The following is a 71,906-nucleotide window of genomic DNA, read 5'->3' as shown; positions in this document are numbered from 1 at the left end:
TCCTGCCTGCTTCCTTATGTTGTTTTCATTATTCAAATGGCAGCTGTTTCCCTGAGAATTTTTAAGAAGTATTTTGGTGGGGTATCTCCGTGGTCACTCTTCTTAAACCTTCTTGTAAGGGTGTTTTCCCCCCAGTTTTACAGCCACACTTGGTCTGACGTGCTGTGTTCTGCCTTTTGCTAGTTATGGCCTCAGGGCTTGTCACTGTGATGCTTTTCTTGCTCGGGCTCTGGCGCACAGGCAGAGCTTGTGTAGCCTTTGTTGTCGTTACAGCTTGTGGGGCCTTCCAGGATCAAGATTCCCTGTGCGGCCGCTGCACTGGCAGGCGGGTTCTGAACCACTGGCCCCTAGGGAAGTCCTTCTGCTCAGTTACTTTTTCTGTTTCTTAGGTTTAGTTCTTGCTTTAGGCTGGCTTGCTTGGTTGAGACCTTAGTGAGCATAGCTTCATTCTTTCCGGGGCTGCTAGTAGCTGTCCTCCACTCTTCCCTAGTAGCAGTATTGGACACCTTCCATCCTGAGGTCCTATTTCAGTGTCACAACTGTTTGCCAATTTACACAGCTCGTGGGGTCCTCACATCAAGAGTACTGGAGTGGTTTGCAACTCCCTCCTCCAGTGGATCACGTTCTGTCAGAGCTCCTCACCCATCTGTCTTGGGTGACCCTACATGAAGCGGCTCGTAGCTTCCCTGAGTTATGCCAGCCCCTTCACCACACTAGGCGGTGATCCACGAAGGGAGTATAACTTAGTTGTCAACCACTACTGTTGCCTTTTCTGTCAACGACTCGAGTCAGCGGAGGTCAACATCCTGGCCTTGGAGACCAGAGTGTGGTTGGAACGTGCCTTCACGGTGCATGCAGCTCACAGTGAGCCCTGGCAGGCTGTGTGACCGGTGCCCTCTTCTCTCTTTCCTCTCACTCCACAGCATTTCAGGCGCACCAGCCTTCCGCATCCTCAGGAGCCTACCAGAGTTCTCCAGAGTGGAGTGCCTCATCTTTCCCATCTCCCTTACACACTTTCCCTGGTCTTTTGTCTAGTCCAGTGTCATGACCTGTGGGGGACCCATGATGCTCCTTTTGCCCGTCAGTTGGCACCAACCAGTGACTATTACTTTGAAAGATGTCTGATGAGGAACTTTTCCGAAGAACTGTAGGCAACTCTGCACCTGCATCTGCAGCAAGGCCTCTGCTTCTGGGGTTTGAGCTGGAGAGGAGCTCCCCCTAGTCGGACACCACAGACCCCATGCTTTGTAAACACCATCGTTGCCCTTTCTTTAGTGAACAGTGTTCACTTTTGTTGCATGTGTGTGTGTGTGCTCAGTCGATCAATCATGTCTGACTATTGCAACTCCAAGGACTGTAGCCTGCCAGGTTCCTCTGTCCATGGGATTCTCCAGGCAAGAATACTGGGGTGGGCACAAACAAAAGCCAAGGTCCAGATGGCTTCACAGCCGAATTCTACCAAAAATTTAGAGAAGAGCTAATACGTACTCAAAGTCTTCCAGAAAGTTGCAGAGGCACGTTAACTTCCGAACTCATTCTATGAGGCTACCATCCCCCTGATACCTAAACCAGACAAAGATACCATCAAAAAAAAAGAAGAAAAGGAGAAGAAAACTATAGGCCAGTATCACTGATGAACATAGATGGAAAAACTGTGAACAAAATTCTAGCCAACAGAATCCAACAACATATTAAAAAGATCATACATCATAACCAAGTCGGCTTCATCCCAGGAACGCAAGGATTCTTCAATATCTGCAAATCAATCAGTGTGATACACCACATTAACAAGTGGAAAGATAAAAACCATATGATTAACTCAATGGATGCAGAGAAAACCTTTGACAAAATTCAACATCCATTTATCATAAAAACCGTCCAGAAAGCAGGCATAGAAGGAAGATAACTCAACATAATAAAAGCCATATATGATAAACCCACAGCAAACATAATCCTCAACGGTGAAAAATTGAAAGCATTTCCCGTAAAGTCAGGAACAAGTCAAGGTTACCCACTTTCACCGCTACTATTCAACATAGTTTTGGAAGTTTTGACCACAGCAATCAGAGAAGAAAAAGAAATAAAAGGAATCCAGATTGGAAAAGAAGAAGTAAAGCTCTCACTGTTTGTAGATGACATGATCCTCTACATAGAGAACCCTAAGTACTCCACCAGAAGATTTCTAGAGCTAATCAATAAATATAGTAAAGTTATAGAATGTAAAATTAACACACAGAAATCCATTGTATTCCTATAAACCAACAATGAGAAAACAGAAAGAGAATTTAAGGAAACAACTCCATTCACCGTTGCAACAAAAAGTGTGAAATATTTAGGAATAAAGCTACCCAAAGAAACAAAAGACCTATATATAGAAAACTATAAAACACTGGTGAAAGAAATCAAGGAGGACACAAATAGATGGAGAAATAGACCATATTCTTGGATCAGAAGAATCACTATAGTGAAAATGAGTATACTATCCAAAGCAATCTATAGATTCAATACAATCCCTATCCAGCCACCATGGTATTTTTCAGAGAACGAGAACAAATAGTTTCACAGTTTGTTTGGAAATACAAAAAACCTCGAATAGCCAAAGCAATCTTGAGAAAGAAGAATGGAACTGGAGGAATCAACCTGCCTGACTTCAGACTCTACTACAAAGGTACAGTCATTGAGATAGTATGATACTGGCACAGAGACAGAAATATAGACCAGTGGAACAAAATAGAAAGCCCAGAGATAAATCCACGTACCTATGACACCTTATCTTCAACAAAGGAGGCAAGAATATACAATAGAGAAACGACAATCTCTTTAACACGTGGTGCTGGAAAAACTAGTCAACCACTTGGAAAAGAATGAAGCTAGAACAGTTTCTAACACCATACACAAAAATAAACTCAAAATGGACTAAAGATCTAGATGTAAGACCAGAAACTATGAAGCTCCTAGAGAAAAGCATAGGCAAAACACTCTCTGATGGAAATCATAGCAGGATCCTCTATGACCCACCTCCTAGAGTAATGGAAATAAAAGCAAAAATAAACAAATGGGACCTAATTAAACTTAAGAGCTTTTGCACAAAGAAGGAAACTATAAGCAAGTTGAAACGCCAGCCTTCAGAAGGGGAGAGAATAATAGCAAATGAAGTAACTGACAAAGAATTAATCTCAAAGATATAAAAGCATCTCCTGCAGCTCAATTCCACAAGAATAAACAACCCAATCAAAAAATGGGTCAAAGAACTAAACAGATATTTATCCAAAGAAGACATGCACATGACTAGCAAACACATGAAAAGATGCCCAACATCACTCATTATTAGAGAAATGCAAATAAAAACCACAGTGAGGAACCATCTCACGGAATTCAGAATGGCCACCATCATAAAGTCTACAAACAATAAATGCTGGAGAGGGTACAGAGAAAAGGGAACCCTTTTACAGTGCTGCTGGGAATGCAAACTAGTGCAGCCACTATGGAGAACTGTGTGAGATTCCTTAAAAATCCGGAAATAGAACTGCTGTATGACCCAGCAATGCCACTCCTGGGCATACACACCGTGGAAACCAGAATTGAAAGAGACATGTGTACCCCTGTATTCATCGTAGCACTGTTTACAATAGCCAGGACATGGAAGCAACCTTAATGTTCAGCAGCAGACGGATGGATAAGACAGCTGTGGTACATATACACCATGGAATATTATTAGCCATTGAAAAGAATACATTTGAATCTGTTCTACTGAGGTGGATGAAACTGGAACCTATTATACAGAGCGAAGTAAGTCAGAAAGGAAAACACCAATACAGTTATGTTAATGCATATATATGGAGTTTAGAAAGATGATAACGATGACCCTATGCAAAACCCAAAAGAGACACAGATGTAAAGGACAGACTTTTGGATTCTGTGGGAGAAGGTGAGAGTGGGGTGATTTGAGAGAATAGCATTGAAACATGTATATTATCATATGTGAAATAGATGACCATTCCAGGTCCAGTGCATGAGACAGGGTGCCCAGGGCTAGTACACTGTGATGACCCTGAGGAATTGGACGGGGAGGAAAGTGTAAAGGGGGTTCAGAATGGTGGCCAAATGTACACCCATGGCTGAATCATGTCAATGTATTGCAAAACCACTACACAATGTAAAGTAATTAGCCTAAAATTAAATAAATAAATAAAAAGAAAAGATCTTATCAACACTTACTGAATAAACAAAATATATGAATAATTAAAAAAAAAAGAATACGGAATTGGATTTCCATTTCCTCCTTTGGGCATCTTCTCGACCCAGGGATTGAAGCTGCGTCTCTTGTGTCTCCTGCATTGGTAAGTATTTTTGGTATATATGTATATGTGTGTGTGTGTGTGTGTGTGTGTATATATATATATATATATATATATATATATGTATATATATATATATGTATATATATATATTTACCACTGCAACCCCTGGAAGCCATGTAAGACTGCATTCTGCAAACCTTACCACCTCCTGCAACCCCACAGCAGATGAACGCTGCTTAACACCATCGTTGAGTTGTTTTCAAGCTCCACTTAGTACAGCTGAGATTCTATTTGAAGGTGTCTGACTCCCCAGTTCCCTTCCTCGTGTGACATCTGATAGGAACCTCATTTCACCATATAAAAACTACCTTCTGTTGTTTATTTTCTCATTTTGCAGAAACACTTTCAGGATTCACACCATGCATCCTAAACAGAGTTATTTCCTCCTTCATTGTACACTCAATTTTCTGCATGGTTGAATTTACATGTTTTGAGTATTTGAAAACATAGAACTTTGTTCACTACGAGTATGTGCATTAATCAATTTATTGAACAGTTCAGTCACATCAGCTACAGCAGAGGATATTCATAGTTGGAAAGCCTTGGGTTCAGGGTCATGATTTCCTGGGAGAGAAGCAATGATGATTTCAAGGAAAAGGTCTGCTATCTTCATCTGGATGATTGGGACACATGAGTGCTTCGATGCTGCTCGCATTGTTACTCCATGTTTTTCTTTAAGCATGAAAAAAAGGAAAATGTTGTTGAGCTGATGATTACTAATATGATATTGGCTAGAGTATGAAAGAAAAAGTAGAGCCAGTTGCTGATGGAAAAGCAGTGGAGAAGTTTTCCTACCAGACCCATTTCACAGAAGTTTCTCTTGTGTGTGTATCCCTGGGGGTACTGTAGAATTACCACCTGGTGAAACCAGCTGTGAACTGTCTGGTATCAGTTCTGATATTGAGAGTTACTGTGTTATGCACTCACAGCTCTTGAGATGCAGGAGCCTATCTGCTCTGTGACCTGTGCCAGTTGCATCTTCTGTGATATCCTTTATCATCATGCATGTGTTATGGCTGCAGGGTCTTTCATTCACAGTGGCATTGCCCAGCAGTCATCCTATCTTATAGCTCAGGGCTTCACACCACCTCCATTGTCCGTAAAGCATCTCACTGTGGGTTCTAGGCCGATGTCAGGGTTTAGATATTCTAATCTGAAGACTAAGGAAGCCCAAGCTTTTGACACTTGACATGGTGAAGTGTTTTTTCATCCCATTTTTAAAAAAATTAATTTTTATTGAAATGCAGTTGCTGTTCAATGTTGTGTTAGTTTCAGGTATAGAGCAAAGTGATTCACTTATACATTTGTTGTTGTTTTCTCTCTGGGTTGTGTCCCACTCTTCTGTGGCCATATGGACTATAGATCCCCAGATTCCTCTGTCCATTGGATTATCACGACGAGCATACTGGCGTGGGGTACCTGAACCAAGGATCTTCCTGACCCAGGGATGAACCCATGTCTCCTGTGTCTCCTGCGTTGGCAGGCAGATTCTGGAACTCTGAGTCACCTGGGAAGCCCTCAGTTACAGATATGTTTAGGTATTTGTATACCTATTTTCATTCTTCTTCTTAAAGTTATTAGAAGACATTGAGTATAGTTCACTGGCTACTTCCCCTTGCCTGCTTGCCTCCTTGCCTGCTTCCCCTTTGGTAACCATTAATTTTGTCTGTGTTTGAGACTGTCTCTGTTTTTTACTGGTTCATTTGAATCATATTTTAGATTCCCCATGGAAGTGATAGCATATGATATTTCCCTTTCTCTTTCTGAGTTACTTTGCTTAGTAAAATCATCTCTGGCTTCATCCATGTTGCTGCAAATGGCTTTATTTCTTTCACTTTCCTGGCTGAGTAATATTCCACTATGTATGTACCCCATTCTTAAAGCAGTAAGCCCCCTTCCCCCAAAGTGTTAACCTACTGAGAAAAGAATAGGTTGTGTGTGTCATATTTCTACTCACCCAACCACTCTTCACTGTTCTTATGGAGGACAAGTGTCTGTGAAAGAGAATGAATAAGGGGGAAAATGGTCACTGACATGCCTATATTTCAAAAGATTACGCCACTGAAATATTGTGAAGTAATTAGCCTCCAACTAATAAAAAAATTAAATAAAAAGATTATTATAAAACAGTTCTTGTTAAAGACATCTCTGCCAATAGGTAATTTGAATTGATTGTTCTAGTGATGTCTTTCATTTTGCATACCTGTGATCGTCTGGGGCTTTACCTGTTTCTATGACATTATCTATATTTTCAGTTGGAATCCCCCTTTCACTGTTCAGCTCCTGATACTTCTGAAGTTCTTCTTGAGTGTAGCTGGTTCCTTTGCCTGGATTTCATAGCAAACAGGGCAGAAGACGTGTGCATTAGAATCCTTTATAGGTTATAGAGTGCCACCTGGCTCATTCCTGTAGTGTCCAGTAAGACTCACCAACACCACTGCCCTCCACCATCATCTAAACCCTGCTCTCCAGGTGTTTTTCTACAGACGTGCCCGAGTGTGCATTCAGGCCTTCAGATATGTCCGGGGGGTAGAGTCCACATAGTTAACGTGTTATTACATTCCAGTTCAGAGAACAGCTCATCATTCAGCCGAGCCCTTAGGCATCCCGCTGTGACATGCAGTCTTTCATGGGACATCCAAGAAGGTCATGGTGGGTCTGAGACTCAGAATTCCTCCCAACTCTATCTCTTCCTGTCCACTCTGTCTACATTCTAGAAGTCCATCCCCGGGGTTTTCATGAACCCTTATGAAATGAATGGGTGCGGGAATGATGGGGAAGTTTCAAAACCACACTCATCTTCGTGAGACGGAACAGGACCCTGTGTTCCTTGCCCCACCCACTGTGCTTCTGGCCTGCCTTTTGTCTGTGAAATACTTAGGTCAAAGCATAAGTTTAGTCAGAGAAATGAGAATGTGGGAAAGCAAAGGAAAACAGTCAAAAGAGACCAAATAGTAATAATGTAGCCATGAAGCAAAGAAAAGGACCTGTAATTCCTCCCCAAGGGCAATAGATACTGTTCTGGGTCAGAGTCCTGTGAGCTCTTCGCTACTACATGGACTGTAGCCCGCCAGGCTCCTCTGTCCATGGGGATTTCCCAGGAAGGAGTACTGGAGTGGGTTGTTATGCCCACCTCCATGGGATCTTACCTACCCAGGGATCAAACCCAGGTCTCCTGCATTGGATGTGGGTTTTTTCCCATCTGAGCCACCAGTGAAGCCCTATTGTAAGGTGGCTGTGCCTCTCTTCTTAGTATAAAAGTACTGATCATACGAGCTCATCTGCATAAGCTACAGGACTTACCAAGCCCTTCAGTCATTTTTGTGGTCTTCTCCCCATCATAGTTTTCAACATAAGTCACCAGCATGGTGTCTGATACATGAATCAGTTCCAAAGTATTTGCACCCGCGTCTGTGACAGGAAAAATAACAACAACAACAAAAAACAAGAACAAACATTCAAACCTCAGTATGATTAACTTCTTTCCTTTTCAGTTGAACGTGTCTTATTCTTCACACGCTCTCTATCATCCATTTTCTCCCTGATGGTAACCTCTGTCTCAATGACATTTCTAGTGGTGTGTTGTTAGAATCTTTAACACAACTAGTGAAGTAGGGATGCTGTCTCCACACACCCCTCTCTTGAAGATCTTTAAGACTTCTAGTCTTCTATACTGAGCCTTCTGTGAACAATAGCAGAGTTGCTTGTTGCAACTATAGTGTGAGTTGAACCTCAACCATCTCATACCCGCTCACAAGAGCTGACTGGTACATTTTCAGGAATTTTGTGACCCTGTTTGCAAGTACAGTCATGGTTAGAAAGGAATTCTAAATAATTAAATGAATCTTAGTAAAATGAAAGGTACTGCATAATCCAGAGTTGTTTCTTAGCAGAAGAAGTGACAAAAGAAGTACACATTGGCCTGTTGCCTAACGTTGGGCATATAAACTCTTTAATGATTGCAGATTGGATTCTGTGGCTGCATGTCCACAGTTGAAATTAAAATACTTGCAGCAGACCAGGATTAGAGTGCTCCGTTGTATATGTTTTCAATGAAGATGAAACCCATGGACATGTGATCACTTCATGTAATGTTACAGTGTTTATATTAACGTTTGAGTATCATTTCCTATTTTTGTCAACTACAGAGATAGAAATCTATGTGAGTGCCCCTTTCAACTTATGTGTTGATATTATATTTGAGAAATATTTCTTGTTATTACAAACTGTGGAGATCAAAGTCTATGCTAAAGTCACTTTCAGTGTATGTAAAAATTAGTTTAAAATTTTTGCTCTTATTTTGAAGTGAAGCAAAAAATCACTCAGTCGTGTCTGACATCTGTGAACCTTGGCCAGTCACCCAGCAGACTCTCCTGTCCATGGGATTCTCCAGGCAAGAAGACTAGAGCAGATAGTCATTTCCTTCTCCAGGGTACTTCCCAACCTAGGGATTGAACCTGGGTCTCCTGCATTGCAGAGCTCTTATTTTACTGTTCTCGTTTTGGGACTTGAAATTAATGATGTTCTATTTACTACAGTTACTAATAAAGAACTTTTAACATTTAAGAAATTTCTTCATTTTAAGCAAATTTGATCATGTAGGTGAAATAAAAAAATATTTTGAGTCTTTATAATCTTAAAATTATCATATATATGTATACACATAGATAAATACATACATATATAGTATATATGCATATACATATATACACACACATACATACATATATATGTACACATACATAATATATATGTACATAATATATATGTATGTATGTGTATATACACACATGTATAATATATATTATATGTACACATATACATATGTGTATGTATATACATATAATACACACATATATACATATTATATGTATATATATGTACATATATATATAATATATATATATAATCTTTTGCACTTCACCATGCCCAGGGAACAAGTATAGTCATCATTCTGGGGCTTTTTCCCAGAGCCCATCAATGGCCACATTCCACCCTTGGACCTCACCCTGGTGTTGTGGGACAGAATTGATTCCTGAAAAGTTAAATGGCTCTTCCAAGATTGCATTGGTAATGAGTAGCGGAAACAGTCCACCCATCCAGACATCTAGTTGTCCTTGATGGAATCGAGGCTATCAGACTGAACACGTTCCACAGTTTGGGGAAGACAGCCCATCGGGAAAGCTGGAATACTCACATTCTATGACATAAACATATCCTTCTTTTCTCTTTGCTACTTCTTTGAGTAACAGGCACGTGCCATCATCCCTGAAAAACCAAGAGACAAGACATTCCTTGCTCGCCCTCCATTACCCAGCCCTTGAGGACGCCCTTGAATCGAGTTTGCACCCTCAACTTTGCAGTCGTGACCCGTGCCTTTCGCTGCACATTGGAGCCCGTACCCCATGTCCACCATCAGCAGTTTCCTTGCTTTCCATCGTGGGGAGGGTGTCGTGCTTACTTGTCATAGAATGTAATGGAGAGGTATTCGCAGTCGTCGATGCATTCAATGTGGCGATAGTAGCCCCTCAGTGGGCCCCCTTCCACTATCTTCTCCTTGTTATCCGCAGCTGCGTAGATGGTACGCCACTCTCCTGGAATCTAAGGAGGAAGGCCTCCATAGACATCAGTCAATGTCTTTTTGGTTACTCACCAGTACCCAGCACCACCTTTAGCTTCTGCATTTCACATAGAAGAGAAGTAAATTCAACCTTATTAAGCAGAGTTCTCCCCGCTACCTTGTTGAACAACATGACGTGAATTCATGATTCCTATTGGAGCAGAAAACGTACAGTTCAGGGTTTTTTGAAATAAAACATGTCATGACTGGTCATGACTCTCTGAATGATAGCGTGTTAATTTTTTTTTTTTTTTTTAGCCTAGAGACAAATAAGATGAAGAAAAAATAAAAGACCGGTTAAACAGAGGGTTGCATTTTGCTCACTGGACCACAGTCCTTGATACAATGTGATCATACATATAAATGAGCTTATCTCTTACATGTACACAAAAACAGCCAAACACACACTCAAACAAGCAAGACCTTCTAGATCACCTCCTTCTGCGTACCTTTGAGGGGTCTATCTCAGCTGGAGTTTCCTGGGCCCCACAAACCGCACCAAAGAGGAGAGTCAGGAGCACAGCCTTCATCTTGTGACCCTTGTGGTCCTTCTTTTAGGGAAGCTGAGCGCATCCCAGTTGTTGGATAGGTTTTGAATTGTTGCACTCTTTATAGGATACGTGTCTTGGCAGAATGCATAATGATCACACAGTGGTTAATCACACGATGTGGTTCCACGGATGTCATCTTCTGACATCCTGGATGGCAACTGAGCTTTTTTAGTGGTTTTCTGCAGTTCTCATAGGGATATTTATTTTCAGTGAAGCCGCAGTTGGATCTGGACATTAAGTCTTCAGAGTAAATAAGGACTCAGAGAACACTTGAGGTATTTCCAGGACAGTGATATTTATATTCTTGTCTGTCCTCAAAGAGTCCAAGACACACATCCTCAACCTCTGTGTATTTCTCTCATGCTGAAGAGGTCTGTTTAAGCTTATTTTCTAAAAGTAAAGATGGCACTGTCCATTTTAAGAAAATCAGTATGTGTTGTTTCTACCAGGAGTCAGTTATCAGGGCATTCCTCAGATGGGTCTGTATTTTTTTTATGAAATTGAATTATGAAATTCAATATGAATTTCAATTATGAAATTGAAATATATTTGAGGTACAATATTTTTTGTTACAGGTATACCATATAGGTATTTATAATTTTATTGCTCCTCTGGAAATTATAAATATATAGGCTTTTTTATTGCCTATGTTTTATAATATATATTTATACATTATTTATTTTAACATAGTAGTTTGTACCTCTTATTCCACTCCTTCGGTCTTAACCTGCCATTTTTCTTCACCCCACTGATATCACCACTAGTTTCTTTACTGTATCTTTTCTTGTTATATTCTGGAGTTTGTTTTATTTTTTATTTTGCACACATGGAGAAGACTCTTGAGAGTCCCTTGGACTGCAAGGAGATCCAACCAGTCCATCCTAAAGGAGATCAGTCCTGGGTGTTCATTGGAAGGACTGATGCTGAAGCTGAAACTCCAATACTTTGGTCACCTCATGCAAAGAACTGACTCATTGGAAAAGATCCTGATGCTGGGAGGAATTGCGGGCAGGAGGAGAAGGGGACAACAGAGGATGAGATGGCTGGATGGCATCATCGACCTGATGGACACGAGTCTGAGTAAACTCTGCCGTTGGTGATGGTCTGGCGTGCTGCGGTTCATGGGGTCGCAAAGAGTCAGGCATGACTGAGCGACTGAGCTGAACTGAAGTAGAATACAACCCTTTGGCTATCCATTCTTTTACTTTTTTCTTCATCTTATTTGTCTGTGGGCTTAAAAAAAATCTTAACATAGAGTCATAAACTGTCACAGTCATTTGCCATATCACACAGTATTTGTCTTTCTCCATCTGACTTATTTCACTTAGCATAATACCCTAAAAGTCCATTCACATTGCTTTAAACTTCACATATTTATGGTTACCAGGTGTTCCACTGATTTGTGTATGGATATAACAGATGTGTGTATGTGTGTGTTTATACATATATAGGTGTTAAAGCCGAATTTAGAGAAGCAGAGGAATAAGAAATCAAATTGCCAACATCCATTGGATTATCAGAAATGTGAGAGAGATCCAGAAAAGCATCTGTGTGTGTGTTAGTTGCTCAGTCAGGCCTGACTCTTTGCGACCCCGCAGACTATAGCCCGCCAGGCTTCTCTGTCCATGGAATTCTCCAGCCAAGAATACTGGAGTGGATTGCCATTCCCGCTTTCAGAGGATCTTCTCAACACAGGGATTGATCCCTGGTCTGCTACGTCGCAGGAAGGTTCTTTACTGTTTGAACTACAGGAAAGTCCATCTACTTCTGCTTTATTGACTACGCTAAAGACTTCGACTATGTGGATCACAACAAACTTTGGAAAATTCTTCAAGAGATGGGAACACCAGACCACGTACCTGCCTCCGGAGAAATCCGTATGCAGGTCAAGAAGCAACAGTTAGAACCGGACATAGAACAACAGACTGGTTGAAAGTTGAGAAAGGAGTACATCAAGGCTGTATATTGTCACCCTGCTGATTTAACTTATATGCAGTGTACATTATGTGAAAACCTGGGCTGGATAAAGCACAAGCTGGAATCAAAATTTCCTGGAGAAATATCAATAACCTCAGATATGCAGAAGATACCACCCTTATGGCAGATAGTGAGAGAAACTAAAGATCCTCTTGAGGAAGGTGAAAGAGGAGAGTGAAAATGCTGTGTTAAAGCTCAACCTTCAAAACCTAACATCACAGCATCTGGTCCCATCAGTTCATGGCAAATAGAGGGGAAACAGTGTAAACAGTGAGAGACTTTATTTTCTTGGGCTCCAAAATCACTGCAGATGGTGACTGCAGCCGTGAAATTAAATGACACTTGCTCCTTGGAAGAAAAAGCTATGACCAAGCTAGAAAGCATATTAAAAAGCAGTGACACTACTTTTTCAACAAAGGTCCATCTACTAAGAGCTGTGGTTTTTCCAGTAGTCATGTATGGATGTGAGAGTTGGACCATGGAGGAGACTGAGCGCTGATGAATTGATGCTTTTGAACTGTGGTGTTGGACTTCTCCAACTCTTGAGAGTCCCTTGGCCTGCAAGGAGATCCAGCCAGTCCACCTAATGGAAATTATTCCTCAATATACATTGGAAGGACTGATGCTGAGGTTGAAACTCTAATAATATGGCCACCTGATGTGAAGGACTGATTCACTGGAAAAGACCCTGATGCTGGGAAAGATGGAAAGTGGGAGGAGAAGGGGACGGCAGAGGATGGCATCACCAACTCAGTGGACATGAGTCTGAGCAAACTCCGGAATGTGATGAAAGACTGGGATGCCTGGCTAGTTGCAGTCGATGGTGCTGCAAAGAGTCAGATGTGACTGAGCGACTGAACTGAACTGATGCATATAAATATAAATAGAATAATAAATGCAAATATATATATGTGTGTGTGTGTATATATATATGTGTGTGTGTGTGATATGGATATACTTCCTATGCCTTCTTTGAGCTTCACAGGTGTTGCTAGTGGTAAACAATCCACCTGCCAATGCAAGAGATGAGTGCAGATTCCATCCTTGACTTGGGATCTTGGGATGATCCCCTGGAGAAGGAAATAGCAGCCATCTTCAGTATTCTTGCCTGGAGAATTTCATGCAGACAGGAGCCTATCGGGCTACAGTCCCTGGGGTCACACGTGTTGGACATGACTTAGTGACTAAACCATCATTACCATGGCTTCTTTTGTATTTCACTTAACTTTAATGAAAAAATTTCACTTGGAGCCAATTTTCATCTTCTACCCCACTCAAGGGTCCCTCCCAAATTTGTCTCTCCAATTTAATTTTGCTTTTAGGTTGTAAGTACACTCAGTGCAGCGTATGAGATTTTTGCCTTACATGTAGCCCCTGACACTGAGATCCAGTTTCTTTTAACCATCCTCCTGCCTGTCCATGCATCATGGAAACTAGATTAAAGAACCTGTGGACAGCCACTCTCTAAATGACACTCGCTTGGGCAGTTTGCTTCCAGGATGACGCCAGCACTGTGAAGATCATCAGTACAGTTCAGTCGTTCAGTCGTGTCCGACTCTTTGTGACCCCATGGACCGCAGCACGCCAGCCCTCCCTGTCCATCACCAACTCCCAGAGTTTACTCAAACTCATGTCCATTGAGTCGGTGATGCCATCCAACCATCTCATTCTCTGTCATCCCCTTCTCCTCCTGCCTTCAATCTTTCCCAGCATTAGGGTCTTTTCAAATGAGTCAGCTCATTGTTTCAGGTGGTCAAAATATTGGAGTTTTAGCTTCTATTGGAGTTTTAGCTTCAACATCAGTTCTTTCAATGAACATTCAGTACTGATATTCTTTAGGATGGACTGGTTGGATCTCCTTGCAGTCCAAGGGACTCTGAAGAGTCCTCTCCAACACCACAGTTTGAAACCATCAATTCTTCTGCACTCAGCTTTCTTTTTAGTCCAACTCTCACATACATACATGACTACTGGAAAAGCCATAGATAGCATTGACTAGACAGACCTTTGTTGGCAAAGTAATGTTTCTACTTTTTAATATGCTAAGTTGGTAATAATTTTTCTTCCAAGGAGCAAATGTCTTTTTATTTCATGGCTACAGTCACCATCCGCAGTGATTTTGGAGGCCCCCAAAATAAAGTCTGCCACTGTCTCCACTGTTTCCCCATCTGTTTACCATGAAGTGATGGGACCAGATGCCATAAGATTTCTCAAGTTTCAGGTCAGGTGGCCTGGTGTTCCCACCTCTTTCAGAATTTTCCACAGTTTATTGTGATCCACACAGTCAAAGGCTTTGGCATAGTAAATAAAGCAGAAATGCCTTTTTTTCCTGGAGCTGTCTTGCTTTTTTGATGATCTAGCTGTTGCTGATAATTTCAATCCTGATTCCTCTGCTTTTTTAAAACCAGCTTGAACATCTGGAAGTTCACAGTTCATGTATTGTGGAAGCCTGGCTTGGAGAATTTTGAGCATTATAGTGTGTGTGATGAGTGCATTGTGTGATAGTTTGAGCATTCTTTGGCATTGCCTTTCTTTGGAATTGGAATGAAAACCGTCCTTTTCCAGTCCTGTGGCCACTACTGAGTTTTCCAAATTTGCTGGCATATTGAGTGCAGCACTTTCACAGCATCATCTTTTAGGATTTGAAATAGCTCAACTGGAATTCCATCACCTCCACTAGCTTTGTTCGTGGTGATGCTTCCTAAGGCCCACTTGACTTCACTTTCCAGGATCTGGCTCTAGGTTGAGTGATCACACCACTGTGATTATCTGGGTCATAAAGCTCTTTTTTGTACAGTTCTGTGTGTTCTTGCCACTTCTTAATATCTTCTGCTTCTTTTAGATCCTACAATTTATGTCCTTTATTGAGCCCATCTTTGTATGAAATGTTGCCTTGGTATCTCTTATTTTCTTGAAGAGATCTCTAGTCTTTTCCATTCCATTGTTTTGTTCTGTCTCTTTGCATTGATCGCTGAGGAAGGCTTTCTTCTCTCTCTTTGCTATTGTTTGGAACTCTGCATTCAAATGGGAATATCTTTCCTTTCCTCCTTTGCTTTTCACTTTTCTTCTTTTCACACCTGTTTGTAAGGCCTGCTCAGACAGCCATTTTGCTTTTTTGTATTTCCTTTTCTTGTGGATGATCTTGATCCCTGTCTCCATACAATGTCATGAACCTCTGTTCATAGTTCATCAGGCACTCTGTCTATCAGATCTAGTCCCTTAAATCTGTTTGTCACTTACACTGTATAATTGTTACACATTTGATTTACGTCATACCTGAATGGTCTAGTGGTTTTCCCTACTTTCTCTAATTACGTCTGAATTTGGCAATTAGAAGTTCATGATCTGAGCCACAGTCAGCTCCTGGTCTTTTTTTTTTTGCTGACTGTAGAGAGCTTCTCTATCTTTGGCTGCAAAGAATATAATCATTCTGATTTTGGTGTTGAGCATCTGGTGATGTCCATGTGTAGAGTCTTCTCTTGTGTTGTTGGAAGAGCGTGTTTGCTATGATCAATGCATTCTCTTGGCAGAACTCTATTAGTCTTTGCCCTGCTTCATTCTGTACTCCAAGGTCAAATTTACCTGTTACTCCAGGTGTTTCTTGACTTCTTCCTTTTGCGTTCCAATCCCCTATAATGAAAAGGACATATTTTTGAAGTGTTAATTCTTGAAGGTCTTGTAGGTCTTCGTAGAACTGTTCTACTTCAGCTTCTTCAGCGTTAGTGGTCGGGGCATAGACTTGAATTACCGTGATATTGAATAGTTTGCCTTGGAAACAAACAGAGATCATGCTGTCATTTTTGAGACTGCATCCAAGTACTGCATTTCCAACTGTCTTGTTGACTATGATGGCTACTCCATTTCTCTAAGATGGCAAGACAGTCGGAGAGGCGAATTCGCATTTAGAATCAAACCCTCTTCCTGCCAGAGACTCTTAGAGGGCCCAAACAAACCTGTTCCATACCAGGACCCAGAGATCCCACAGAGACTGAGACAGAACTGTGTTTGAGCATCTCCGGTGGAGGTACGGGTTGGCAGTGGTCTGGCGCACGGTCAGGGACTTTGGGTGTGGGTATGGCGTAAGTCCTCTCGTAGGAGGTCGCCATTAACCCCACTGTAGAGAAGCCAGAACTTACGTAGGACTGGGAAATAGACTCATGGAGGGCCCATCAGAAGCTTGTGCACCAGGACCCAGGAGAAAGGAGCAGTGAGCCCATAGGAGACTTGCCTGTGGGTGTCTGGGAGTCTCTGGCTCAGGCGTGGACAGTGTTGGCCTGCTGCAGAGTTGGGGGCACGGACTATAGCAGTACATGCCTGGGATCTTTTGAGGGAGGTCACCATTATCTTCATTACCTCCACCATAGTTGGCCCCAAGTAAATAGCAGGGTGGGAACCCAGCACCACCCGTCAACAGAAAATTGGATTCAAGGTTTACTGAGCATGGCCCTGCCCATCAGAGCAAGACCCAGTATCCCTCTGTTAGTCTATCCCATCAGGAAGCCTTGGTTAGCCTCTTATGCTTTTCCATCAGAGGGCAGGCAGACTGAAAACCCCCATCACAGAAAACTAACCCATCTAGTCACATGGACCACAGCCTTGTCTAACTCAATGAAACTACGAGCCATGCTGTGGAGGGCCATCCAAGACAGATGGTTCATGGTGGAGAGTTCTGACAAAATGTGGTCCACTGGAGAAGGGAATGGCAAACCACTTCAGTATTCCTGCCTTGAGAGCCCCATGAACAGTATGAGGAGGCAGAAATATAGGACACTGAGAGATGAACTCCCCAGGTCGGTAGGTGCCCAATATGCTACTGGCAATCAGTGGAGAAATAACTCTGGAAAGAATGAAGAGATGGAGCCGAAGCAGAAACAACACGCAGTTGTGGATGTGACTGGTGACAGAAGTCAGGTCTGATGCTGTGAAGAGCAATATTGCATAGGAACCTGGAATGTTAGGTGCCTGAATCAAGTCAAATTGGAAGTGGTCAAACAGGAGATGGCAAGAATGAGCGCTGACACTTGAGGAATTAGCAAAGTAAAATGGACTGGAATGGGTGAATTTAACTCAGATGACCATTATACATACTACTGTGGACAGGAATCCCTTAGTAGTCGAAATAATGATCATGGTAATAGTAATAAAGTAAATGCATGGATCCTGATTAGAGGCCTAAAATACAGAAATTGAACTAGACCTGTGTTAGTGAACTGAACTCTATAGCTGAACTGAAGGACGAATTTTTAAAACTCTTGGTTGAGATGTAACTGATACACAACAAAAACTCACATCTTTCAGATTGTACAGTTGATAAACTTTGCATAAATAGAGCTGTGAAAACTTTCCCCCAGGTGGTATCTGAGTATATCTGTCAGCTTCAAAACTACTCTTGGGCTCCCCGGTGAAACCTGCTCCAGCCCTTGTCAACCAACTCCCCAAGCCCAGATTTGGTAACCCACTCCTCAGTTTTCTGGCACAATAGATGATTCATTGATATTCTTTAGAATTTTTCAAAAATTGAATTAGTGTGTGTGTATCTGGCTTATTTCCCTCATCATATTCATTTGAGTAAATACCTATATTTTTTGCAGATCCCTTCCCATTGGCCCTGCATAGTATCTTCAGGGTATGTCCCATTTTTATCCTTCCCAGTGTTGATGGATCCATGTTTGTAGACAAGTTTTTGTAAGGAACTAAGCTGCTCATCTGCTGGGTCGTCACTTAGGGGTGGAACTGGTGGATCTCAGTGCCTTCTGATTCTTGCTTCCTGCCAACAGGAGATGACAGTTGCTGTTGCTTCATCCCTGCCAGCGTTCTGTGTGGTCTGTTGTGTTCAGTTTAGATAGTATGATAAGTATGTGATGGGATGCAGTTACACCTGCAATTTTCACTTCCTGAGTGAATAAAGAGGGGCGATTGCCATTTGTCCATTCTCTTTGTGAAGTGTGTCTGCAAGTCGTCTGTTCGTTCCTGAGTGAGTTGTTTTTATTTTTTATGAAGGTTGTAGGTTTTTAAAGTTTTCTGGATATGAGTCCCTTTTAAGATAGAGATGTGCCAATATCTTTCCCCCGTTGCTGGCTTCTCTTCTGCTTCCTTAATGTGGTTGCCCAAAGATGTAAATATTTTGATAGAGCCTTGGTTATCAACGTTCTGTTCCCAGTCTGGGATCCTGCTTGGTGTATATCCTAATGAGTAACCGCCTAATGTCTGGCCACAGAGTATCCACGTGTGTTTCACCTCTAGAGTCTTTCTTGCTTTCTGTCTTACATATAGGTCTACGAGTCTCTGTGATACTTGTAAAACATGGAGCAATGAATAAGTTGAAGTTATTATTATTATTTTTTTTTTGTCAAATGAATTTCCAATTTCTCCAGCATTTTTCCCTATATGGTAATTATTTCACTGAATTTCCTTGTAACTATATCCAAAATCTGTTTGTCGGTATATTCCTGTCCTTTCCCCAAGAGCAGGTTTCGTTGGGTTTTGGTTTGAAGTTCCCCAGTGTAGATATATTCTTTTGGGCAATGATAAAGACAGTTAGAGGATGAAGGTCGTATGACTAGCCCCCAGCACCTTTGTGTCAAAAGCAAAATGTTCACAGTTCACAAGCTTGTGAAAGTAGAATTTTCATCCATTTGTGGATCATTAGAGTATTGTATGTATGTTTTGATTTTCACAAAGGGTGCCTGAAATAGGAAGACATTAGTTTTGCTACATTTTGGAGCCAAAAGAAATAATCCTTGAGTAAATGCTGACTCTGCAGGGTTCTCAACAGAAGCAGATATTCACTTTCACACATAAGGCTTTAATCAACTTAACTTCTATTTTTTTTTTAGCTATGTGTTTTTCTGTTGATTGTATTATCTGAACAGCATGTGATTTAAGGAAAGATGTAATGAACACCATGGTGACTACGACAAATAGGATTGCAGCTATAACCTGTCAGTTGCTTAGAGGAGAACTTTTAAGTATTTTTATCTCTAACTCAGAGACACACACACACACACAGGGGGTATAGTGAGGTGCAGATGTGTTAGTTCACTTGTGTATTATGTAAATCACCAGTGACATTTTTCCTCTGACTCTTCCTTCCTGATCCTTATCTCCCTATAAACTTCTAAGAGTTGGTATATCCACACTGATTAAACTGAACCCACTTGTGATAGAGGATCCCTCTTCCCCAGGATCTGATATATTGCCAATTGGATAAAGATCCCTGAAAATGCTTTTTCAGATAAAAAATTTTAATGCTTGATATTTCCTGCCTGGCTCCTAATGTTGCTTTCATCATTCAATCTGCAACTTTTTTTTTCTGTTAGAATTTTTAAAAGCCTTTTCATGGTGTGTCTTGGTGGGCCACACTTCTTACAGCCCCTGCTCAGGTTTTTTTTTTTTTTTTTTTTTTTGAATTTAAAAACATACACGGGGTCTCAGGGCTGTGTTCTGCTTTTCTCTACTTGCAGTTGGAGGGCTTCTCATGGTGATGGTTCTGCCTTTTGGGCTCTTTAGCACAGGCACAGGTGATGAAGTGCATGGACTTTGTTGTCATGCAACATGTGGGATCTTCCCCGACGAGGAATTCAGTCGGTGTCCCCTGCGTTGGCAGTGGATTCTGAACCACTCGACACCTAGAGAAGCCCCCCTGCCCAGGTTGTTCTTTCTTAGTTTTAGTTCTTACTTTAGGGTGGCTTCCTTGGGTGACACCTAAGCGAGCATGGCTTCCTTCTTTCTGGGCCTACTAGGAGTTGTCCTCCACTCTTCCCCAGGAGCAACATGGGACACCTGCCAACCGGGGGAGGGGGGCGCTCATCTTTCAGTGTCGTATCTGCTTGCCAGTTTACACAGCCCGTGGGGTTCCCACAGCAAGAATACTGGGGTGGCTCGCCACTCCGTCTTCCAGCGGATCATGTTCTGTCAGAACTCTTCACTGTGACACGTTTGTCGTTGGTGGCCCTACACGAAATGGCTCGTAGATTCCCTGAGTCAGGCCAGCCCCTTCAGCACGCAGCACGGTAGTCCGTGAAGGGTGCAGTGCCTGTTCGTCAACCAGTCCTGTCCGTTTTCTGTCAACAGCTCGAGTCAGTGGACACAGATACCTTGACCTTGGAGTGCCGTGTGTGTTTGTAACACGCATTCGAGGTGCGCGCAGCTTACCGTGAGCCCGGGCAGGGCACGTGACCAGTGCCCTGTTGTGGCTTTCCTGTCTTCCTGCAGCACTGCAGGTGCAGCCAGCCTTCCACGTCCTCAGGAGCCTACCTTGGAGTGCCGTGTGTGTTTGTAACACGCATTCGAGGTGCGCGCAGCTTACCGTGAGCCCGGGCAGGGCACGTGACCAGTGCCCTGTTGTGGCTTTCCTGTCTTCCTGCAGCACTGCAGGTGCAGCCAGCCTTCCACGTCCTCAGGAGCCTGCCAGAGGCCTCCAGAGTGGCCTGGGACTGCCTCACCTTTCCCTTCCCCCTTAGACCTTTCTTCTGGTCTCTTGTCTAGTCCAGTGTCATGACCTGTGGGTATCCTTGATTCTCCTTTGGCCCATCCGTTGCCGCCAATCAGTGACTGTTGCTTTGAAAAATGTCTGATGAGGAAGTTGGATGCAGAGCTTTAGGTAACTCAGCAGCTGCAGCAACATCAAGGCCTCTGCTTCTGGGGTTTGAGCTGGAGCTCAGCCCCTCCCCGTCGGACGCCACAGACCCCGTGCTTTGTAAACACTGTCACTGCCCTTTCTTCAGTGAACACTGTTCACTTTTCTTATGTGTGTTTTTGTGCGCAGTTGGCAAATCGTTTCTGACTCTTGCAACCCCATGGACTGTAGCCCGCCAGGCTCCTCTGTCCATGGGATCCTCCAGGCAAGAACACTGGAGGGGGCTACCACTTCCTCTTCCAGTGCATCTTCTCGACCCAGGGGTCAAAGCTGTATCTCATGTGTCTCCTGTATTGGTAGGTGTATTTTTTTTCCCCCACTGCACCTCCTTGGAAGCCCATGTAAGACTGCATTCTGCAACATCCTTACCACCCCTGGCAACCCCATGGCAGATGAACGCTGCTTAACAACATAGTTTAGTTTTTTCAGGTGCCACTTAGAACAGCCCAGATTCTGTGTCTGGTTGTCTTGTCTAACCAGTTCCATCTCTCACGTGACACCTGGTCGAAACCTTATTTCACCATATAAAACTAACATCTGTGGTTTATTCTCCCTTTTCAAAGAGACTTGCATGATTCACACCATGCGTCCTAAACAGAGTTATCACCTCCTTCATCGTGCACTCGATTTTCTGCCTATTTTAATTTACATCTTTTGTGCATTTGCAAATAGAGAGCCATTTGTTCTCAACACATATGGGCATTAATCAATTTATTGATCAGTTTAGGAATCCAGTAACATCAGCGAGGGCAGAGGAGGTTCATAGATGGAGAGCCATGTGTTCAGAGCCTTGATTTCCTGGGAAAGAAGAAATGAGGATTTCAAGGAAAAGGTCTGCTGTCTTCATCTGGATGATTGGGACACAGGAGTGCTTCGATGCTGTTCATGTTCTGACTTTATTTTTTTTTTAAACATGAAAATGATGTAAAACATTGTTGAAGTGATTAGGATCAATATGATGTTGGCCAGAGCATGAAGGAAAATATAGAAGCAGTTGCTGATGGAAAGAGTGGAGAAATTTTCCTACAAGACCCATTTCACAGAATTTCCTCTGAGTGTGTACCCCTGTGGGGTTGCATAGAAATACCACCTGGTGAAACCAGCTGTAAGCAGACCAGTATGAGCTCTTCTGTGGAGAGTTACTGCGCTACCTAATCAGAAATCAGAGATGTAGGAAATAATATCCTATGTGACCTGTGCCACTTACATGTTCTGAAGTCTCATTTACCATCATGAAGGTGTTTTGGCTGCAGGGTCCTTCATTCACAGTGGGATTCCCCAGCGATGATCATAACTCACAGCTCGGAGCTCCACACAGGCTCCTCTGTTGTCCTTAAAGCATCTCACTGTGGAGGCTACACCAGTGTCAGTGCTTGATGTTTGCATCAGTGGGATTCCAAGCTTTTGGCACATGGCAGGGTGAAGCGTCTTGTTACCCCATATTTTTTCAATTCATTTTTATTCTAATTTAGTTGATGTGCAGGGTTTGTTTGTTTCAGGTATATGGCAAAGTGATTCATTTATACTTTTGTTGTTGTTGTGTCACTGATTCATTTCCCACTCTTCTGTGACCATATGGAATATAGCTTCCCAGACTCCTCTGTCCAAAGGATTTTCCAGAAAAGAATCCTGGCATGGGTTACCATCTCCTACTCCAAGGGGTCTTCCTGACCCAGGGATAGAACCTGCCTCTCCAGTGTCTCCTGCATTGGCAGTCAAATTCTTGACCTGTGAGACACCTGGGAAGCCTTCACTTTCATATATATATATAGGTAAATGTATACAATTTTAGATTATTCTTCTGAAACTTATTACAAGACATTGAACATAGTTCTCTGCGCTCTCCAGTAGGTCTTTGTTGTTTATTTTATATACTTTAGTGTCTATCTGCTCATCTCAAACTCCTAATTTACCGTTTGTCTGCTTCCCCTTTGGTAACCATTAATTTTTTCTGTGTTGAGAGTCTGTTTCTGTTTTATGAATGGCTCGTTTGCATCGTATTTTAGACTCCACATGGAAGTGATGACATGATAATTCACTTTCCTTTGTGACTGACTTTATTTAGTAAGTTCATCTCTGTGTCCATCCATGTTGCTGCAAATGGCATGATTTCATTCTTTTTCATGGGTGGGTAATACTCCATTGTGTATGTATTCCATTCTTAAAGCAGTAAACAGTCACCCCCAAAGTGTTAACCTAGTGCAAAAAAGCTCAGTGTTGTACGTGGTATATTTCCACTCACCCAACTGGTGTTCTCTGCTTTTATAGAGGACAGTTGTCTGTGAAAGAGAATGAACATGGGGAATAATGACCATTGGCATGCCTCTCTTTCCAAGGGTTATTTCATAACAGCTTTTGAAAAAGATTACTGTGCCAATGGAAATATTGAATGGATGTCCTGCTGGTGTGTTTTCATGTAGGATACCTGTGGTCCTCTGGGGCTTTACCTGTTTCAGTGACGTTATCTATATTTTCATCTGGAGTCCCCCTTTCACTGTTCAGTTCCTCAAACTTGTGAAGTTCCTCTTGAGTGAAACTGTCCCCTTTGACTGCATTTCATAGCAAACAGGGCAGAAGGCGTGTGCACTAGAATCCTTTCTGGGTTGTAGAGAGTCACCTGGCTCATACCTGTAGCGATCGGGAAGTCTCACCAACACCCCTGCCCTCCACCGTTTCAAAACCCTGCTCTCCAGGTAGTTTTCTACAGACGTGCCTGAGCGTGCATGGAGGTCTTCAGATGTGTCCCTGGGGGTGGAGTCCGCACAGTTAACATGTTCCAGTTCTCACAGCTACTGAGTGAACTACAGATCATTCAGCTGTGAGTTTAAGCGTGCCCCAGTGAAATGCAGTCTCCGTGGCACGTCAAAGAAGGCCTTGAGAGTCTGAGAGTCAGAACTCCTCCCAGCTCTAACTCTTCCTGTCCACTCTGTCTACATCCTAGGCATCCATCCCTGGGGTTTTCATGAACCCTCATGAACTGAATGGGGCAGGGGAACGATCTGGATTTTTCTGAAGCACGCTGACCCCATTGAGATGGTGCGGGACCCTGTGTTCCTTACCCCACCCGCCGTGTTTTCTGCATGCCTTTTGTCTGTGAAAGATTTTAGTCAAAGAAGAAGTTTAGTCAACAATGAGAACATGGGAAAGCAAGGGAAACCGTGAAAGGAGACCAAGTGATAATGTATTCATGAAGCAAAGACAAGAACCTCTGTTTCCTCCCCAAGGGCAGTGGATACTATTCTGGGTCATATCCCGTCTTATAGACACTGAAACCCTCACCCGGTGGACAGGTTAACTTCAGGATGACCAGACTGTAGCCATGACAGAAGCTGCCAGATTCAGAGAATTGACGTCAAGGAGATGGGATTATAGTGGCCCTGCAGGTGTCAATTAACTGTGCCTAAACCGATCATGATGACGCCTGTCAGACCAGCAACCAAGTTCAGCGTGACTGTCGGAGTTGACTCTGTTGCTTCTGCAGGGAGCCCCCTCTGTCTGTCTGTAGAGCTCTAACTCGCTGAGAGTCAGTTGTGGGGTGGGGCAGTCAGCCTTTGGACCGAAGTCCACCCTCCTCCCAGTCATGGGCTTTGAACAAAGGCAGAGTTTCCTTTCTATGAAGCTGGCCTCTTACTTGGCTTTTGATGGGTGGGCAGTAGGAACCCACTTTTAATAACAACATCACACATGCTGCAGAGGGAGAAACTCAGCCTTGTCATCCTCAAAGACCGGACATGACACCCACCCGTCTCCAGTGAGGGTATAGCATGAGAGCGGATAAAGGGACATGTCAGTGAACACAGGGGATTGGCCGGATGGCAGAATGACTGGCATCCCAGAACACGCTGCCTCAGCAGTCTTCAGTGTGACCCAGTGGTATTTGCGGAGCACTGGGCTCACGTTCAGGCAGTACTTTCAAGATCATGACAAAGAAGAAAGCATTTGTGGTGGAGATGAATGCAGTCGTGGCCGGGATCCTTGAGTTTTCTAAACTCAGATTTAAATCTCGGTTCCTTTTGGTCTCAGGACCTGGAAACTCCGTTGCGTGATGCTTGGTGAGAAACTCGTGGAACATCCTGGAGTATTCTATTTGAAATCGGGGATAAGTGTATCTCACTTTTGAAAGAACCATCTGATGGAACCCCCAGTGGATGCATTGCCTCATTTTTCTAGCAGACAAACTCTATATCCCTGACTCATGTCACATGAAATCTGAACTCTCCTTGTGAACACACGTCTGTTCAGTGTGCTGTAAAAACGTTCTCTGCTTGGTTGCTCAGCCGTGTCTGGCTCTCTGCGACCCCACGGACTGTAACCCACCAGGCTCCTCTGTCCATGGGGATTTGAGGCAAGAATACTGGTGGGGGTTCCCATGCCCTCCTCCAGGGGATCTTCCCAACCCAGGGCTCCCACATTGCAGGTGGGTTCCTTCCCATCTGAGCCAGCAGTCAAGCCCTAATATAAGTGATGTGCATACCTTTCTCCTTTCTGTAATGATACTGATCACATGAACACATCTCCTTTGTACAGGGTAAGCTATAGTACCTGTAAGCACCTTCAGTTATTTTTGTGATCTTCTGTCCATCATCGTTTTAAAAATAAGTTACCAGCATATTGTCTGGTATGTGAATCAGTTGGAAAAGATTTGTATCTCCACCTGTAACAGAAGGAGAAAAAAAAAATCAAACCTCAATATGATTAACTTCTTTTCATTTGAGAGTGTCTTATTCTTCACATGCAATCATCAGCCTTCCCTCAGATGGTAGAGTCTATCTCACTGAGATTTCTAGTGATGTGCTGTTAAAACTGGTTAAGACATTTAGTGAATTAGGAAAGCTCTCTCCACACCCCCTCCTCCTGGAGATAATTAAGACGTCCAGTCTTCTAGACTGGGTGGTCTGTGAACGATAGCAAAGTCGCTCATTGAACCTCAACCATCAACCTCAACCTCAACCATCTCATCCGAGCTTAAAGGAGCTGACTTAAACATCCAGGAATTTTGTGACCCAGTTGCCAGCACAGCCATGGTTACAAAGGAATTGAGAAAATTTAAATGAATCTTATTTAAATCAAAGTTAGTACATCATCCAGAGTTACTTCGTAGTAGAAGAGCTAATAAAAGAAGTAAAAATTAGTCTATTTCAACATGTCAGACATAAACACTGAAATGATTGCAGGTTAGTTCCTGTGTCTCTGTTACACAGTGGAAAATAAAATAAATGCATCAGACCAAGATCAGAGTGCTCTGTTGTACATTTTTTTCCATCATAATGAAACATGGACATTTGATCACTGAATAGAATGTTACAGTATTTATATTAATGTTTGAGATTTATTTCCTGTTGTTTTAATTACAGATAGAAATCTTTGTTAGTTCCCCTTTCAAATTATGTACTGATATTCATATTTGAGAATTATTTCTCCTTATTTTAAGCTATAGAGATAGAAGTCTATGCTAAAGTCCCTTTCAAATTATGTAAAAATTAGTTTGAAATTTTCACTCTTAGTTTAGCTGTTGTAATTTTTGGGCTTTAAGTTAGTTATGTCCTACTTTGTAAACTTGCTAATGAAGAACTTTTAATATTTAAAGAATTTCTTTAGTTAAGGCAAATTCATCATGTAGGTCAAATAAAAGCAAAAATTGTGAAAAAGTCGTTATTATCCTGTGTAGGTTATCGCACTTCTCCATGCCCGAGAAACATGAGTCAGTGTTCTGGGGCTTTTTCTCAGAGACCACCAACGGCCACATTCCAACCTTGGACCTCATCCTGGTGTTGTGGGACAGAACTGATTGCTGAAAAATTAATGGCTTTTCCAAGGTTGCATTGGTAATGAGTAGAGGAAATGGTTCACCAGTCCAGACATCTAGCTGTTTTCGGTGAAACAGAGACTATCAGTCCAAACACGTTCCACGGTTTGGGTAAGACAGCCCATCAAAGAAGCTGGAATACTCAATACTCAACATTCTATCATGTAAACATCTCCTCCTTGTCTCTTTAGCTCTTCTGAGAAAAACTGGCATCTTCCGTCAAATCTGAAAAGCAATCAAGACAAGACATTCCTTCCTCACTATTCACTCCCCAGGACTTGAGGACACCCTTACGTCAATAGAGTTTGCACGCTCAACTTCGCAGCTCTGACTCACACCTTTCACTGCTCATTGGAGACCGGACCCCATGTCAGAAGTCAACAGACTCCTTGTTCTCAGCTGGGGATGATTGTGGTTACTTGACATAAAATGTAAGGGAGAGGTATTTGCAGTCATTGTTGCATTCAGTCTGATGATAGTAACAGCTCAGCGGGCCTCTGTCCACAATCCTCTCCTTGTTATCCACAGTATGTAAATGGCGCGCCAGCATCCTGAAACCTAAGAAGGAAGTTCTTCATAAACATCTGTCAATCTCTCTTCTGGTTAGTCTCCAGTATACAGCAGTATCTATGCTTCTGCATTTGCCACAGAAGAGATGTAAATTGAATCTTATTAAGCAAAGAGGAATTCTACCCCCTACCTTGCTGAATAACATGACATGAAATCATCTTTCTTATTGGATCAGAAAGCATCAAACTCAGAGAGTTTAGCAGAGACATCAGAGTTATTTGAAATAAGTAAAACGATGACAGCAAAGACTGTCACAGTTCATAACTTTCTGAATGATAGCACTTTTTTTTTACATACAGGCAAATAAGATTAAAAGAAAAAGAAAGAGCAGATTCACAGAGGGTTGTGTTACGCTCATGTAGATACATGGAGCAAGGTACGTATACAATCTGGTCATACATATAAACAAGGATATCTGTGTCACATGCACACACAACCTCACAGACACACACACCCAAACACACACTCACAGTCAAACAAGCAAGGCCTTCTAGCAGATCAGCTCATTCCGGGTACCTGTGAGGGGTCTGTCTCAGCTGGGGTTTCCTGGGCAGCACAAACCAGGACAAGGGCCAGACTCAGCAACAGAACCTTCAACTTCTGACTCTCGTCATCCTTCTTCTAGAGAACCTGAGGGCGTCCCAGTTAATGGAGAGAATGTGCATTGGTGGCACTTTTTATTGGACCCGTCTCTTGGCAGAGTATATAATGACCTAACAGTGTTTGATCACAAGACATAGGTAGCATAGATGCAGTCTTCTGACAGCCTGGTTGGCAGCTGAGCATTTTGGCATTCTGTGCTTCTTGAACAACTGCTGTGTTATCCCTTCCACATTGAAGAGGTCTGTTTAAGCCGATTTTCTAAAACTAATGATGGCACTTTTCTGTTGAAGAAGATAAACATGTGGTGCCTCTACCAGGAACCAGTTATCAGGGAATTCCTCCAAGGGGTCTCTATTATTTTAGTATTGAAATTGCGGTATTGTTGATGTACAATATTTTTTGTTACAGGTGTAACATATAGGTATTCATAATTTTATTTCTATTTTTAAAGTGATAGAAATATTGGCTTTTTTATTCCCTGTGTTGTATACAATTTTTATTTTTCAAATAATCTTTGTCCATTATTTATTTTATACATGGTATTTTGTACCTCTTATTCCATTCCTCGTGTGTATGTTTCCGACTTCTTTCCCTCAACATAGTCGCTTGAATAAGCATACTTATTTATGTTTTTATATATATTTTTAGACCCTGGTCCCATTGCCCCTGCGTGGTATCATCAGGACATGTCCCATGTTTATCCACTGCAGTGTTGATGGATGCAAGTTCATAGACAGGCCTTTGTCAGGAACTGAGCCATCTCGTCTCGCGGGCAGACACTTAGGTGTCGAACTGCTAGATCTCGGCGCCTTCTGATTTTCTATTTCTGCCAACAGGAGATGAAAATTTCCATGGGTCTGTCCTTCCCAGTATTCAGTATGGTCAGTTGTTTTCATTTCATTATTATAATAATGTGTGATTGTATCCAGTTTCGGTCGTACTTTCCATTTCCTGAATGGATAAAGGGGTGGAATTGCCGTCTGTCTATTTTCTCTGTTAAATGTCTCTGCAAGTCATTTGTTCATCACTGAGTGAATTATTTGTTTGTTTTCAGTGAAGTTAGTACGTTTTTCAACACATTCTGCATGTAAGTCTCTTTTCAGATGGAGACATGCCAATAGTTTTCCCCTTTCACTGGCTTGTCTTGTGTTTCCTTAAGCTTGTCCCTCAAAGATGTAAATATTTTGATTGAGGCTTGGTTATTCACGTTCTGTTCCTCGTGTGGGATCCTGGTTGGTGTTTATTCTAATCAGTAACCACCTAATCTTTGGTCACAGATTATCCACCTCTAGAGTCTTTCTTGCTTTTGGTCTTAAATGTAGATCTATCAGTCTCTGTGTAAATTGTCAAACATGGACCAATGAAAGGATTGAAGCTCTTATATATACATATATATATATATTTTTTTGCATGTGCATTTCCAGTTTCTCCAATGCATGCATGCATGCTAAGTCACTTTAGTCGTGTCTGATTCTGTGTGACCCTGTGAATAGTAGCCCACCAGGCTCCTCTGTCCACGGGATTCTCTAGGCAAGAGTACTGGAGTGGGTTTCCATTTCCTTCTCCAAATTTCTCCAATAGTTTTCTCTATAAGATTACTATTTTCTTCTGAATTTCCTTTGTAACTGTATCCAAAATATCTTTGTCTGTATGTTCCTGTCCCTTCCGATTGAGCAGATTTGTTTGTGTTTTGGATTGTGTTTCCCCATTCTTGCCTCATTTTTTGGGACAGTGTTAAAGACAGTTAGAACATGAAGATCACATGGGTGGCCTTCAACAACTTTGTGGCAGAAGCAAAGCATTCACGATTCACAAGCTTGTGGAAATAGAATTTCTCATCCATTTATGGATCATTGAAAGTGAAAGTCGTTCAGTCACGTCCAACCCTTTGCGACCCCATGGACTATACAGTCCTTGGAATTTCTCTAGGCCGGAATACTGGAGTGGGTGGCTGTTCCCTTCTCCAGGGGATCTTCCCAACGCGGCGATCAAACCAAGGTCTCCAGGCACTGCAACAGATTCTTTACCAGCTGCGGCACAAGGGAAGCCAGAGTAGTGTGTATTTCATTTCACCAAGGGTGTCTGAAAGAGCAAGACATAAGTTTTGCTATGTTTTGGAGCCAAAACAAATAATCCTTGAATAAATGCTGCCTGCAGAGTTCTCAACGTAAGCAGATACTTATGTTTCAAACATAAGTTTCAAACATAAGGCTTTAATTAACTTAAGTACGTTCTACTGTGGTTTTTTTTTTTTTTTTTTGTATGTGTTTTCCTGTCTAGCTATCATTACCTAAGGAGGTCATGTGATTTAAAGAAAGATGTAAGGAACAGCATGGTGACTATGGCTAATAGTATTGCACAAATACCTAGTCAGTCACTTAGAGTAGAACTTTTATGTGTTTTTATCTCATAGACACACAGACACACATCCACACACGGGGTTATGTGTGAGGAGACAGATGTGTTAGTTTACTTGCGTCTTACGTAAATCACCAGTGATCTTTATTCTTTGTCTCTGCCTTCCTGCATCTGAACACTCTTGCAAAATTCTACGAGTTCCCATGTCAACAGCAATTAAACTCAACACACTTGTCATAGTTCCGTCTTCCCCAGGATTTGCTATGTATTTTTAACTGGGTAAAGATACTTGAAAACAATATTTCAGGTAAAAAATTTTTTAATGGTTCATATTTCCTGTCTGGTTTCTAATGTTGCTTTCATGACTCAAACTGAAGATGTTTCTCTTAGAATTTTTGAAACTGTTTTATGGTATGTCATAGTGCTCACACTTCTTATAACTTCTGCTCAGTTTGATATATTTTTTTAATTTTAAAACACACACTGGGTGTTGGTTGCTATGCTCTGCTTTATTCGACTTGCGGTTGGAGGGCTTCTCATGGTGCTGGTTCTCCAGTTGGGGTTCCAGATCACAGGATCAGTTGTTGATATAGTGCATGGGCTTATTTGCTGTGCATCACATGGCATCTTTCTGGATCAGGGATTCAGTCTCTGTGTCCCCTGCATTGGCTGGTGGATTCTGAACCACTGGACCCGAAAGTCAGTGTTGATTGTTTCTTTGATTGGCTTCTTGTTTTAGGCAGCTTCCTTGGGTGAGACCTCAGTGAGCATAGCTTCATTCTTTCCGGAGCTATTTGGAGTTGTCCTCCACTCTTCCCCAGCAGCAATACGGGACACCTTCCAACCTGGGGGACTCATCTTTCTGTGTCTTATCTGTTTGCCTTTTTGCACAGCTCATCGGGTTCCCACAGCGAGAATATTGGAGTGGATTGCCACTCCCTCCTGCAGTGGATCACGTCCTGCGAGAACTCTTCGCTATGACATGTCTATCTTGGGTGACCCTACACGAAAAAGCTCATAGCCTCACTGAGTTATGCCAACCCCTTCACCACACGAGCAGTGGTCCAGCTTAGTCATCAGCTGCTACTATTCCATTTTCTGTCAACAACTCGATTTAATGGAGACAAATATATTGGCCTTGGAGACCACGGTGTGGTTGTTACAAGCATTAAAAGCACATCTAGCTTACAGCAAGTCCTGGCAGGGTACGTGACCAGTGCCCTATCCTGTCTTTTCTGTCACTCCTGCAGCATTTCAGGTGCACCCAGCCTTCCTCATCCTCAGTTCAGTTCAGTTCATTCACTCAGTCGTGTCCGACTCTTTGCGATCCCATGAGGCGGAGCACGCCAGGCCTCCCTGTCCATCACCTACTCCCGGAGTCCACCCAAACCCATGTCCATTGAGTCGGTGATGCCATGCAACCATCTCATCCTCTGTCGTCCCCTTCTCCTCCTGCCCTCAATCTTTCCCAGCATCAGGGTCTTTTCCAATGAGTCAGCTCTTCACATGAGGTGGCCAAAGTACTGGAGTTTCAGCCTCAGCATCAGTCCTTCCAATGAACACTCAGGACTGATCTCCTTTAGGATGGACTGGTTGGATCTCCTTGCAGTCCAAGGGACTCTCAGGAGTCTTCTCCAACACCACAGTTCAAAAGCATCAATTCTTTGGCACTCAGCTTTCTTCACAGTCCAACTCTCACATCCATACATGATCACTGGAAAAACCATAGGCTTGACTAGATGGACGTTTATTGACAAAGTAATGTCTCTGCTCTGGAATATGCTGTCTAGGCTGGTCATAGCTTTCCTTCCAAGGAGTCAGCTCAGGAGCTTACCAAAGGTCCCCTGAGTGGTCTAGGACTGCCTCATCTCTCCCATCTCTCTTAAACATTTTGCCTGGTCTCTTGTCTCGTCCAGTTGCATGATCTATTTGGTACCCACGATGCTCCTTTCTTCCCATCAGTTAGCGCCAGTTAGTGACTATTACTTTGAAAAGTGTCTGATGAGGAGCTCTGATGCAGAGCTTTAGGTAACTCTGCACCTGCATCGCGTCAGCATCAACTTCTGGGGTGTGACCTGCAGAGGGGCACCCCCCTGGTCGGACACCACAGACGCTGTGCTTTGTAGACATCATCAGGTCTCCTTCTTTCATAACTGCTGTTCACTCCCATTGTTTGTGTGTGTGAGGTCAGTTGATAAATTGTGTCTGACTCTTGCAACCCCATGGACTGTAGCCCACCGGGCTCCTATGTCTGTGGGGTTCACCAGGCAGTAATCCTGGAGTGGATTTCCGTTTCCTCCTGTGGGGCGTCTTCTCGGCCCGGGGATCAAAGGTTCATTCTTGTGTCTCCTGCATTGCTAGGTGTATTCTTTACCACTGTGCCGCCTGGAAAACTGCATGGTGCAAAATCCTTACCACCCCCTGCAACCCTGCAGCAGATGAACGCTGCTTAACCCCATACTTGAGTTGTTTTCAGGTGTTATGTAGGACACCTCAGATTCTCTCTGAAGTTGTCTGACTAACCAATTCCACCTCTCCCATGACATCTGACAGGAACGTTATATCACCATATGCAACTACCATCTGTGCTTTACTCTCTCTTCTTATGAACACACTTGCTGGATTCACACCATGTGCCCTAAACAGCATTATCTCCTCCTCCTTTGTACACTCGATTTTCTTCATAGCTGAATTGACATGTTTTGTGCACTTGCCTGTAGAAGCTTTGTTCACTGCACATATATGCATTAATGAATTTATTGATCAGTTTAGGAATCCAGTAACATCAGGAAGAACAGAGGACATTCATAGTTGGAAAACCATGGGTTCTGGGTCGTGATTTCCTGGGAGAGAAGGGATGATGATTTCAAGGAAAAGGTCTCTTATCTTCATACATATTATTGGGACACATTATGGCCTCAGCGCTGCTTGCATTCTTACGTCATTCTTTTCTCTAAGCCTGACATTCTGTATCCTTGATTCACGTCACATGAAGTCTCAGTTCTCCATGTGAACACATGTCTGTTCCAGGGTCGTTCATTTGAGGTGCCAGGGTTAGTTGCTCCGTCCTATCTGACTCTTTCTGATCCCGTGGACGCTTGTCTGCCAGGCTTCTCTGTCCATGGGATTCTCCAGGCAAGGACACTGCAGTGTATTCCTATGCTCTCCTATGCTCTCCTATGCTCTCCTCCAGGGATTTCTTGACCCAGGGATAGATTCCAAGTGTCCCGCATTGCAGGTGGGTCCTTTCCTGTCTGAGCAGCAGCAAAGCCATAATATCAGGTATCTGTGTACTTCTCACATTACTATAAAAATAGTAATCACATGAACACATCTACTTTGTATTGGAAAACTGCAGTACGTACCAACACCTTCAGTAATTCTTGTGATCTTCTCTCTATCATCATTTTCAATATAAGTTACCAGCATGTTGTCTGATACATGAATCAGTTGAAAACCATTTGTACCTGAGACTGTGACAGAAAAAGAAAAAAATCAAGCCTCAACATGATTAACTTCTTTTCTTTTCCCTTGAGTCTGTGTTTTTCCTCACATGCTATCATCAGTCTTCCCTCAGATGGTGAATTGTGTCTTATTGACATTTCTAGTGGTGTGTTGTTAGAACCAGTTAAGACAGCTAGTGAACTAGGAAAGCTTTCTCCACACCCCCTTCTCCTGAAGAGAATTAAGACTTCCAGTCTTCTAGACTGAGCAGTCTGTGGGTGAGGCAGAGTTTCTCACTGCAGCTTTTACGGGTGTTGAACCTCAGCCGTCTCATACCAGCTCACAAGAGCTGACTGTTAAATTTTCAGGAGTTTTGTGACCCAATATGGAGGTGCAGTCATGGTTAGAGAGGAATTCTAATAATTTGAATGAATCATAGTTAAATAAATTTAATGCCCAGTCCAGAGTTATTTCCTGGTACAAGAGCTAATAAAAGAGGTACAAATTAGTCTATTGCAAATTGTTGCACGTACATACTCTGCAGTGCTTGAGAATTAAATCTTGTGACTATGTGTCCATAGTTGAAATTAGAAAAGATTCATCAGACAGAGATTGGAATCCTCCTTTCTACACTTCTTTCATGAAAGTGAAATATATGGACATTTGATCACTTAATATATTACAGTACTGATACTAATATTTGAGGATTATTTTCTGTTATTTTTCAACTACAGAGATAGAATCTCTGTTAATGCCCCTTTCAAATTATGTGTTGGTATTTATATTTGAGAATTATTTCTCCTTATTTTAAGCTATAGAGATAGAAATCTATGCTAAAGTCCCTTTCAATTATGTAAAAATTGGTTTAAACTTTTGGGCTGTTACTTTTGCTGTTCTCATCTTTTTGTGCTTTAAGTTAATCATGTTCTACTTACTGGACGTGCTAATGAAGAATTTTTAATATTTAAAAAACTTCTTTAGTTATTGCAAATTTGATCGTGTAGGTCAAATTAAAAAAAATTTTTGAGGAAGTTATTTACAATCCTAAGTAAGTCTATGTACTTTTCCATGCCCGAGGAACACAAGGAGTCAGTCAGTGTTCTGGGGATTTTCCTCAGAGACCATGAATGGCCACATTCGACCCTTGGACCTCATCCTGGTGTTGTGGGCTGGAACTGATTGCTGAAAAATTAAGTGGCTTTTCCAGGGTTGCATTGGTAATGAGTAGAGGAAATGGTCCACCCATCCAGACATCTAGTTGTGTTGAATGGAACCAAGACTATCCATCTGAACATGCCCCATGGTTTTCTGGAAGACAACCCATCAGAAAAACTCAAATACTCACATTCTGAGATGTAAGCATCTCCTTCTTGTCTCTTTATCACTTTTGTGAATGACTGGCATCTCCCGTCATCCCTGAAAACCAAAGAGACAAGACATTCCTTCCCACTGTTCACTCCCCAGGGCTTGAGGACACCCTTCTGGGAATAGAGTTCACACACTCAGCTTCACAGCCCTGACTCACACCTCTCACTGCACATTGGAGCCCGGACCCCATGTCAGAAGCCAACAGACTCCTTGTTCTAAGTTGAGGAGAGGATTGTGCTTCCTTGGCATAAAATGTAGTGGAGAGGTGTTCGCAGTCATTGATACATTCAGTCTGACAATAGTAACCCCTCAGCGGTCCCCCTTCCATAATTTTCTCCTTGTTATCTGCAGCTGCGTGAATGGTGCACCACTCTCCTGTACCCAGCAAGGAAGGTCTCCATAAACAAACGTCAGTCAGTCTCATAAACGTCACCAATACACAGCACTGTCTTGGTTCTGCATTTACCACAGAGGAGCAGTGAAATGAATCTTATTAAGCAAGGAAGAGTAATAAAAAAATACTTGCTCCTTGGAAGAAAAGTTATGACCAGCCTAGACAGTATATTAAAAAGCAGAGACATTTCTTTGCCAACAAAGGTGCTTCTAGTCAAGACTATGGTTTTTCCAGTAGTCATGTATGGATGTCACAGTTGAAGTGTAAAGAAAGCTAAGCACAGAAAAATGGCTGCTTTTGAACTGTGGTGTCGGAGAGGACTCTTGAGAGTTCCTTGGACTGCAAGGAGATCCAACCAGTCCACCCTAAAGGAAATCAGTCCTAAATATTCATTGGATGAACCTATGCCGAAGCTGAAACTCCAGTGCTTTGGCCTCAATGATGCTAAGAACTGACTCACTAGAAAAGACCCTGATGCTGGGAAAGATTGAAGGCAGGAGGAAAAGGGGATGACAGAGGATGAGATGGTTGGGTGGCATCACTGACTCGATGGACATGAGTTTGAGTGAGCTCTGGGAGTTGGTGACGGACAGGGAGGCCTGGTGTGCTGCAGTCCATGGGGTTGCAAAGAGTCGGACACAACTGAGTGACTGAACTGGCTCACTGCAGCAAAGAGGAGTTCCATGTCCTGCGTTGCTGATTAACATGACCTGAGATCACGATTTCTGTTGGAGCAGAAAGCATAGAATTCAGTGTTTTTTGTAACAGCTGAAACGACACCAGTAAAGACCATGACAGTTCATAACTTTCTTTTTTTTTTTTTTTAATTTATTTTTATTACTTGGAGGCTATACTAATAAAATGAATGTTGGCATATTTGCCTTTTTGTTTTTCTTTGTTCTACCTACAGACAAACAAGATAGAAGAAAAATACCAAGAGCAGGTAGACTGAGTGTTGTGTTACGTTCATGTAGATACGTGGACCATGATATGTATACCATCTGGTCATACACATAAATAAGAATATCTCTGTCATGTGCACACACAACGTCTGGCACACACAGGCACACACACGCACACAATAATAAGCTACACCTTCTAGCAGATCAGCTCATTCTGGGTACCTTTGAGGGGTCTATCTCAGCTGGCGTTTCCTGGGCGGCACAAACCAGGACAAGGGCCAGCAACAGAACCTGCATCTTGTGACTCTTGTGTTCCTTCTTCTAGACAAGCAGGGGGCGCCCCAGTTGTTGGAGAGAATGTGAATTGGTTCCACTTTTTTATAGGATACGTCTCTTGGCGGAATACCTGTTGATCAAACAGTGGTTAATCACCAGATCATGGTGACCTGAACGTAATCTCCTGACATCCTGGTTGGCAGCTGAGCATTTTGGCATTCTGTGCTTCTTATACAACCCCTGTGTTATTTCTTCCACATTGAAGAGGTCTGTTTAAGCTTGTTTTCTAAAACCAATGATGGCAGCTTCGGTTTAAGAAGATAAATATATGTGGTGCCTCTACCAGGAAGCAGTTATGAGTAAATTCCTGAGAAGTCAATATTTTTTTTTTAATATTGAAATTGCAGTATAATTGATGTACAATATTTTTTGTTACAGGTGTACCATATAGATACTCATAATTTTATTTCTACCATTGGAGTTAAAGAAATATTGGCTTTTTTTATTCCCTATGTTTTACAATGTTTATTTTTCAAATAATCTTTGTATATTATTTACTTTATGCATAGTACTTTGTACCTCTTATTCCACTCCCTGTGTGTGCGTTACTGACTTCTTTCCCTCAGCAGATTGGTTTGAATAAACAGCTGTGTATTTTTGTAGACTCCTTTTCCTTTGCCCCTGCATAGTATCACTGGGATATGTCCCACTTTCATCCATTCCAGTGTTGATGAATGCATGTTCATAGACAAGATTTAGTAAGGAAGTGAGCTATCTTATCTCCTGGGTAGAGGCTTAGGGGCTGAACTACTGGATCTCAGGTGCCTCTGATTTTTGATGCCTGTCAACAGGAAATGAGACTTTCCATTGCTCCGTCCTTGCCAGGACTCTGTGTGGTCAATTGTTTTCATTTCAGAGATTGTAATAAGTGTTTGCACATACACCTGTCAGGCGATTAGAGCAGAACTTTAAGCGTTTTTATCTCTCTCTCTCTCTCTCTCTCTCTCTCACACACACACACACACACACACACACACACACAGACACACACGGGGTAACTATGATGTCAGGAGACAGATGTGTTAGATAACTTGTTTCTTATGTAAATCACCAGCAACATTTTTTCTTTGACTCTACCTTCCTGCTCCTTAAGTCCCTGCAAAATTCTAAGCGTTCGTATATCCTGTTTAAACTTTTACGTTTAAACTGTTTAAACTTCATCCCCTCATGAGGGATGGTCCCTCTTCCTCAGGATTTGGTATGTTTTCAACTGAATAAATATCGTTGAAAATAGTTTTTCAGCCAAAACTTTTTAATGGTTCATACTTCGTGCCCCGTTCCTAATGTTGTTTTCCTTATTCAAACGGCAACTTTTTCGCTTAGCATTTTAAGAACTCTTTTAGTGGTATGTCTCAGTGGTCACACTTCTTATAACCTCTGCTCAGCTCCTTTTTTTAAATTTAAACACACACACTGGGTCTCAGTGCTGTGTTCTGCTTTCGTCTTCCCTGCAGTTGGAGGGCTTCTCACGGTGACGGTTCTTTGTTCGGGCTCTTTAGCACAGGCACGGGTGATGAGGCGCATGGACTTGGTTGTCATACAGGATGTGGGGTCTTCCCCGACGAGGAGTTCAGTCTGCGTCCCCTGCGTTGGCAGTGGATTCTGAACCGCTGGACGCCTAGGGAAGCTCCACCGCTCAGCTATTTCTTCCTGTGTCTTAGTTTTCACTCTTGTTTTAGGCTGGCGGGCTTTGGTGAGACCTACGTGAGCATAGCTTCATTCTTTCCGGGCCTGTTAGCAGCTGTCCTTCACACCTTCCCAGTAGCAATATTGGACACCTTCCCACCTGGGGGGCTTTGTTCAGTGTCATATCTGTTTGCCATTTTACACAGTTCCTGGGGCTCTCAGAGCAAGAATACTAGAGTGGTTTGCCACTCCTGTGGATCTCATGTTTGCCACGTGGGTCTCATGTTTGCCACAGTGGATCTCATGTCCAGTCAAAACTTCACTGTGAGCCATCTGTCTTGGGTGGCCCTGCACAAAATGGCTCATAGCTTCACTGAGTTATGGCAGCCCCTTCACCACACAAGGCAGTGATCCGTGAAGGGGGTATAGCTTAGTCGACAGCCACTCTTGTTCTGTATTCTGGCAACAACTGGAGTCAGAGGACACAGATACCTTGACCTTGGAGAGCGGTGTCTGTTTGTAACACGCATTCAAGGTGCGTGCAGCTTACACTGAGCGCTGGCAGGGTAGACGATCACTGCCCTGTTCTCTTTCCTGTCATCCTGCACCCAGCCTTCCACATCCTCAGGACTCTACCAGGGGTCTCCGGAGTGGTCTGGGGCTGCCTAGTCTTTCCCATCCCCCTTACACATTTTTCCTGGTCTCTTGTCTGCTCGAGTGGCATGACCTACGTGATGCCAAAGATGCTCCTTTTTTCAAATCAGTTGGCACTCATCAATGACTACTGCTTTGAAAAATCTCTGATGGGGAGCTTTTATGCAGAGCTTTAGGTAATTCTGCACCTGCAGCAAGGCCTCTGCTTCTGGGGTTTGAGCTTCAGAGTAGCACCCTCCCCCCCAAGTCGGACACCACAGACCCCGTGTTTTGTAAACATCATCAGTGCTCTTTCTTTGGTAAACACCGTTCACTTTTGTTGTATGTGTGTGTGTGTACTCAGTTGATAAATCATGTCTGATCTTGCGACCCCGACCCCATGGACTGTAGCCTGCCAGGCTTCTCTGTCCATGGGATTCTCCAGGCAAGATGAATGCCGTTACCTCCTCCAGGGCACCTTGACCTAGGCATCTAACCTGTGTCGCAGGCGTCTCTTGCATTTGTAGGTGTATTTTTTGTTCTTATTTTTTCTACCACCTCACCCTCTGGTAGCTCATGTGAGACTACGTTCTGCAAAGTCCTTCCCACCCCTGCAGCCACACATCAGATGTGTGCTGCCTAACCCCACTGCTGTGCTGTTTTCAGGCGCCACTGTGAACAACTCAGATTCTGCCTCTAGTTGTCTGACTAACCAACCCCATCTCTCACGGGACATCTGGTCGGAATCTTATATTACCATACAAAGCTACCATCCGTGGAATACTCGCTCTTCTCGCCAGGACACTGGTATGAGTCACACCATGCGTCCTAAACAGAGTTTTCTCCCCTTTCCTTGTACACCAGCTTTGCTGCATAGTTGAAATTACATGTTTTGTGCATTTGCAAACATGGCACCTTTGCTCACTACACGTATGTGCTCTAATCAATTTATTGATCAGTTTAGGAATCCAGTAACATCAGCAGTAGCAGAGGACATTCATAGGTGGAAAGCCATGGGTTCAGATTCTTGACATCCTGGGAGAGAAGAAATGATGATTTCCAGGAAAAGGTCTCATATCTTCATCTGGATGATTTGGACACGTTAGTGGTTCGATGCGGCTCATATGCGTATTTCGTTTTTTCTTTGAACATGAAAAAAAAAAAAAAAGTAAAACGTTGTTGAGCTGATTAGGATTAATGTGATATTGGCCAGAGCATGAAAGATAAAAGAGAAGCAGTTGCTGGTGGAAGCAGCAGAGAAATTATCCTACAAGACCCTTTTCACAGAAGTTCCTCTGTGTGTGTCCCTGTGGGATTGCATAGAATTACCACCTGGTGAAACTAGCGGTGAACAGTCTTATATCAGCTCTTACGCTGAGAGTCACTAAGTTACATATTCAGAGGTCTGAGATGGACGAGACTATATCTTGTGTCACCTGTGCGGCTTACATCTTCTGTCGTCTCGTGTATCATCATGAATGTGTTGTGGCTGCACGGTCCGTTCATTCACAGTGGGATTCACCAGGGGTCATCATATCTCACAGTTCGGGGCTTCACACAGCCTCCTCCTCTGTCCTCAGAGCATCTCACTGTGGCGTCTAGACCGCTGTCAATGTTTAGATAGTTAATCCAAATACGAAGGAAGCCTGAGCCATTGCCGCCTGGCAAGGTGGACTGCCTATTCTTTTTTTTTTTTCCTAATGAATTTTAATTGAAAGGTCCTTGGTTTGCAATGCTGTGTTATTTTCAGCCGTAAAGCAACGTGATGTATTTATACATCTGTTGTTATTTAGCCGCTAAGTCGTGTCCTCCTCTTTTGTGTCCTATCGACTATAGCGTGCCAGACTCCTCTGTCTTTTGGATTTTGCGGGCAAGAATGCTGGTGTGGGGTACCGTTTCCTACTCCACGGGGATCTCCCCTTCCCAGGGATGGAACCTGACTCCCCTGTGGCTGCTGCATCGGCAGGCAGATTCTTGACCTCTGAGTCGCCTGGAACGCCCTCAGTAAATGTAGGTGAATGGATACCGTTTTACATTCTTGTTCTTACGAATCACTGCAAGACAGTGAGGATAGTTCTCTGTGCTCTTCAGCCGGTCTTTATTGTTCATTTTATATACTTTACTGTGGATCTGTTCAAATTCCTAGCTTATCCCTTGCCTACTTCCTCTTGGTGACTATTAATGTTGTCCGTGTATGAGATTCTATTTCTGTGTTATGAACGGTTCATTTGCATCATATTTTACATCCCACGTGGAAGTGATAGCATATGATATTTGCCTTTCTTTCTCTGACTCACTTCACTCAGTAAGATCATCGCCAGGTCCATCCATGTTGCTGGAAATGGCATTATTCCATTCGTTTTCATGGCCAGATAGTATTCCGTTATATATGAAAACCATTCTTAAAGTAGTACAACCCCCCCGCCAAAAAAAAAAAAAAAAAGGGCGAGCCTAGTGAAAAAAAGCTGTGTGTTTGTGTCACATTTCTACTCACCCAAACTGATGTTCTCTTTTCTTATGCAGGACAGTTGTCTGTGAGAGAGAATGAATGAGGGGAGAGATTACCATCGACACGCCTCTATTTCAAAGGATTAATTCAAAACAGCTTTTGTCAAAGATGTCTCTGTCAATAGGAAATCTGACTTGCATGTCCTCGTGGTGTGTTTTCGCTTTGGATACCTGCTGTCTTTCGGGGCTTTACCTGTTTCGACGGCATTTTCTATATTTTCGTTTGGGATCCCCCTTTCACTGTTCAGTTCCTGGTACTTCTGGAATTCTTCTTGAGTGTAACTGTCTCCTTTGGCTGGATTTCATAGCAAAGAGGGCAGAAGAGGTGTCCGTTAGAATCTTTTATAGGTTATAGAGAGTCACCCGGCTCGTAGCTGTAGTGATTGCTAAGTCTCACTATAACTTGCCCTCCACCATCACCTAAACTCTGCTCACCAGGTATTTTTCTAGTCATGCCCGAGCATGCACACAGGTTTTCAGATGAGGCCATGGGGGGTAGAGTCCACATAATTAGCATGTCACCATGTTTCAGTTCTCACAACTAGTGAGTAAACTACGGATCATTCGCATGTGAACTTAAGCCTGCCCCAGTGAGGTGCAGTCCTTCGTGGTACATCGGAGAAGGTCACGGTGGGTCTGAGACTCAGAATTTCTTCCGGCACTAGCTCTTCCTGTCCACTCTATCTACATCCTAGAATCCATCCCTGGGGTCTTCATGAACCCTCATGAAATGAATGGAGGGCGGAAATGATTTGGAATTTTCTAGCCTGCCAGGCTCCTTGTCCATGGGGATTTTCCAGGCAAGAATATTGGAGTAGGTTGCCATGCCCTCGTCCAGGCAATATTCCCAACCCAGGGATCGAACCCAGGTCTCCCTCATTGCAGGCAGATTCATTACCATCTGAGCCAACAGGGAAGCCCTAATATAAGGTATGTGTTTTCCTCTATCCTTACTATAAAAATATTGATCATATGAACACATCTGCTTTGTACTGGATAAGCTACAGTACATACCGACGCCTTTAGTTATTCTGGTGATCTTCTCTCCATCATAATTTTCAATGTAAGTTACCAGCATGTGGTCTGATACATGAATCAGTCGCAAAACATTTGTACCCGCGACTATGAGGGAAAAAGAATTCAAATTTCACTCTGATTATTTGCTTTCCTTTCCAATGAACATGTCTTATGCTTCACATGCTATTGTCTGTCTTCCCTCTAATTGTGAACTTTATCTCTTTAACATTTGTCGTGGTGTGTTGTTAGAACCAGTTACGACAGCTAGTGAACTAGGAAAGCCTTCTACACACTGATTTCACCTGAAGATAATGAAGACATCCAGTCTTGTAAACTGAGGAGTCGGTAAATGATAACACAGTTTCTTATTGCAACCATCCTGGGTGTTGAACATCAACCATCTCCTACCAGCTCACAAGAGCTGTCTGTTAAATTTTCAGGAATTCTGTGACCCAGTTTGCAAGTACAGTCATGGGTAGAAGGGAATTCTAAAAAATTAAATGAATAATGTTAAAATGAAAGTTAATACATCATTCAGATTTATTTCCTAGTACAAGAGGTAATTAAACAGGTACAAATTACTGCAAAATGTTGGACATATATACTCTGAAATTATTGCAGGTTAGATCCTGTCACTGCATGTCCACATTTGAAATTAATATAAATGCATCAGACCAAGATTACAGGACTTCGCTGTGCATTATTTTTCCTTGAAAATGAAACATAGGGACATGTGATCACAATATTATCATACAGAATTGATATTCATATTTGAGAATTATTTCCTTTTATTTTCAACTACTAAGGTAGATGTCTATATTAATGCCCATTTCAAATTTTGTATTTCTATTCATATTTGAGACTTATTTCTTATCTCAAACTATAGAGATAGAAGTCTGTGCTAAAGTCCCATTCAAATTATGTATAAATCAGTTTGAAATTTTTGCTCTTATTTTTGCTCGTGAGTTTTCTCATTTGGGGCTTTCAATTAATCATGGTATACTTACTGAACTTGATAATAAAGAGCTTTAAATATTTAAAGAATTTCTTAAGGCAAATTTGATCATGTAGGTAAGATAAAAGGTAGAACAATGTAGGAAAGAGTCATTATATTCTCAGGTAGTTTCCGGCACTTCCTCATGCCCAAGGAACACAAGGAGTCAACATTCTGGGGCTTCTTCTCAGGGACCGTCACTGGCAGCATTATACCCCTGGACCTCATCCTGGTGTCGTGGGACAGTATTGATTCCTGAAAAATTAGCTGGCTTTTCCAAGGTTGCCTTGGTAATGAGTAGAGGGAACAGGCCACCCGCTCAGACATCTAGCTGTCTTGGAAGGAACCAAGACTATCCACCTGAACACGTTTCATGCGACAGCCCATTGGAAAAGCTCAGATACTCACATTCGATGATGTAAACATCTCCTTCTTGCCTCTTTGCCACTTCATGGAACAACTGGCATGTCCCCTCAAGCCTGAAAAACAGACGAGAAATTCTCTCCTCACCATCCATGCCCCAGTACTTGAGGACACCCTTCTGTGAGTGGAGTTCACACGCTCAACTCCACAGCCATGACCCACCCCTTTCACTGCACCCCGTGTCGGAAGTCAACAGCCTCCTTGTTCTCAGTTGGGTCAGGTTGTGCTTACTTGACATAAAATGTAAGGGAGAGGTATTCGCAGCCGTTAATACATTCAATCTGACGATAGAGACACCTCAGTGGGCCCCCTTCCACGATCTTTTCCTTGTTATCCGCAGCTAAGTAAATGGTGCGCCAGTCTCCTCTGACCTGAGAAAGAAAGTCTCTGTAAACATCAGTCAGACTTTTTTCTGGTTACTCACCAATATACAGCAACATCTTTGCTTCTGCATTCACCCCAGAGCAGAAGTGAATTGAATCTCGTTAAACAAAGAAGAGGTCTCCCCCTACTCTGTTGAGTAGCATGACATGAATTCATGATTTCTATTTGAGCAGAAAGCATAGAACTCAGAGGATTTTGCACAGAATTCAGAGTTTTTTGAAATAGCTGAAAGAAAGCCAATAAAGACTGTGATGGTTCATCACTTTCTGAATGACCCCATGTGAGGCTTTTTTTTTTTTAACATAAAGAGAAAGAACAACAACACCAAAAAAAAAAAAAATACAAAGAGCATCTCATGTAGTTAATGCACCATGGTATATCTACAATCTGGTCATACATATAAACATGAAATCTGTGTCACATGCACACACAACCTCACAGACACACCCATGCAAACACACAGTCACACACACAAGCAAGCAACACCTTCTAGCAGATGAGCTCATTCTGGGTACCTTTGAGGGGTCTATCTCAGCTGGAGTTTCCTGGGCAGCACAAACCAAGACAAGGACAAGACTCGGCCACACAATCTTCATTCTGACTCTCGTGTTGCTCCTTCTAGACAAGCTGAGGGCGCCCCAGTCGTTGGAGAGGTTGTGAGTCGGTTCCAGTTTTTATAGGATACGTCTCTTGGCAGAATACATATTGATCAAACTGTGGTTGATCACAAGACCTTAGTTCCAGAGACATCAGCTTCTGACGTCCTGCTTGGCAGCTGAGCTTTTTGGCATTCTGTGCTTCTTATGAAAGTTATTTCTTTCACATTGAAGAGATATTTTAAAGCTTATTTTCTTAAACTAAAGATGGCATTGTCTGGTTTAAGAAGATAAATATGTGGTGCCTCTACCAGGAATCAGTTATCAGGGTATTCTTCAGAGGGGTAATTTTTTTAAATATTTCAACTGAACTATAATTGATGTACAGTTTTTTTTTTTGTTGTTCTTGGGTATCATGTATATATGCATAATTTTATTTCTGTTTCTAATGTTATAAAAGTATTGGCTTTTTTATTCCCTATGTTATACAGTATATTTTTGTACATTATTTTTTCTCTATATAATAGTTTGCACCTCTTATTGCACTCCTCCTGTCTTAACCCACCACTTTGCATCATCCCACTCATCACCACTAGTTTGTTCTCTCTGTGTCTGCTCCTTTGTTGTTATATTCAAATGTTTGTTTCATTTTTTTCAATTCCATATATAAGTGATATCATTCAGTATTTGTCTTTCTGCATCTGACTTACTTCATTTAGCATAATGCCCTCAAAGTCCACCCATGGTGTTGTACACTTCACATTTTTATGGTTGACAAGTATTCCACTGATTCATGTTTGATACACATACATATATGTGTGTGTGTGTACATATATAAACACATATATATGTATTTACAAAATTTACAAATGCACAAGTATTCCATGTATTTGTGTATGGATACACATAGATATGTGTGTGTATATATACATATATATATGCACGAGTGTTCCACTATATTTGTGTATGATACACACATAAACTGTGTGTGTGTGTGTGTATATATATATATATATATGTATATATGTGTGTGTTTGTGTATACACATATATGCAAACACATTCTGTGGCTTCTTTGGGCTCCCCAGGTGGCATGAAAGGTAAAGAATCCACCTGCCAATGTGAGAGATGGGTGCAGATTCGATCCCTGAGTCAGGACGATCCCCTGGAGAAGGTAGTGGCAATCCACGGTAGCATTCTTTCCTGGAGAATCCCATGGACAGAGGGATCTGGCGGTCTGCAGTCCCTGGGGTCACACGTGTGGAAAATGACTTAGTGCATAAACCCATTACCATGGCTTCTTTATATTTTTATTTAAATTGAATGAAATATTTTCAACAGGAGCAAATTCTCAAGGATCCTTCCCAAATTCGTTATTACAGTTTCATTTTGCGTTTATTTTTTTCCCTCTCAGTTTTATTTATTTATTTTTTTACTTTACAATGCTGTATTGGTTTTGCCATACATTGACATGAATCCACCATGGGTGTACATGTGTTGTACTCTGACTACAGTTTATCAGATTGCTCTTTTATATGTAGCCCCGACACTAAGCTTCAGGTTCTTTCAACCATCGTCCTGTCTGTCCATGAATCAGGCAGACTCAATTAAAGAAACCAAGGGCATCCACTCTCTAAATGACACTCACTTGGGCGGTTTGCTCCCATGAGGTCACCAGCACTATGATGATCATGTTCTTAATAAGAAAGTACATGGATGGAACCTGATCAGAGATATAAAATATCTCTGATATATATAAAATATAAAATAAAATATAAAACAGAAACTGACCTAGACCCGTGTTACTGAACTAAACTCTATAGCTGAACTGAAAGATGAGTTTTTAAAACTCTTATTTGAGATGTAAGTGATACACAACAAAAACTCACGTATTTCAGATTGTACAGTTGATAAAGTTTGGATGAATAGAGCTGTGAAAACTTTTCCCCGGTTAAGATCTGAGTATATCTGTCAGCTTCAAAACTATCCTTGGACTCCCTTGTCATACCTACTTCTGCTGCTTTTCAACCACCTCTCCCAGCCAAGACTTGGGAACCCACTCCTCAGTTTTATGGCCCAATACATTAAATGGTATTCTTTAGAATTTTTAAAATATTGAATCTGTGTGTGTATATCTGGGTTATTTCCCTCAGCATATTGGTTTGAGTAAATACCTCTATTTTTTGTAGATCCGTTCCCATTGGCCCTGCATAGTGTCTTCAGGATATTTCCCCTTTTCATCCTTTGCAGTGTTGATGGATACATGCTCATAGACAAGTTTTTGTAGGGAACTAAGCTGCTCATCTGCTGGGTCATCACTTAGGGGTGGAACTGGTGGATCTCAGCGCCTTCTGATTCTTGCTTCCTGCCAACAGGAGATGAGAATTGCTGTTGCTCCATCCTTGCCAGCATTCATGTGGTCAGCTGTGTTCAGTTCAGATAGTATAATAAGTGTGTGATGGTATGCAGTTACAGTTGCCATTTCCATTTCCTGAATAAATAAAGAGGGGTGATTTCCATATGTTCATTCTCCTTGTGCTATAGTTACGGCTGTGGTTTTTCCAGTAGTCATGTATGGATGTGAAAGTTGGACTATAAAGAAAGCTGAGTGCCAAAGAATGGATGCTTTTGAACTGTGGTGTTGGAGAAGACTCTTGAGAGTCCCCTGGACTGCAAGGAGACCCAACCAGTCCATCCTAAAGGAAACCAGTGCTGGGTGTTCCTTGGAAGGACTGATGCTGAAGCTGAAACTCTAATACTTTGGCCACCTAATGTGAAGAACTGACTCATTGTCAGACCCTGATGCTGGGAAAGAGTGGGGGCAGGAGAAGGGGTTGACAGAGGTTGAGATGACTGAATGACATCACCGATTCAATGGACATGAGTTTGGGTAAACTCCGGGAGCTGGTGATGGACAGGGAGGCCTAGCGTGCTGCAGTCCATGGGGTCACAAATAATCAGACCCAACTGAGCGACTGAACTGAACTGATTCTGTATGTGAAGTGGCTCTGCAAGTCATTTGTTCATTCCTGAGTGAATTAAGTTTTTATTTTTTATGAAGTTTGTAGAGCTTTAAGATATTCTGGATATGAGTCCCTTGTAAGATAAAGATGTGCCAATATTTTTTCTCTGTTGCTGGCTTCTCTTGTGCTTCCCTAAGGTTGTCCCACAAAGATGTAAATATTTTGACTGAGGCTTGGTTTTTACCGTTCTGTTCCCAGCCTGGGATCCTGCTTGGTGTAGATTCTAATCAGTAACCACCTAAACTTTGACCACAGAGTATCCACCTGTGTTTTACCTCTAGAGTCTTTCTGGCTTTCTCTCTTACATATAGGCCTATGAGTCTCTCTGTGTTACTTGTGAAACATGGAGCAATGAATGGGGTGAAATTATTAGGTTTTTTTTTGGTCATATGAATTTCCAATTTCTCCAACAGTTTTTCCTATATGATAATTATTTTACTGAATTTCCTTTGGAACTATATCCTAAAGCTATTTGCCTGTATATTCCTATCCCTTCCCCAGGAGCAGATTTGGTTGTATTTTGGTTTGCAAAACACAACTTTGACATACTCGTTTTCCTATTTGGAACCAGTCTGTTATTCCATGTCCAGTTCTAACTGTTGCCTCCTGACTCGCGTACAGATTTCTCAAGAGGCAGGTCAGGTGGTCTGGTATTCCCATCTCCTTCTGAATTTTCCACAGTTTATTTTGATCCACACAGTCAAAGGCTTTGGCATAGTCAATAAAACAGAAATGGATGTTTTTCTGGAACTCTCTTGCTTTTTTGATGATCCAGCGGATTATGGCAATTTGATCTCTGATTCCTCTGCCTTTTCTAAAACCAGCTTCAACATCTGGAAGTTTACGGTTCATTTATTGCTGAAGCCTGGCTTGGAGAATTTTGAGCATTACTTTACTAGCATCTGAGGTGAATGCAGCTGTGTGTTAGTTTGAACATTCTTTGGCATTGTTTGGCATTGCCTTTCATTGGGAATAAGTGAGCATACCTTCATTCTTTCTGGGTTTATTAGTAGGTGTCCTCCACTCTTCCCCAGTAGCAGTATTGGCTAGCTTCTGACATGGGGGGGGGTGGGTTGCTCATCTTTCAGTGTTGTAACTTTTTGCCTTTTTATGCAGTTCATGAAGTTCTCACAGTAAGAATACTGGAGTGGTTTGCCACTCCCTCCTCCCGTGGTCATGTTCTGGCAGCACTCTCCAGTGTGACATGTCTTTCTTGGGTGGCCTACACGAAATTACTCACGCCTTCACTAAGTTATGCATAGCCATTTTCCACACAAGTCTGGAGAAGGGAATGGCAAATGGCAAACCACTTCAGTATTCTTGCCTCGGGAGCCCCATGAACAATATGAAAAGGCAAAAAGATGTGACAGTGAACAAAGAACTCCCTGGGCCAGTAGGTGCCCCATATGCTCCTGGAGAAGAGTGGAGAAACATTTCCAGAAAGAATGAAGAGGCAGAGCCGAAGCAAGACCAGGCTCAGTTGTGGATGTGACTGGTGATGGAAGTAAAGTCTGATGTTGTGAAGAACAATATTTCATAGGAACCTGGAATGTTAGCTCCATGAGTCAAGGTAAATGAGAAGTGGTGAAACATAACGTGGCAAGAGTGAACATCGACAATCTAGAGATCAGTGAACTAAGAGGGACCGGATTGGGCGAATTTAATTCAGATGACCGTTATATCTACTACTGTGGGCAAGAATCCCTTAGACGATATGGAGTAGCCCTCATAGTCAACAAAAGGGTCCAAAATGCAGTATTTGGATGCAGTCTCAAAAACGACAGAATGATCTCTGTTCGTTTCCAAGGCAAACCATTCAGTATCACAGTAATCCAAGTCTCTGTCCCAAACACTAATGCTGAAGAAACTGAAGTTTAACACTTTTATAATGACCTAGAAGACTGTCTAGGACTAACAGCAAAAAAAGATGTCCTTTTCCTTCTAGGGGACTGGAATGCTAAAGTAGGCAGTCAAGAGATCCCAGGAGTAACAGGCAAGTTTGACGTTAGAGCACAAAATGAAGGAGGGCTGAAGCTAACAGAATTTAGCAAAGAGAATGCACTGGCCGTAGCAAACACCCTTCTCCAACAACACAAGAGATGACTTCTACAGAGGACATCACTAGATGGTCAATACGAGGTGATATTGGTTATATTCTTTGCCACACAAGGCAGTGATCCATGCAGCAGGCATAGGATAATAGTCAGCCACTGTTGTTCCATTTTCTTTGAACCATTCAAGTGATCAGTCACTAATATCTTATGCTTGGAGACCTTCGTATCAGTGTAACATGCATTCAAAGTGCGTGTAGCTTGCAGTAAGCCCTGGGTGACCAGAGATGTCTTCTGTCTTTCCTGTGACTCCACTAGCTTTTCAGGTGGACACAGCCTTCCACATCCCCAGAAACCTACCAAAGGTCTCCAGAGTGTTCCAGGTCTACCTCATCTTCCCCATCTCCCTGAAACATTTTTTCACGGTCTCTTGGCTGGTCGGCTGCATGATCATTTTGGGTACCCGTAATATTTCTTTTTTCCCTTCAGTTGGCACCGATCAACGAATGTTCTTTTGAAAACATCCCTGATGAGGAAAATTTATGCAGAACTGCAGATTACTCAGCACCTGTGTCAGCAGCAAGGCCACTGCTTCTGGGGGTGGAGCTGAACTTGGCAGTCCCAAGTTGGACACACAGCAGACCCCGCTCTTTGTAACCACCATCAGTGCTGTTTCTTGAGTAAATACTGTTCACTTTTGTTGTAAATGGATCCATGCTCAATCAGCAAATGGCTTCTGACTCTTTGTGACCTCGTGGACAGAAGCCCACTGTGCTCCTCTTTCCATGAGATTCTCAGGCAGGAATACTGGATTGGGTTGCCATTTCCTCCTCCAGGGGATCTTCCTGACCCAGGGGCCAAAACTACATGTTTTACATCTCCTACGTTGACAGGCAGATTTTTTTTTTTTCCCCACTGTACCACCTTGGAAGGCCATGTAACACTGTATTCTGCTAAATCCTTACCACTACCAGCTTCCCTCATGACTCCGCTGGTAAAGTATCTGCCTGCAAAGTGGGAGACCTGGGTTTGATCCCCTGGAAAAGGGAAATGGCTACCCATTCCAGTATTCTGGTCTGGAGAATTCCATGTACTGTATAGTTCATGGGGTCACAAAAATTGGACACGAGAGAGCGGCTTTCACTTCACTTCACTTCACTTCACCAGATGAACCACACAGATGAACACTGCTTAGCTGCATAATTGAGTTGCTTTCAGATGCCAGTCAGGACAGAACATATTCTGTTTTGAAGTCATCTGACTGACCAGTCCCATCTCTCACGTGACATCTGGTGGGAACCTTACATCACTTTACAAAACTACCAAATGTGGCTTATTCTCTCTTTTCACCATAACACTTGCAGGATTCACACCACTGTGTCCTAAACGGAGTTATTTCCTCCATCATTGTATACTCGGATTTTCCGCATGGTTGGATTTACAAGTTTTGTGCATTCTCAAATATGGCACATTTCCTTGCTGACACATATGTACACTGAATGGTTTAATTCTTAATGCAGTATGCAACAGAAGAAAAGTCTTCACTTACAAAGAAAACTCAGTATTGTATGTATCATTATTCTCCTCACCCATTGGAGGTTTTCAGTTCTTATTTAAGACAGTTGTCTGTGAAAGACAGTGGATGAGGGGAAAAATGACCATTGACATGCCTCTGTTTCAAAGATTGTTTTATGCAGCCTTTGTAAAGGATGGCTGTGCGAATAGGAAATTTGAATCGAGTGTCCTTGTGATGCGTTTTCATTTCTGATACCTGTTGTCCTCTGGGGTGTTAACCTGCTTTGGCGGCATTTGTATATTTTCTTTTGGAGCCCCCCTTTCATTGTTCAGTTCCTCAGACGCCTGAATTTCTTCTGGAGTGAAACGGACTCCTTCGGCTGGATTTCATAGCAGGCAGGGCAGAAGAGGTGTGCGTGAGAATCCTGTATAGGTTATGGAGAGCCACCTGGCTCATGCCTTTAGTGTCTGCTAAGTCTCCCCAGCACCACTGCCCTCCACCATCACCTAAACCCGGCCCACCAGGTCATTCAGTACAGCGGTGCCTGAGTTTGACGCACGTCTTCAGATGGGCCCATACAGTCCACATAGTTCATATGTTCTCATGTTCTACTTCTTACAACTACAGGCCACTCCCCTATGAGCTTAAGTGTCTCCGAGTCAGATGTAGGCACTCATGGTATGTCGGAGAATGTCATGGTGGGTCCTGAGACTCAGAAATCCTCCCAACTCTACCTCTTCCTGTCCAGCTTGTCCTATTAGGAACTGAAAGTTTCTCAGTTGTTTCTCTTTGTGACCCCATGGCCTGTAGCCTGCCAGGTTCTCCTGTTCATGGAATTCTTCAGGCCAGAATACTGGAGTGGTTTGCCATTTCCTTCTCAAGGGAATCTTTATAACTCGGGGGTCAAACCTGGTCTCCTGCATTTCAGGAGGATTCTTTACCATCAGCCACCAGGGAAGGCCAAGAATACTGGAGTGGGTAGGCTATCCCTTCTCTAGGGGTATTCCCAACTCAGGACTCAAACTGGGGTCTCCTGCATTGCAGGCAGATTCTTTACCACTGTAATTCTTCCTGTGGTTTCATGAACCCCAGACACATGAGATGGTTAGATAGCATCACCGAGTCAATGGACATATTTTGAGCAAACTCTTGGAGACCGTGAAGGACAGAGGAGCCTGGTGTGCTGGAGTCCATGGAGTCTCAATGAGTCAGGCAGGACTTTGCAACTGAAAAAAAAAAAAATTCAAATGATTGGGGACAAATGATTTGGACTTTACCCCAGGCACATTAATCCCATTACACATGCTACTGAGGGGGAAATACACACTTTTTCACTCTCAGAGAGCAGACACAATCCCCACCATCCACCAATGTGGATATAAGATCAGAAAAGTTAAAGCTCCCTGTCAGTGACCCCGTGGGGTTGGCTGGGTGCACAGTGATTGACATGCCTGCCCACATGACTCTGAGGGATCAGTAGGAACCAGTGGTTATTTTCAGAGCATTGTGTTCAGGCGTCAGGCATCCTTAAAGTGATTGTGACAAAAAGAGAGTGTATGTGGTGTAGATGAATGCAGTCAAGGATGGAACCTGTGCATCTGTTAAAATCAAATTTAAACCTTGGTTCACTTTGGTGTCAGAACTTGGCAACTCCAATATGTGGTATTTGGCAATAATCCCATGGAATATCTTGGAATATTTCATTGTACCTCAATGATAAGTGTATCTGATTTAAAAAAATCTTGTAGAATCCCCTGTGGATACATTTGTTCAGTTTCCTATTAGACAACATTTCCGCCACCCTGACTCATGTGAGATAAAGTCTGAATTCTCCCGCTTGAATGCATGTCTTCTGTAGTGTGCTTAATATAATATAAGCTGGGTATGCACCTCTGTTCTAAAAAAATATTGAGAATATGAGCATGACTAAGTTGTATAGAATACGCTACAGCATGTACCGAGGCTTGAGTCACTTTTGTGGTCTTCACTCCGTCAAAGTTTTCAGCATAGAGTACCAACGTGTTGTCTGATACATGAATCAGTTCAGAAAAATTTTTATACGTGTCTGTGACAAAAAAAAAAAAAAAAATTGAAACCTCAATACAATTAACTTTTTTCCTTTTCAATTGGACATGTCTTGTTCTCCACAGGCTATCATCAATCATCCCTCATATGGCTAACTGTCTCAATGACATTTCTAGGGGCTGTGTTGCTGGAATGAGTTAAGACAGCTAGTGAACTAGGAACGCTTTTCCCACACATCCCTCTTCTTAAGACAGCAAAGACTTCCGTTCTTCTAGACTAAACAGTCGGTGAACGATAGCAGTGTTGTTTATTGCAGCAAGTATGGTAGGTGGTGGAACTCAGCTGTCTCATACCAGCTCACAAGAGCTGACTGTTAAATTTTCAGGAAAGTTGTGACTGAATTTGCAAGCACAGTGGTGATTAAAAAGTAATTCTATAAATTTAAATAAATCATATTAAAAGTTACAGAAAAATCGGGGGAGGAGCCAAGATGGCGGAGGAGTAGGACGGGGAGACCACTTTCTCTCCTAGAAATTCATCAAAAGAATAACTGAACACAGAGCAAACTTCACAAAACAACTTCAGATCGCTAGCTGAGGTCACCAGCGCCCAGAAAAGCAGCCCATTGTCTTCGAAAGGAGGTAGGACAAAATATAAAAGATAAAAAGTGAGACAAAAGAGCTAAGGACGGAGATCCGTCCCGGGAAGGGTCTTAATAGAGGACGTTTCCAGACACAGGGAAACCCTCGCACTGGCGGGCCTGGGGGAAGTGTTTGAATCTCGGAGTTTGAATCTGGCTGGGAGGGATAGAATAAATAAAACCCACAGATTACGAGCCTAAAAGCAACTCCCAGCAGAAAAGTACCCCAGACGCCCGCATCCGCAACCAGCAAGTGGGGGCGGAACGGAGAGGAGTGGGTGGCATTGCTTGGGGTAGGGTCTGGGGCCTGAGTGCCCTGAGGACAATCGGAGGGAGCTTTTGTGGGTGCCCAGCCTGAACTGTGGGAGAGCAAAAGAGAGAGAAAATTAACCGGCCCGAACACACTGCCGGCCGCTCGCAGAACAAAGGGACCGAGAAAGTCCTGAGAAGAGCTCGCAGGCTGCGGACCGGCCCAGCCCCGCCAGAGGCAGGAGGCAGGGGGGAGGGGAAGGGGGCAGGCTCGGCCCCAAGGACCACATCCCCTACCACACTGCAAACGGGCCTCCGCCTTCTAATCAAAGACCTCCCGAGATTCTGGATGGTCGACATCTGCCGGGAGGGTCGCGACTAGACACAGTACAAGCACCCGGCCAGTGCGGGCGGGATTGGGGCTGGGGACGCAGGGCAGAAGGCGCACGCACCCGACTGGCGCAGCGGAAACTGAGGCTGGGATCGCGCAGGACAGAAGGCGCGCCGCTCCCGGGGAGAGAGCGCCCGACAAGCGCGTGGCTGCCTGAGCCACTCGGGCGGCGTGGGGACAAACCGCAGGCGCAGCTTTGTGTTCCGCGCTTTTGTGAATCACCCGAGGGCTGGAACCGCCTGGAGCCTGAGCAGCCCAGACGGAGAAAATAGCGCCAGCCCCTCCCTGCAGCGCCAGCCCCACCCCGGAGCGCGACGGAACTAGCTACCTGAATAAGAATCCACCTCTGCCCGCCTGTGTCAGGGCGGAAATTAGGCGCGGAAGAAACAGGCAACAGAAGCCAAATAAACAAAGGGAACCTCTTCAGAAGGGACCAGTGCAACAGATTAAAATCCCTGAAGAAAACACGGACTTCACCGGAAGGACCTATAGATATCGAGAAGTATAAGCTGGAACGAGGAGATATCTGAAACTGAGCCAAACCCACGCTGACCGAAACAGCTCCAGAGAAATTCCTAGATATATTTTTTTCTGTTTTCTTTTTCTTTTTTTTTTTAAGTAAGAAAAAAAAAAAAATTTTTTTTTCTTTTTTCTCTTTTATTTTCCTTTAAAATTCCCTATTACTCCCCCATTACTCCTTAACTTTCATTTTCATAAGATTTTTACGATTTTTTTAATTAGGTAAAACAATTTTTTTTCTCTTTTTTTTTCTTCTTTTTCTTTTTTTTTCCTTTTCTTTTTTCTTCTTCTCTTCTATTTTCTATTTTTCCTTTTCTCATTTCTTTTAAAGTCATCTAGTACTCCTCTTACTACTCCTTAATTTTCATTTTCAATACACTATAACCTTACAGGGGGGAAAAAAAAAAAAAAAGAAGAAGAAGAGAAGCCCTATTTTTAAACCAAACTTCATATATATTCCTAAAATTTTTTTTTTTTAATGTTTTGGTTTTTGTTTTTAATATAGTATTTTTAAGAGTCTAACCTCTACTCTAGATTTTTAATTTTTGTTTTTCAGTATATGATATAAATTGTGAACATTTAAGAATCCAATATTCAGCTCCCATTTTTATTCAGGAGTGTGTTGATTATTCTCTCCCAATCTTGACTCTCTGTTTTCTACCTCAGAACACCTCTATTTCCTCCTTTCCCCTTCTCTTCCCAATCCAATTCTGTGAATCTTTGTGGGTGTCTGGGCTACGGAGAACCCTCTGCGATCAGACAACTTCGTAGATCTGTCTCTCTCCTCTTGAGTCCCCCTTTTTCTCCTCCTGCTCATCTCTATCTCCCTCCTCCCTCTCCCCTTCCTCATGTAACTCTGTGAACCTCTCTGGGTGTCCCTAACGGAGGAGAAACTTTTCACCATTAACCTAGAAGTTTTATTATCAGTGCTGTATGGTTGGAGAAGTCCTGAGACTACAGGAAGAATAAAACTGAAATCCAGAGGCAGGAGACTTAAGCCCAAAACCTGAGAACACCAGAAAACTCCTGACTACATGGAACTTTAAGTAATAAGTGACCGTCCAAAAGCCTCCATACCTACACTGAAACCAACCACCACCAAAGAGCCAATAAGTTTTAGAGCAAGACATACCACGCAAATTTCTCCAGCAACGCAGGAACATAGCCCTGAACGTCAACATATAGACTGCCCAAGGTCACACCTAACACATAGACCCATCTCAAAATTCATTACTGGGCACTCCATTGCTCTCCAAAGAGAAGAAATCAAGATCCGCACACCAGAACACTGACGCAAGCTTCGCTAATCAGGAAACCTTGACAAGCCAATCATCTAACCCCACCCACTGGGTAAAACCTCCACAATAAAAAGGAACCACAGAACTCCAGAATACAGAAAGCCCACTCCAGACACAGCAATCTAAACAAGATGAAAAGGCAAAGAAATACCCAACAGGTAAAGGGACATGAAAAAAGTCCACCAAGTCAAACAAAAGAGGAGGAGATAGGGAATCTACCTGAAAAAGAATTTAGAATAATGATAATAAAAATGATCCAAAATCTTGAAAGCAAAATGGAGGTACAGATAAATAGCCTGGAGACAAAGATTGAAAAGATGCAAGAAATGTTTAATAAAGACCTAGAAGAAATAAAAAAGAGTCAATTAAAAATGAATAATGCAATGAACGAGATCAAAAACACTCTGGAGGGAACCAAGAGTAGAATAACGGAGACAGAAGATAGGATAAGTGAGGTAGAAGATAGAATGGTGGAAATAAATGAAGCAGAGAGGAAAAAAGAAAAAAGAATCAAAAGAAATGAGGACAACCTCAGGGACCTCTGGGACAATGTGAAACGCCCCAATATTCGAATCATAGGAGTCCCAGAAGAAGAAGACAAAAAGAAAGGCCATGAGAAAATACTCGAGGAGATAATAGCTGAAAACTTCCCTAAAATGGGGAAGGAAATAGCCACCCAAGTCCAAGAAACCCAGAGAGTCCCAAACAGGATAAACCCAAGGCGAAACACCCCAAGACACATATTAATCAAATTAACAAAGATCAAACACAAAGAACAAATACTAAAAGCAGCGAGGGAGAAGCAACAAATAACACACAAAGGAATTCCCATAAGGATAACAGCTGATCTATCAATAGAAACCCTCCAGGCCAGAAGGGAATGGCAGGACATACTGAAAGTAATGAAAGAGAATAACCTACAACCTAGATTACTGTACCCAGCAAGGATCTCATTCAGATATGAAGGAGAATTCAAAAGCTTTACAGACAAGCAAAAGCTGAGAGAATTCAGCACCACCAAACCAGCTCTTCAACAAATGCTAAAGGATCTTCTCTAGACAGGAAACACAGAAATGTTGTATAAACGTGAACCCCAAACAACAAAGTAAATGGCAATGGGACCATACTTATCAATAATTACCTTAAATGTAAATGGGTTGAATGCCCCAACCAAAAGACAAAGATTGGCTGAATGGATACAAAAACAAGACCCCTATATATGCTGTCTACAAGAGACCCACCTCAAAACCAGAGACACATACAGACTAAAAGTGAAGGGCTGGAAAAAAATATTTCATGCAAACGGAGACCAAAAGAAAGCAGGAGTCGCAATACTCATATCAGATAAAATAGACTTTCAAATAAAGGAGGTGAAAAGAGACAAAGAAGGACACTACATAATGATCAAAGGATCAATCCAAGAAGAAGATATAACAATTATAAATATATATGCACCCAACATAGGAGCACCGCAATATGTACGGCAAACGCTAACAAGTATGAAAGAGGAAATGAATAGTAACACAATAATAGTGGGAGACTTTAATACCCCACTCACAACCATGGATAGATCAACTAAACAGAAAATCAATAAGGAAACACAAACCTTAAATGATACAATGGACCAGCTAGACCTAGTTGATATCTATAGGACATTTCACCCCAAAACAATCAACTTCACCTTTTTCTCAAGCGCACATGGAACCTTCTCCAGAATAGATCACATCCTGGGCCATAAATCTGGTCTTGGAAAATTCAAAAAAATTGAAATCATTCCAGTCATCTTTTCTGACCACAGTGCAGTAAGATTAGATCTCAATTACAGGAAAAAAATTGTTAAAAATTCCAACATATGGAGGCTAAATAACACGCTTCTGAATAACCAACAAATCATAGAAGAAATCAAAAAAGAAATCAAAATATGTATAGAAACGAATGAAAATGAAAGCACAACAACCCAAAACCTATGGGACACTGTAAAAGCAGTGCTAAGGGGAAGGTTCATAGCATTACAGGCTTACATCAAGAAACAAGAAAAAAGCCAAATAAATAACCTAACTCTACACCTAAAGCAATTAGAGAAGGAAGAAATGAAGAACCCCAGGGTTAGCAGAAGGAAAGAAATCTTAAAAATTAGGGCAGAAATAAATGCAAAAGAAACTAAAGAGACCATAGCAAAAATCAACAAAGCTAAAAGCTGGTTTTTTGAAAAAATAAACAAAATTGACAAACCATTAGCAAGACTCATTAAGAAACAAAGAGAGAAGAACCAAATTAACAAAATAAGAAATGAAAAGGGTGAGATCACAACAGACAACACTGAAATCCAAAGGATCATAAGAGAATACTACCAGCAGCTCTATGCCAATAAAATGGACAACTTGGATGAAATGGACAAATTCTTAGAAAAGTATAACTTTCCAAAACTGAACCAGGAAGAAATAGAAGATCTTAACAGAACCATCACAAGCAAGGAAATCGAAACTGTAATCAAAAATCTTCCAGCAAACAAAAGCCCAGGACCAGATGGCTTCACAGCTGAATTCTACCAAAAATTTAGAGAAGAGCTAACACCTATCTTACTCAAACTCTTCCAGAAAATTGCAGATGAAGGTAAACTTCCAAACCCATTCTATGAGGCCACCATCACCCTAATTCCAAAACCAGACAAAGATGCCACAAAAAAAGAAAACTACAGGCCAATATCACTGATGAACATAGATGCAAAAATCCTTAACAAAATTCTAGCAAACAGAATCCAACAACATATTAAAAAAATCATACACCATGACCAAGTGGGCTTTATCCCAGGAATGCAAGGATTCTTTAATATCCGCAAATCGATCAACATAATACACACATTAACAAATTGGAAGATAAAAACCATATGATTATCTCAATAGATGCAGAGAAAGCCTTTGACAAAATTCAACACTCATTTATGATTAAAACTCTCCAGAAAGCAGGAATAGAAGGAACATACCTCAACATAATAAAAGCTATATATGACAAACCCACAGCAAGCATCACCCTCAATGGTGAAAAATTGAAAGCATTTCCTCTGAAATCAGGAACAAGACAAGGATGCCCACTCTCACCACTACTATTCAACAGAGTGTTGGAAGTTTTGGCCACAGCAATCAGAGCAGAAAAAGACGTAAAAGGAATCCAGATAGGAAAAGAAGAAGTGAAACTCTCGTTGTTTGCAGATGACATGATCCTCTACATAGAAAACCCTAAAGACTCTTCCAGAAAATTACTAGAGCTAATCAATGAATATAGTAAAGTTGCAGGATATAAAATTAACACACAGAAATCCCTTGCATTCCTATATACTAACAATGAAAAAACAGAAAGGGAAATTAAGGAAACAATACCATTCACCATTGCAACAAAAAGAATAAAATACTTAGGAGTATATCTACCTAAAGAAACAAAAGACCTATACACAGAAAACTATAAAACATTGATGAAAGAAATCAAAGAGGACACAAACAGATGGAGAAACATACCGTGTTCATGGATTGGAAGAATCAATATTGTCAAAATGGCTATTCTACCCAAAGCAATCTATAGATTCAATGCAATCCCTATCAAGCTACCAACGGTATTTTTCACAGAACTAGAACAAATAATTTCACAATTTGTATGGAAATACAAAAAACCTCGAATAGCCAAAGTAATCTTGAGAAAGAAGAATGGAACTGGAGGAATCAACCTGCCTGACCTCAGACTCTACTACAAAGCCACAGTCATCAAGACAGTATGGTACTGGCACAAAGACAGAAATATAGATCAATGGAACAGAATAGAAAGCCCAGAGATAAATCCACGAACCTATGGACACCTTATCTTTGACAAAGGAGGCAAGGATATACAATGGAAAAAAGACAATCTCTTTAACAAGTGGTGCTGGGAAAACTGGTCAGCCACTTGTAAAAGAATGAAACTAGAACACTTTCTAACACCATACACAAAAATAAACTCAAAATGGATTAAAGATCTAAACGTAAGACCAGAAACTATAAAACTCCTAGAGGAGAACATAGGCAAAACACTCTCTGACATAAATCACAGCAAGATCTTCTATGACCCACCTCCCAAAATATTGGAAATAAAAGCAAAAATAAACAAATGGGACCTAATGAAACTTAAAAGCTTTTGCACAACAAAGGAAACTATAAGTAAGGTGAAAAGACAGCCCTCAGATTGGGAGAAAATAATAGCAAATGAGGAAACAGACAAAGGATTAATCTCAAAAATATACAAGCAACTCCTGAAGCTCAATTCCAGAAAAATAAATGACCCAATCAAAAAATGGGCCAAAGAACTAAACAGACATTTCTCCAAAGAAGACATACAGATGGCTAACAAACACATGAAAAGATGCTCAACATCACTCATCATCAGAGAAATGCAAATCAAAACCACAATGAGGTACCATTACACGCCAGTCAGGATGGCTGCTATCCAAAAGTCTACAAGCAATAAATGCTGGAGAGGGTGTGGAGAAAAGGGAACCCTCTTACACTGTTGGTGGGAAGGCAAACTAGTACAGCCACTATGGAAAACAGTGTGGAGATTTCTTAAAAAACTGGAAATAGAACTACCATATGACCCAGCAATACCACTCCTGGGCATACACACCAAGGAAACCAGATCTGAAAGAGACATGTGCACCCCAATGTTCATCGCAGCACTGTTTATAATAGCCAGGACATGGAAACAACCTAGATGCCCATCAGCAGATGAATGGATAAGGAAGCTATGGTACATATACACCATGGAATATTACTCAGCCATTAAAAAGAATTCATTTGAATCAGTTCTAATGAGATGGATGAAACTGGAGCCCATTATACAGAGTGAGGTGAGCCAGAAAGATAAAGAACATTACAGTATACTAACACATATATACGGAATTTAGAAAGATGGTAACAATGGCCCTATATGCAGGGCAGAAGAAGAGACGCAGAAGTACAGAACAGACTTTTGAACTCTGTGGGAGAAGGGGAGGGTGGGAAGTTTCGAAAGAACAGCATGTATCAAGTGCTCGGGCCTGTTGGGCTGGGAAGATCCAGAGGAATCGGGTGGAGAGGGAGGTGGGATGGGAGACCAGGATGGGGAATTCGTGTAACTCTATGGCTGATTCACATCAATGTATAACAAAACCCACTGAAAAATAAAAAAATTAAAAAAAAAATAAATAAAAGTTACAGAAAAATCAAAGTCATTAACTAGTATGAGAGGTGATAAAAGAGGCATAAGTGAAGATATTACAAAATGTTGGACATATGTACTTGTAATGATTCTTAGTTCCTGTGGCCACATGCCTACAGTGGAAAGTATAAATGGCACTTCAGGTGAAGATTAGAAAACTATTGTGCATTTTTCCTGTGAAAATCAAATATGTAGACATTTGATCACTTAACATAACACCTGAACAACAAAGATATTCCTTCCTCACCGTTCCTTCCCCATCTGTTCCCCAGCGCTTGAGGACACCTTTCCATCAGTAGCGTCCACACACTCAACTTCACAGCCATGATACACATCTTTCAGTGGACATTGAAGGCAGGACCCCATCTAGGGAGACAACAGTCTCCTTGCTGTCATTTTAGGCAGATTGTACTTACTTAACATACAAAGTAATGGAGAGTTGTTCTCAGATTTTTTTTTTTCATTTATTTTTATTAGTTGGAGGCTAATTACTTTACCATACATGGACATGAATCAGCCATGGATTTACATGTGTTCCCCATCCTGTACCCCCCTCCCACCTCCCTCCCCATCCCATCCCTCTGGGTCTTCCCAGTGGACCAGCCCTGAGCACTTGTCTCATGAATCCAACCTGGGCTGGTGATCTGTTTCACACTTGATAATACACATATTTTGATGCTGTTCTCTCAGATCATCCCACCCTCGCCTTCTCCCACAGACTCCAAAAGTCTGTTCTATACTTCTGTGTCTCTTTTCCTGTTTTGCATATAGGGTTATCATTACCATCTTTCTAAATTCCATATATATGTGTTAGTATACTGTATTGGTGTTTATCTTTCTGAGAAAAGGGAACCCTCTTATACTGTTGGTGGGAATGCAAACTAGTACAGCCACTATGGAGAACAGTGTGGAGATTCCTTAAAAAACTGGAAATAGAACTGCCATATGACCCAGCAATCCCACTTCTGGGCATACACACTGAGGAATCCAGATCTGAAAGAGACACGTGCACCCCAATGTTCATCACAGCACTGTTTATAATAGCCAGGACATGGAAGCAACCTAGATGCCCATCAGCAGATGAATGGATAAGGAAGCTGTGGTACATATACACCATGGAACATTGTTCTCAGATGTTAATACACTGAAGCCAAAGTATGTATCCCCTCAGGGGGCCTCCTTCCTCAATCATCTCCTTGTTATCCACGGCCATGTAAATGGTGCACCAATCTCCTGTGATGTAACAATGAAGGTTTCCAGAAATGTCAGGCAGTCTCTTTACTTGTTTGTCTCTAACACACAGCACAATCTTTCCTTCTGCATTTACTTCAAAAAAGAAACAAATTCAATCTTACCAGGTGAAGAAGAGTTCTACCCCTCACCTTTCTGAACAACATGAAATGAAATAATGAATTGTATTCAATCACAAGCATGGAATTCAAGGTTTCTTGAAATAGCTGAACGAATGCCACTAAAAACCATGGCCCTTTATAGGTATCTAAATGATAGCATGTTAGATATTTTTTTTTAACATACAAATAGAATGAAAGAAAAATGGAAAGTGTGAAAAGACAAGAGCTTTGTATTATGCTCATGTAGATACACTGACCATGGTGCTTATAAAATCTGTCTGCACAAGTAACCAAGAGTCTTCCACACATGCACACACACACTCACAGGCCCAGGACCTTCTCCCATATCTTCTCGTTTTGGGTTGGTGCCTCTCAGGGGTCTAGCTCAGCTGGAGTGGCCTGAGTGACACAAACCGCAAAAAGGACAAGAGTCAGCAACAGAATGTTCATCTTATGATTCTCCTGGTCCTTCCTCTGGAGAAGCTGAGGACGTTGGAGAGGATATGAATTGGTGCCATTTTTATAGGATTGGTCTCCTGGTGGTATACATAATGGTCAAACAGTGGTTAATCACAGGACCTTGCTTATTTGCAAGTGGTTCTCTGATATCCTGTTGGGCAGATTGAGCGTACCTAGCAATCTGTGGTTTTTGTAATGAGATTAACTGAAGGGCCATCTACAGTGGGTCTGGACATTTGTCCTTCAGATTAAGTGAGGAATCCTGGGATGTATGAAGTATTTCAAGGACAGTGATGTTTTTATTCTTTGATATTCTCAGTTTCCAAATGGGACACACAGTCCAAGACACCTAGCCCCAAGTCCTATACTATTTAACATTGAAAAGGTCTGTTAAGCTTCTTTTCTAAAACTACAGATGGTCCTGTCCAGTTTAAGAAGATCAATGTGGGGCATCTCTACCAGGAATCGGTTACCAGGGCATTCCTCAGAGGAGGAAATAAATATAGTTGATGTTCACAGTTCTTTTGTTACAGGTGTTGCATATAATGATTCACAATTTTGGTTTTTTTTTTTTTTTTTAAATATTATTTTATTAGTTGGAGGCCAATCACTTCACAACATTTCAGTGGGTTTTGTCATACATTGATATGAATCAGCCATATAGTTACACGTATTCCCCATCCCGATCCCCCCTCCCACCTCCCTCTCCACCCGACTCCTCTGGGTCCTCCCAGTGCACCAGGCCCGAGCACTTGACTCATGCATCCCACCTGGGCTGGTGGTCTGTTTCACCATAGACAATATACATGCTGTTCTTTCAAAACATCCCACCCTCACGTTCTCCCCCAGAGTTCAAAAGTCTGTTTTGTACTTCTGTGTCTCTTTTTCAGTTTTGCATATAGGTTTATCAATACCATCTTTCTAAATTCCATATATATGTGTTAGTATGCTGTAATGTTCTTTATCTTTCTGGCTTACTTCACTCTGTATAATGGGCTCCAGTTTCATCCATCTCATTAGAACTGATTCAAATGAATCGCTCAGTTCTTTCTTTGTTCTGTGAATGGGCCAGCAGTGTGTTCATTTAGCGCTTTTCACCAGTTAATTTTCTCTCTCTCTCTTGCTATCCCACAGTTTAAGTTCCTATCTCATGTTAGCTCCCTCCGATTGCCCTCAGGGCACTCAGGCCCGGTCCTTGCCCTAAGCAATGCCGCCTGCTTCTCTCCATTCCGCCCCCTCTTGCTGGTGGTGGATACGAGTGTCTCTGGTACTTTTCTGCTGGGAGTTGCTTTTAGGCATGTAATCTGTGGGTTTTATTTATTTTTCCTCCTGGTTAGGTTGCCTGTGAGATTCAAAAACTTCCCCCAGACTCGCCAGTGAGAGGGTTTCCTGGTGTTTGGAAACTTCCTCTATTGTGACTCCCTTCTTGGGATGGGTCTCCGTCCCTAACTGTTTTGTCTGTCTTTTTATCTGTTATATTTTGTCCTACCTCCTTTTGAAGAAAGTGGGCTGGTCTTCTGGGCGCCTGATGTCCTCTGGCAGCGGCCATAAGTTCTTTTGTGGCATTTGCCCAGTGTTCAGATGTTCTTTCCATGAATTTGCAGGGGAGAAAGTGGTCTTCCCGTCCTATTCCTCCTCCGTCTTAGCTCCTCCCCCCAGAAGGCAAATTCTTATCTTTTACCCCACTCAAGGATCCCTCCCAAATTTGTCTCTGCCATTTCATTTTGCCTTGAGGGATCATCGTCATGACAGCGTATGAGATTTCTGCTTTACGCGTATCCCCTAACATGAAAATCCAGGTTCTCTTAACTACCGTTCTGACTGTTCACACATCAGGCAGACTAGATTAAAGAAACTGCGGACAGCCATTGTCTAAGTAGCAGTCACTTGGACAGTTTGCTTCCACCAGCCCAGTGATGACCATGGTAATAATAAAACAAGTAAACGAATGAATGCTGATTAGAAGTATTAAAAAAAAATAGAAATTGAACTCGACCTCTGTAACTGAGATGACCTCTACAGCTGAGCTGAGAGATGAGTTTTTAAAACTCTTCATTGAGATATAAATGATACACAGCAAAATTTCAAGTATTTCAGGTGGTACAGTCGCTAAGCTTTGAATGAATAGAGCTGTAAAAACTTTTCCCAAGTCAGTATGTGAGCATATCTGTTATGTTCAAAACTGTCCTTTGGCTCCTTGCTCATCCTTCCTCCTCTAGCCCCTTCTCAGCCACCTCCCCAAAACCGGACTTGGGAACCTCCTCGTGTGTTTTCTGGAACAATAGATTAATTGATCTTCTTTAGATGTTTTCAAAAATTAAGTCAATGTGTGTTTCTGGCTTCTTTCACTTAGCATATTCGTTTGAATCAATATATCTATTTTTCTTTTTTTGTAGACTCCATTCCTGTTGACCCTGCATAGTATCGTCAGGATATGTCCCATTTTTATCCATCCAAATATTGATGGTTACATGGTCGTAGAGAGGTCTCTGTAAGGAACTGAGCTGTCTCATCTCCTGGGTAGAGACTTAGTGTTGGAACTGCTGGATCTCAGCGCCTTCTGATTTTCGATTCCTGCCAACAAGAGATGAGAATTTCTGTTGCTCCAGATCCTTGCCAGGACTTAGGGTGGCCAGTTGTTTTCCTTTCAGACAGTATAATAAGTGTGTGATTGTATCCAGTTTCAGTAGTGATTTCCATTTCCTGAATGAATAAAGAGTTGGGATTGCCATTTGCCTATTTTCTTGGATAAGTGTCTCTCCAACTCCTTCATTCATTACTGAGGGAATTATTTGTTAACTTTTTGTGAAGCTTGTAGGTTTTTAATATATTTGAATATGAGCTCCTTTTCAGATGGAAGATGTGCCAATAATTTTGCCCAGTTGCTGGCTTCTCTTGTGCTTCCTTACGGTTGTCCCTCAAAGATGTAAATATTTTCGTGTGGATCGAGGCCTGGTCACTATGATGCCCTGTTCCCACTGAACTACCCTGCTTGGTGTATATCCGCATCAGGAACCACTTAGTCTTTGGTCTTGGAGTTTCCACCTGTGGTTTGCCTGTCGAGTGTTCCTTGCTTTAGGTCTTACAATAGGTTTACCAGTCTCTCTGTGTTAGCTTTAAAGCATGGAGCAATGAATGGGGTGAAGCTCTTTTTTTTTTTTGGCATATAAATTTCCAATTTCTCCAGGAAATTTGCTCGTATTATTTTCCACTGAATTTCATTGGCAACTTTATCCAAAATCTATTTGTCCCTTCCCCAGGAGTAGATTTGGCTGTATTTTTGTTTGTTTTTTCCCCCCTCATTCTTGATTTCTGCTTTGGGCAATGTATAGAGACAGTTAGAACATGAAGGTCGCATGACTAGCCTTCAACAAGTTTGTGTCGAAAGCAAAATGTTCACAGTTCACAAACTTGTGAAAACAGAATTTCTCAGCCATTTATAGATCATTAGAGTATTGTATATTTCTACTGGTGTTCACAAGAGGTATCTGAAATAGCAAGACATTAGTTTTGCTATGTTTTGGAGCCAGAACAAATGATCATATTGGGTCTTATGTTGAGAGGTAGTAAGTTACATGTTCATAGGTTTGAGACGTAGGAGGTCATATATGTAACCTGTGCCACTTAGGTCTTCTGAACTCTCATTTATCATCATGAAGATGTGGCTGCAAGGTCATTCATTGAGAGTGGGATTCCCCAGGAGCTGTCATATTTCAAGCTGAGGGCTCCACTCAGTCTCCTCCTTTTTCCTCAGAGCATCTCACCGTGGAGTATAGCCCAGTGTGTGTGTTTAGACATTTAAATCCACGGACTAAGGAAGCCCGAGCCCTTGGCCTGTGGCTTGGTGAAGTGTTTAGTTATCCCACTCTTGCTTTACTTATTTTTTATTTTTATTTTTTAAATTTTTTTTATTAGTTGGAGGCTAATTACTTCACAACATTTCAGTCGGTTTCATCATACATTGACATGAATCAGCCATAGAGGTATACGTATTCCTCATCCCGATCCCCCCTCCCACCTCCCTCTCCACCCGACTCTTCTGGGTCCTCCCAGTGTACCAGGCCCAAGCCCTTGTCTCATGCATCCCACCTGGACTGGTGATCTGTTTCACCATAGATAATATACATGCTGTTCTTTCAAAACATCCCACCCTCACCTTCTCCCACGGAGTTCAAAAGTCTGTTTTGTACTTCTGTGTCTCTTTTTCTGTTTTGCATATAGGTTTATCAATACCATCTTTCTAAATTCCATATATATGTGTTAGCATGCTGTAATGTTCTTTATCTTTCTGGCTTACTTCACTCTGTATAATGGGCTCCAGTTTCATCCATCTCATTAGAACTGATTCAAATGAATTCTTTTTAACGGCTGCGTAATATTCCATGGTGTATATGTACCACAGCTTCCTTATCCATTCATCTGCTGATGGGCATCTAGGTTGCTTCCATGTCCTGGCTATTATAAACAGTGCTGCGATGAACATTGGGGTGCACGTGTCTCTTTCAGATCTGGTTTCCTCAGTGTGTATGCCCAGGAGTGGGATTGCTGGGTCATATGGCAGTTCTAGTTCCAGTTTTTTAAGGAATCTCCACACTGTTTTCCATAGTGGCTGTACTAGTTTGCATTCCCACCAACAGTGTAAGAGGGTTCCCTTTTCTCCACACCCTCTCCAGCATTTATTGCTTGTAGACTTTTGGATAGCAGCCATCCTGACTGGCGTGTAATGGTACCTCATTGTGGTTTTGATTTGCATTTCTCTGATAATGAGTGATGTTGAGCATCTTTTCATGTGTTTGTTAGCCCTCTGTATGTCTTCTTTGGAGAAATGTCTGTTTAGATCTTTGGCCCATTTTTTGATTGGGTCATTTATTTTTCTGGAATTGAGCTTCAGGAGTTGCTTGTATATTTTTGAGATTAATCCTTTATCTGTTTCTTCATTTGCTATTATTTTCTCCCAATCTGAGGGCTGTCTTTTCACCTTACTTATAGTTTCCCTTGTAGTGCAGAAGCTTTTAAGTTTCATTAGGTCCCATTTGTTTCATTTTGCTTTTATTTCCAATATTCTGGGAGGTGGGTCATCCACTCTTGCTTTAAATGTTTATTCTGATGTAGTTGACATGCAGTGTTGTGTTAGCTTCATGATTCTTTTATACTTTTGTTTTTGTTTAGTTGCTAAGTCGTCTCCCACTCTCTTGTGACCATATGGACTATAGCTTCCCAGACTCTTCTGTCCATTGGATTTTTCAGGCAAGAATACTGATGTGGGGTACCATTTCCTACTCCAAGGGATGTTCCCGACCCAGGGATAGAACCTACATCTCCTGTGTCTCCTGCATTGGCAGCAGATTCTTCATCTCTGAGGCACCTGGGGTACCTTCAGTTATAAATATATTTAGGTAAATGTATGCCTTTTATAATTATTCTTCTTATAAGTTATTACAAGACATTGAGTATAGTTCTCTGTGCTCTCCAATAGGTCTTTGTTGTTTATTTTATATATTTTAGCATGTATCAGTTCTTCTCAAACTCTTAATTCATCCCTTCCCTGCTTCCCCTTGGGTAACCATAAATTTTGTCTATGTTTGAGAGTATGTTTCTGCCTTATAAATGGTTTATTTGCATCAGATTTTAGATTCCATATGGAAGTGATAGTATATTTGTATTTCTCTTCCTGACTTACTTCATTTAATAAGATCATCTCTAGGTCCATCCATGTTGCTGCGTATGGCATTATTTCATTTTTCATGGCTGAGTAATATTCCATGGTGTATGTATTCCATTTGTAGAGCAGTTTAACCCCCCTAAAAAGGTGTTAACTTACAGGAAAGAAAATCAGCCTTGTATTTGTCACATTTCTAGTCATCCAGCTGATGTTCTCTCTCCTTATGGAGGACAACTGTCTATGAAATAGAATGAATAAGGCAAAAAATGACCATTGACATGCCTCTATTCCAAGGATTATTTCATAACAGCTTTCCTAAAAGATGTCTGTGTGAGTGAAGTAAGCCATAAAGATAAACACCAATACAGCATACTAACGCATATATATGGAATTTAGAAAGATGGTAACGATAACCCTATATGCAGGACAGAAGAAGAGACACAGATGTATAGAACAGACTTTTGGACTATATGGGAGAAGGTGACGGTGGGATGATCTGAGGGAACAACATTGAAACATGTGTATTATCAAGTGTGAAACAGAATGCCAGCCCAGGTTGGATGCATGAGACAAGTGCTCAGGGCTGGTGCACTGGGATGACCCAGAGGGATGGGGTGGGGAGGGAGGTGGGAGGGGGGTTCTAGGATGGGGAACACATGCAAATCCATGACTGATTCATGTCAATGTATGACAAAACCACTACAAAACTGTAAAGTAATTAGCCTCCAACTAATAAAAATAAATGAAAAAAAAAGCTATCAAGTAAAAAAAGTAAAAGATGTCTGTGTGAATGGGAACTTTGAATTGAATGTCCTAGTAATATATGTTCATTTTGGATACCTGTTGTCCTCTGGGGCCTTGCTTGTTTTGATGAGATTTTCTGTATTTTCATTTGGAACCCCATTTTAGTTGTTCATTTCCTGATACTTCTGAAGTTCCTCTTGAGTGAAACTGTTTCTTTGGCTGAATTTCATAGCAAACAGAGCAGAAGAGGTGTGTGCTAGAAGGCTTTTTACGTTATAGTGTCTCATCTGGATCATGCATATAGTGTCCAGTAAATCTCACCATCATTACTGCCCTCCACCATCACCTAAACAGTGCTCACCACATAATTTTCTACAGAGGAGCCCAAGTGTGTAAACAGGTCTTCAGATGGATCTGTGGGAGTAGAGTCCACATAATTAACATTTCATCACATTCTAGTTCTCGCAACCTCTGAGACAACTACAGATCATTTACCTGTGAGCTTAAAGATGCCCCAGTGAGATGCAATCTTTCAAGGTACATCGGAGAAGGTCGTGGTGGGTCTGAGACCCAGAATTTGCCCCAACTCTAACTCTTCCTGTCCACTTTGTCTACATCCTAGAATTCCATCTGCGGGGTTGTCATGAACCCTCATGAAATGAATGCGGCACGGGGAATGATTTGGAATTTTCAGCAAGCACACTAATCCTGGTGAGACGGAACAGGACCCCGTGTTCCTTGCCCCATCCACCATGATTTTGGCCTGTCTTTTGTCTGTGACAGATTTTAGTCAAAGAATAAGCTTAATCAGATAGTTGAGAATGTGGGAAAGCAAAGGAGAACAGTCAGAGGAGACCAAATGATAATAACGTAATCATGAAGCAAAGTCAAGGACCTGTACTTCCTCCCTAAGGGCAATAGGTAATATTCTGGGTCATACGCTGTGAGCTGCCTTAGACACTGAACCCCTACCCAGGGGACAAGTTCACTACAGGATGACCGGACTATAGCCTCGACAGAAGCTGCCATGATTCAGAGAAGTGACATCAAGGAGATGGGAACATAGCGACTCTGGAACTGAAGATTCAGTCAGTTCAGTTGCTCAGTCACGTCTGAGACTTTGTGACCCCATGGACTGCAGCACACCAGGCCTCCCTGCCCATCACCATCTCCCAGAGCTTGCTCAAACTTATGTCCATCGAGTCGGTAATGCCATCCAGCCATCCCATCCTCTGTCGTCCCCTTCTCCTCCTGCCCCCAATCCCTCCCAGCATCAGGGTCCTTTCCAATGAGTCAACTCTTCGCATGAGGTGGACAAAGTATTGGACTTTCAGCTTCAGCATCAGTCCTTCCAATCAACACCCAGGATTGATCTCCTTTACAATGGACTGGTTGGATCTCCTTGCAGTCCAAGGGACTCTCAAGAGTCTTCTCCAACACCACAGTTCAAAAGCATCTATTCTTTGGCACTCAGGTTTCTTCACAATCCAACTCTCACATCCATACATGACTGCTGGAAAAGCAATAGCCTTAACTAGATGGACTTTGTTGACAAGGTAATGTCTCTGCTTTTTCATATGTTGTCTAGGTTGGTCATAACTTTACTTCCAAGGAGTAAGCGTCTTTTAATTTCATAGCTTCAGTCATCA

General features: G+C 42.1%; 3 protein-coding genes across 3 annotated transcripts; all 3 read right to left on the bottom strand.

The window, feature by feature from the left end:
• Positions 1–4,919: 4,919 nt before the first annotated feature.
• Positions 4,920–10,511, bottom strand: LOC136154440 (allergen Bos d 2-like). Its single transcript, XM_065916716.1, has 7 exons — positions 10,431–10,511; positions 9,823–9,962; positions 9,559–9,629; positions 7,665–7,772; positions 6,587–6,688; positions 6,319–6,355; positions 4,920–5,033 (listed from the first exon to the last, which is right to left on the bottom strand). Exons 1-6 carry the CDS (start codon positions 10,509–10,511, stop codon positions 6,339–6,341), a joined length of 519 nt encoding a protein of 172 aa, XP_065772788.1. The 3' UTR covers positions 4,920–5,033; positions 6,319–6,338.
• Positions 10,512–21,870: 11,359 nt separating this feature from the next.
• Positions 21,871–36,889, bottom strand: LOC136153909 (allergen Bos d 2-like). The gene is made up of 7 exons (XM_065916049.1): positions 36,811–36,889; positions 35,539–35,674; positions 35,274–35,344; positions 33,850–33,957; positions 23,573–23,696; positions 23,390–23,426; positions 21,871–21,945 (listed from the first exon to the last, which is right to left on the bottom strand). Exons 1-7 carry the CDS (start codon positions 36,887–36,889, stop codon positions 21,871–21,873), a joined length of 630 nt encoding a protein of 209 aa, XP_065772121.1.
• A 3,241-nt stretch (positions 36,890–40,130) lies between these two features.
• Positions 40,131–45,145, bottom strand: LOC136154174 (allergen Bos d 2-like). The gene is made up of 7 exons (XM_065916447.1): positions 45,029–45,145; positions 44,361–44,500; positions 44,115–44,185; positions 42,710–42,817; positions 41,889–41,990; positions 41,682–41,719; positions 40,131–40,329 (listed from the first exon to the last, which is right to left on the bottom strand). Exons 1-6 carry the CDS (start codon positions 45,107–45,109, stop codon positions 41,703–41,705), a joined length of 519 nt encoding a protein of 172 aa, XP_065772519.1. The 5' UTR covers positions 45,110–45,145; the 3' UTR covers positions 40,131–40,329; positions 41,682–41,702.
• Between the last annotated feature and the right edge of the window lie 26,761 nt (positions 45,146–71,906).

Source organism: Muntiacus reevesi, chromosome X, assembly GCF_963930625.1.
Source record: "Muntiacus reevesi chromosome X, mMunRee1.1, whole genome shotgun sequence".
Taxonomy (NCBI): domain Eukaryota; kingdom Metazoa; phylum Chordata; class Mammalia; order Artiodactyla; family Cervidae; genus Muntiacus; species Muntiacus reevesi.
Note: the sequence above shows the minus strand (reverse complement) of the source record. Positions and strands in the feature narration are given on the sequence as shown.

Bases quoted from the DNA above. Each gene is read 5' to 3' on its own strand.
- LOC136154174 (XM_065916447.1), bottom strand. From the start codon at position 45,109: ATGAAGATTGTGTGGCCGAGTCTTGTCCTTGTCTTGGTTTGTGCTGCC. The intron at 44,501-45,028 runs GTACCCAGAATG...TTTCTTTCTCAG, and splicing joins CTGAGATAGACCCCTCAAAG to GTCAGAGGAGACTGGCGCAC. The intron at 44,186-44,360 runs GTAAGCACAACC...TCTGTTTTTCAG, and splicing joins TCCCTTACATTTTATGTCAA to GCTTGAGGGGACATGCCAGT.
- LOC136153909 (XM_065916049.1), bottom strand. From the start codon at position 36,889: ATGCAGGTTCTGTTGCTGGCCCTTGTCCTGGTTTGTGCCGCCCAGGAA. The intron at 35,675-36,810 runs CCAGAATGAGCT...CCTTGCTGGGTA, and splicing joins GATAGACCCCTCAAAGGTAC to CAGGAGAGTGGTGCACCATT. The intron at 35,345-35,538 runs GGAAGCACAATC...TTTGGTTTTCAG, and splicing joins TCCACTACATTTTATGCCAA to GGATGACGGGAGATGCCAGT.
- LOC136154440 (XM_065916716.1), bottom strand. From the start codon at position 10,511: ATGAAGGCTGTGCTCCTGACTCTCCTCTTTGGTGCGGTTTGTGGGGCC. The intron at 9,963-10,430 runs GTACGCAGAAGG...CTTCCTCCTTAG, and splicing joins CTGAGATAGACCCCTCAAAG to ATTCCAGGAGAGTGGCGTAC. The intron at 7,773-9,558 runs GTGAGTATTCCA...TTCCTGTCACAG, and splicing joins ATATGTTTATGTCATAGAAT to ACGCGGGTGCAAATACTTTG.